The following is a 70834-nucleotide window of genomic DNA, read 5'->3' on the forward strand; positions in this document are numbered from 1 at the left end:
TGCTCCCCGTTTAGGCAGGTATCGCTCTGTGTAATAAAGACAATGGAGGAGATTTATCAAACATGGTGTAAAGTGAAACTAGCCCAGTTGCCCCTAGCAACCAATCAGATTCCACCTTTCATTTTTAAAAGAGTCTGTGAGGAGTGAAAGGTGGAATCTGATTGGTTGCTAGGGGCAACTGGGCCAGTTTCACTTTACACCATGTTTGATAAATCTCCCCCAATGATCGGCTGAGGAGCTGAGTTGGTGATCTGTCTTTCAACATTTTAAAAAATCGCTGGTTGCGCATACGTGCTATGTGTAATAGTAATGCACAGTCGACGGCTGATAAAATAAAAGATATGTATACTTACCTGTCTAGAAGTTTTTTTATGAACTGTTTTATGATGCCCACATCTGATCTATCCATGGTCCTGAAGTTATCCCTCAGCCACGTCTTGGGCTGAACTCAGCCATATCCTCTGGCAGGAATCTGGAGTCCAGAGACAGCACTGGATCCCTCCTTGTCAAATATGTCTCTTGTTGAATACTCCACATTTGGTGTATTTGTGTGGCGAATCTTTTATTTTTTTGCTTTGTGTTCTCTGAGCAGATGGCTTATATAAATCGAGCACATTAAAACTATTTGTTCCACTTCTGCAAACCTCGTCTCTAGAGATGAGCGAATATACAGTAATAACAAAGCGAATCGCTCCATTGGCTCGGCAGTCTGCTTATCAGCCTGCTGACTTTTTACTGACTTCTGCTCTGTGCCCCTCCAATCCAGGTGGCGGGAAAACCTGGAAGTTTCCCAGGACTGTTTCCAGGCACTGGGGAGGAGCAGCACAGGAAGGCACAAGGCAGCCCGCTAATAAGCCAAATGCCGAGCTATCGGATAGATTCACCTTGTTATTGTGGTGTCCTACCACGTGTGTTACGTGTATGTACACCCTTCATAAAACTCTGTATTTATTGTACTTGTGTGGTGATGAAAGTCATACTAAATTTTTGCCACTAGATGTTGCTCTATTAGTTATGTGTATTTGGAAGCTGCACAGCTAAAGTGTATAAAGGGTTATTGTTTCTCTATGTGTCACACGAATCTGCAATCCAATAGGAATCTGTTCTTCTTATCTCCTATCAGCTCTTTCTTTACTTCTTCTGTTGCACTCTTCACCCACTCACAGCGCACGTTAGTTACGCTAGGGAAGGAAGTCACGTGGGAGACAGGAAAAGTAGGTCAGTCTTAGCTAGAACCTCGTATGGGTAGGAAGCGAGACAAGACAACACACAGTTTTCTTTTTAGTAACGCTACACAGCAGTATGCATTGTTAAACCCCTTCAAAGAGAGGACAAGTCAGAGACAACCTCAACCCACTCCGTGGACAAGGAGAGTAACAGAGCAGGACAGTATCCACAAAAGCCACAGAAGCTAGGAACTGATCTGGATAGAGCAAAGTTGCAATAAGCCTAGGAACTCTATCTCGCAGCACCAGTGTCAGCAGGGAACCCTCGGCATTTCGCTCATCCCATGTAATAAGGTCTGGGGCCTGTGTCACCCTCTAGGAAGGTTCAGCCAAGTTTAGTGGGCATAAGGTGGTGTGAAGACTAATCAAAGGTCAATACACGGGCACAGGAGTTCTCTTCTTCTTCTTCTAAGTATTCTACCTCATTCTCCAACATCCCGGCAGTGCACAGTACTACTTGGGTTGAGACTCTCATGACATCCTCCTCTCTGCTACTCTGCTTCTTTATATCACTCAGCACACTACTCGGTCGGCACAACTGTATCCTACACTGCATTCCTACTACAGATTTGGTTACTGTATTGTCAAGTATTTGTCTGGAACTATTGTCAAATGTATTATCTGGTACTTTATTAAGAGAAACTTCATAATCGTGTAACCTTGCCTCAAGTACGTATCTTATTAGTAAAACAGGCCTATCCAAGTCCAAGAGACTCTGTGATCTTTCGCTTTCCACCGACACAGTAATCACCTAACCTAACACTTCCCCTTCCTGTGGGTGGCAGTTCCGATAGTCTGGGAGGGTCACTACACTAGTCTGGTCATCTGTGATCACACTAACCCAAGGGACCCCATAGCAGCCCGGCAGGACACTGTCCACAGGGGAAAAGGGTACAACCGGCCTTGTAAAATAAAAGCAGGCGTGCCATCACACCTGTGTGCCTTCCCGGCACTGGCGTCACCATATAACACCCCAAGGTCTGGCTGTATCTCGGCCAACCACCTCTGGCGTGGAGTCACACCTCACCATGTGGCAAGTGACCGGCCGCTCCTCCGATATAACATCACCCCTATGGCCTATGGCTTTTGGGCTCTCTTCCCACTAGATTTATTATCTTTCTGCTTGCTGCATAGTGTATATAGCTGTTTTTTTCTTGAGTGGTCTGGAGAGCAATTATACACTAACTAGCGCCAATCATGTCCTCAACTGACCAATTAAAAGTTGGTCAGATAGAGGCAAAGTATCCTTGTCAAATATTGGAGGAAATCTCATCATAAATCTACAGGAAAAGCAGAAAACATAAGCGGCTACTCCAGCTTTTCCCATTTCTGTGAAGAAAGAACTAAAAAAATGTTTCTGTAGACCAGGGGTACTCAACAACTTTTAGTGAAGGTCCACTTACCGGAGTCTATTGTTAGGTGAAGGTCCGAGCTGAACATCAGTAGGAAACGTGTTTTAATAACTTTTCACAAACGTTGTAGAACTATTTACAAACAGAGTTGATGCTTCTTAGTGGGAGAACTGGCATTTTTTCTCTCTCACCAGCCCTTTGAAATTAGGTACAAAGGGGGTGACTGCCATTCGAACAGATTGATGCAAATGCTCATCTGTGATCCGAGTGCGGTACTTGTTCTTCACCAGATTCATTGTGGAGAATGCAGATTCGCATGTATATGTAGAACCAAACATAGTAAGAACACTGACTGCAATTTTTTGTAGCAGGGGGTATTTAGCTGGGATAACAAGTTTTGTCCAGAATGTAATTGAGTCACAGTCATTAAACTGAGCTTTCAGAGCTGCATCTTCTTGCAGATCAATTATTTCAATCTGTAGAGTAGCTGAACTTGCCCATGTAAAAGAATCATGGGCCTCAGCAGCAAACTGGCCAACATTTTTAACCAGATAAGGGTTTTTAATGCACAGCAATATTTCCTGTCCAATTGTGAAATCTTGGAATCTACTTTGAAAATTGTCAATAAGATTCTGCATGAAGCCCCCATGGTTACAGAAAAGACTTTCTTTGGTGTTTGCTTCTTGGATATGTTCCTTAAGCTTTGAAAAATGAAGCAAGGTCTCTTGCATATCACAATAGAAAAGCTGTAATTTCCTCTGAAAAGCCCTCACTGCTTCCATCAGGTCGAATATAGTTTGATTTTTGCCCTGCAGTTTTACATTTAAATCATTTAAATGGCCCGTAATATCAGCTAGAAAAGCAACAATTTCCATGCTGTCTTTGTTACGGAGAAATGTCAAATATTCTCTTGCTTTTTCCGTCTTCTGTTTAGCTAAAAATGTCTCCAGCTCATTCCGAATGCTCCAGAAGCGTTCTAAGACTCTTCCCTTACTAAGCCATCGGACATTGTTGTGGACAAGTAGATCACTAAATGCAGAATTGACCTCAGAGAGAAAATCTTTAAGCAGACGATGCTGAAGTGCTGAAGAAGCCCGGAGAAAATTAATCAACTTCATAACATTTTCCATAATATTTGCATATTTTTCCCCCAAATTGGCACACAAGATAGACTGGTGTATAATACAGTGATAGGAGATCAAGCTAGGATTGAGTACTTTGAGGCGGGCCACCAGCCCTTTCTCTTTTCCTATCATAGCAGGAGCTCCATCGGTTGCAACTGAAATCACAGAATCCAAGTTGATGCCCCTGTCTTTCAGGATTTTTGTTATTGCTTCAAAGATATCTTCCCCTCTTGTATGGGTGTGAAGTGCAGTCATGCCAAGCAGATCCTCACAAAAAACATTTTGTGTCTTATCATAAAACCTTACAAATACCATGAGCTGGGCATTATCAGTGGCATCACAGGATTCATCCACAGCTAAGGAAATACAATCTGCCATTTTAACTTTAAGCTGAAGCTGCGAGAGCAGATCTTCGGAAATTATTTCAGTTCGGCGTGCTGCCGTAGAATCAGATAAGGGAATTTGTTTTATTTTCCCCTGAAATTCTTCTCTCTGTTTGCCTTCAAACATGGTGCCTACAACTTCGACCATACATTCCTTAACTACCTCTGCATCCGAAAATGGTTTCTTGTGTTTACCTAAAATCCAAGCAACCCTTAGTGACGCTTCTGTCGTTTTTTCCTGTTGGGATAGAGAGCTGACAAGCCGCTTTGTAGATGCTTCATATGAAGCAGTCAAGGAACTAATTTTTTTTGCCCGTATCTCCGAATTTAGAGGGTAATTCTGTTCAAAACTTCTATGTTTTGTTTCATAATGTCTTTTTACATTACTACTCTTTATCAGGGCCACTGTTTCATTGCATATTAAACACAGTGGCTTTGGCTGAGCTGCATTCGTGAGAATAAAACAGTATTTATCTGTCCATTCAGATTTAAAATCTCGATTTTCTGTATCTACTTTTCTTTTTTTTAAAGCACTAGCCATGGCTTATTACACGTTGCAGGGGCTTGACTTTGCTAGCCAATTATGGACCTGTAGCCTACCAAGCCACAAATAGGGGTGACTGAGCAAAATTGTCCATCTGACAACACTGTGCTATGCTGCAATTTCCTCTGACCACACTGTGCTATGCTGCAGTTTATTCTGACAACACTGTGCTATTCTGCTGCTCTGCTGATAGATATGGCCTAAAAAAAATAATTGATTATTATTTTTAACTTTAGTTTCTCTCACACAACCAATCTCATCCCCGGCTTGCTTCACTGACACTTCATACTCATCAATCCCAGTATAAAATGGCGCCTTCCCGTTATGCCTGTGTAGCTCTCCCAGCCATTGCCTTCCTGTCTGATTGGTGCAGGAGGCAAGAAGGTACAACATCCCTCCTCCTCTGCTGCATTAGCTCCAATGGCTGTAGCCAGGGCCGGCTCCAGGTTTTTATGGGCCCTAGGGCAACAGAGCCTCAGTGGGCCCCCTTGGAGCAAATCATGTGGCGACAGTAAAACAGCAGGTACCACAGAGACCCCAATATTTTATTTAGCTTCTCATGCAAATATTATTTCCATCATACCAGTAGTGACAAAATGCCAGACACTATGACCAATATTAGTTATGAAAAGTATGAAAAGAGTAATATTTCTATACAAATCACCATCAACTGAAACTGACCAAATCCAGCATACCAAAACCTATATATTGTCAATAATACCAGTAAACAAGAGGGAATATCATCATCATGCATATTATCAGTCCACCCCTGTTATTGTTCAAATAACTGTATACTGAAAACAATGTTACCCATGACATCAGTATACATTTTTAGTATCGAACAAATGCTAGCCCCACTCCAGCTCAGACCAGGAAGCGGCAGCGGGATAGGGGAATGGGGCGGTGCAATCCTGGACCCGGCGCTGGAATCAGGGAGGTTAGGGCCGGCGGCCTCTATATCCACCTGCTTGCCATACACAAAAAATAACCCTGGCCCGGAGTACCTCTTTAAGTCTACTGTCATTATTAGGGGGTCTCAGTACAGACTGGGGAGGGCAAGAGCCTCTTCTGAGGGTGCGTTTACACAGAAAGATTTATCTGACAGATTTTGGAAGCCAAAGCCAGGAATGGATTTGAAAAGAGGATAGATCCCAGTCTTTCCTTTATGACCTGATCCCTGTTTATAGTCTGTTCCTGGTTTTGGCTTCACAGATCTGTCAGATAAATCTGTCTGTGTAAATGCACCATTAGGATCTATTTACACAGTAAGATTATCTGACAAAGATTTAAAGCCAAAGCCAGAAATGGATTTGAAAAGAGGAGAAATCTCAGGCTTTCCTTTGTAACCTGATCTCTGTTTATAGTTTGTTTCTGGCTTTGGCTTCAAATCTTTGGCAGATAATCTGTCAGATAATCTTTCTGTGTAAATGGACCCTAAGATCTCTTAATAATGACAGTAGACATCTGCTTGTTACTTAGTGAAAGTGTCTTTATTTATTTTATTCATTTGACTTTACAGTTTGAAATAAAGAAGATGGGACTACTATGGAGAGAAGGGTTTTTGCTTTTTATAATAAAAAGGTTAACAAGGGTTCTCTAGGAAGTTTTATTTCAATAAAGAGCTTTTTAAAGTTGTTGTGTTTTTTTTTCTTACTTATTTTTGGCTTAAAAGTGGTTCATTACTAAACTGTGGTTTAGCGTTAGCCAGTAAAATGGCTAACACTAACCCCCACTTATTACCCTGGTACCCACCGCCACCAGGGGTACCGGGAAGAACCAGATACCGTCAACCCTGGAGTGTCAGAAACTGACGATCCAGGAATAGACGTCAGCAGGCTGGTATTGTTAGGCTGGCAATGACCAAAATAAATGGCCCTTGCCACCCTGATAGTGTCAGACTGCTGCTGCTTGGTTTTGTATCTGTCTGGTTATGGAAAAAGGGGGAACCCATGCATTAGTTTAATAAATAAATAAATAATAATAAATAAATAAAAATGGGTGGGGTACCCCCTATTTTCTATAACCAGCCAGATACAAAACAAAAGCAGCAGCAGCCTGACACTATCAGGATGGTAAGGGACACTTATTTGGCTGTTGCCAGCTTGATAGTGTCAGGCTGCTGCTTGGTTTTGTATCTGGCTGGTTATGGAAAAAGGGGGGACCCCATGCATTAGTTTAATAAATAAATAATAAAAAAAAAATTGCGTGGGGTCCCCCCTATTTTCCATAACCAGCCAGATACAAAACCAAGCAGCAGCAGCCTGACACTATCAGGGTGGCAAGGGCCATTTATTTTGGCCGTTGCCAGCCTAATAATACCAGCCTGCTGCCGCCCAGTCCTGGAGTGTCAGTTCCTGACACTCCAGGCCTGACGGTATCTGGCTCTTCCCAGTACCCCTGGTGGCGGTGGGTACCGGGGTAATAAGTGGGGGTTAGTGTTAGCCATTCTACTGGCTAACGCTAAGCCCCAGCTTAGTAATGGACGCCATCTATTAGATAGCTTTCACTACTAAGCCAAAAACAAGTAAGAAAAAAAACACAACTTTAAAAAGCTCTTTATTGAAATAAAACTCCCCAGAGAACCCTTGTTAACCTTTTTATTATATATAAAAAAGCAATAGTCTTCTTTCCGAAGTAGTCCCGTCTTCTTCTTTAACCTGTAAAGTAGATAAATAAATAATGACACTTTCACTTACTGTTAGTATTAAGGGGTCTCAGCAGAGGCTCTTGCCCTTCCCAGCCTGTACTGAGGCCCCCTAATACTAACAGCAGACAATTACATACCCCCCTCCTCTCCCCCCTCAAGAATACTCACCAGCAGGGAGTTCTGTCCTGGCTGCTTGCTGGAGGCTCAAGTGACAACTGCGCGCGCCGCTGTGGAGGGAACGAGTGACGTCACGCAGGAGCGCGGCGTCAGCTACGCGACCAGCCAGGGGAGAGGATCCGGAGCCTAGAGGGAGTCTCCGGGGGGCGGGGCGGTGGAGGGATGCGAGAGGGGGCGGGATGCTAACAGCGGCCCGATATTAGTGGCTGGGTGCCTGAACGCTGCACCTGCGTTCTGTGCTGAGGCGGACAAGTGCCGAGGGGGCCCTCGACACTTGCCCGAGCCCTGGGGTCCGGACAGCTGGCCTCCGCGGTCCGCATTCGGACCGCGGTCCGCCAGTTGAGGACCCCTGCTGTAGACAATGCATCATCCTCTGATGTTACGGGAGGCTCAGCTGGGTCTTGTCTCTGAACTTTAACTCCACTCCCCATCTCTGACCAGCCCCTTCAGCCTACTACATTATCTCTGAAGACAGATACATGTATACTTTTATTGGGACACTTAGGATGATTTAGATGTGCTGACAGCATGCTGCCTTTTGCTGGATGATGCAGCAGGTGCTGCAACCTCACTGTTCAGTGAGTTTGCAGTGAAATTAGATGTTCTGAAACAGCTGTGGGTGGGGAACTAGTGGGTGTGCTGTGGGAGGGGAGTAGCAGTGCGAGGACTGTGATGAACTGTGATGGCGCTATACCAATAAAATTATTATTATTAAAATTATTATGTATTCCAGAACTTAGTGGCAGTACTTGTAGTAGTAGTAGTACTGAGCAACTGCTTAACCAGGAAGTACAACCATGAAACACAGCACTTAGACCCCCCCCCAAAAAAATAAAAAATTAAAAAAAATAAAAATAAATTAAATTGATTCTTGGTAGTTTTATGACTGGAGCAAGGTTATATGCTTTTGCAGCATGTTTATGTTTTTACCTGACCTTTAATAGGCAGAAATCATGCCAAGAATCCTTCAGAAAGCCCTTCTAAAATCTGGGACTGTGCATGTACCAAACGGGCAGTGGGGAATTGGGGTGAGTGTACCAAGATGTTTTTTTTTTTTTTTTTTTTGCAAATTTTTTTATTTTATTTAGAATTGCCCATTAAGGCCACTATCCTATGAATTCATTTTGTATCAATATTTATAAGCTTCCTATAAGCAATATTTATAAACTTGTGGTTTATACCCACTCCTTGTTTTGGCTTACAAATACCGATGCAAATTACTGACCAAAATAAACCTATGTGAAAGCAGCCTAAGGCCATGTTCACACAGTGTAAGAACATCAGCTGTTGTTTGACACGGCCATGTGAAATAACAGCTGGTCTTACGTGTTCACCCAGGCGACCCCGCTGTGGACCATCGCAATACCCGGTGCTATCTGCAGCCCTGGATCGCGGCAATTAACGTGCATTTAAATGGCTGTTGACAGCTGCATTTAAATGGCTGTTTCCCCCCATTGGTGGTCTAGTGGGGGATCACGGAGGAGCGTTCCCTGCATGTGAGCTGGCTGGGGGTCTGCGATGTAATGGCGCTGATCCCGACACAGCAATCTATTGCTGCAGCAGCCGAGAGCAATAAAACACCAATATCATGGATCTATGCAATATATCTATACTGCATAGATCTCAATGAGAGATCAGTGTACCTATACTAGAAGTCCCCCAGGGGTAATAACCTTAACCCCAGGGGGACTTCTAGTAAGTGTGTAAAAAAATGTTTTTTATTAATAAAAAATCCCCTCCCCTAATAAAAGTTTACCCCCCCCCCTTTCCCATTTAATAAATAAAAATAAACAAACATATTTGGTATTGCTGTGTGTGTAATCACCTGAATTATTAAATTATCATATTCCTGATCTCACACGGTAAATGGCGCAAGCACAAAAAAAAAATTCCAAAATGCTAAATTGTGCATTTTTAGTTGCATCAAATGCAAATCCAGGAAAATTGTAATAAAAAGTGATAAAAAAAAAGTTGCATATACACAAACAAGGTACCAATAGAAAGTACAGATCATGGGGCAAAAAATGACACCTCACACTATAGACTCTAGAAGAGGCCCTATAGACTAAAGAATAAAAAGCATTATAGGCATGGTAATAAAGCAATTTTAAGGAACATTTATTTTTTTTAAAAAGATTAGATTTTTTTAAAAGAAACTAAATAAAATAAAAGTTACACAAGTTTCATATCGTTGTACTCGTACTGACTTGAGGATCATGGATAACAAGTCAATTTTACCCCCCCTCCCCCCCAAATAAAAAAAAAATTGCGTTTTATTTTCAATATTGCCACACATTTAATTTTTTTCTAGTTTCGCAGCATACTTAATGGAAAAATTCAGCCTGTCATTGTAAAGTACAATTAGTGGCGCGAAAAATAAGGGTTCGTGTGGGTCTACAGTGGAAAAATGGTGGAAAAAGACGAAAAATGCAAAAACAAAAAACGAAAAAGAGCAAAAATGAAAATTTGCCCGATCCTTAAGGGGTTAATGTAATCGATCGGTCATTGTTCATTGTGGAAAAACCACAGACAAATTAAAAGAGCTCCAATTCCTGGTATCAATCACTAATTCATCCCCAATATTGGAATTATTATTATTATTATAAATCTTCTCCTGATGATTTCCACTGGAGACCCCGCGCGGAATCACAACCACTAAACATATAAATAGAATCCTTGTACAGGACAGGTGGCTGTCAATAAAGTTGTGTGTGGAAAAAAACAGTCCAGTCCGTGCGCTGTGATTGGTCGCGCCGCGGGGGCTCAGCTGCGCCTGCGTGGGCATGCTGGAGGCTTAGGGAACAGAGGCAGCAGCTGCAGAGGAGCAGCCGGGGACCAGGCAACCTTGTCCAGAAGGGCTGGGAGCAAGCTGGGTGGATGGGATGGAAGCTGGACCTTCTCCACCAGGTGAGCGGTGCCCCGGCCGCCCTGTCACAGCCCCAGCAGCGCGGGAAGGGAGGAGGAGGGAGAAGAGTCCCTGCAACTAATGTGCACGGAGAGAGAAGCCCCTAAAGAAATGCAAATGAGGAGTGTGATGCCAAGGGGTGGGGGTGGGGGTAAACAATGGCATTAGAGGGGGATGTGAGGGCTCCCCGGGAGGGCAGGTTCAGGGCACAGGTGGCAACTTTCAGCCTCCACTTCTGCTCACAACTTTGTGTCAGCCATGGCAGCGGGACATCGCCTCAGCCTGTTCACATTGTGCGGTGCTGCGGAGGCGGCAATCCGGCGGGGCAGGTGCTTGGAGTCCTAGTAGTCACTTACTACAGGGGCTGGCTGTCTCCTCTGTGTGTGGTGATGGGGGGGAGGGTCACTAACAAGGGGGGAGATCGATCAGTCTGACGAAAAATGACAGGGGTTTCCCATAGCAACCAAGCACAGCTTTCATTTTACCAGGGCGATATGAGAAAGGAAAGCTGTGCTGTGATTGGTTGCTATGGGCAACAAAGGGTCTATCTATCTATCTATCTATCTCTATCTTCTATCTATCTACTATCTATCTATCTATCTCCTATCTATCTATCTCCTATCTATCTATCTATCTCTATCTATCTCCTATCTATCTATCTCCTATCTATCTATCTCCTATCTATCTATCTCCTATCTATCTATCTCCTATCTATCTATCTCCTATCTATCTATCTCCTATCTATCTATCTCCTATCTATCTATCTCCTATCTATCTATCTCCTATCTATCTATCTCCTATCTATCTATCTCCTATCTATCTATCTCCTATCTATCTATCTCCTATCTATCTATCTCCTATCTATCTATCTATCTCTCCTATCTATCTCCTATCTATCTCCTATCTATCTCCTATCTATCTCCTATCTATCTCCTATCTATCTCCTATCTATCTCCTATCTATCTCCTATCTATCTCCTATCTATCTCCTATCTATCTCCTATCTATCTCCTATCTATCTATCGCTCTCCTATCTATCTATCGCTCTCCTATTTATCATCTATCTATCTATCTGAGGGTCCATTTACACAGATTATCTGCCAAAGATTTGAAGCCAAAGCCAGAAACACTATAAACTGAGATCGGGTCATAAAGGAAAGCCTGAGGTTTCTCTTTTCAAATCCATTCCTGGCTTTGGCTTCAAAACTTTGGCAGATAATCTGTCAGATAATCTTTCTGTGTAAATGGGCCCTATCTTATCTATCTAGCGCTCTCTATCTACTGTGTTTTAGCTCTTTTCCATGATGATGATAATTTCCCATTAATCCTGAGCATTGGGCTGATGGGTCTTGTAAACGTCTGTGTCAGAATAGTGATTTATATACACCACAGTTCTGGCTGTTTAGGGCATGTGAACTTTTCCCTTTTTTTTTGCCTCCTCAGATGCTCAGTATTGTCATGTGTGTATAAAAACCGTAACTTAAGAAGTATCTTAAATTAAATTTATCCCTAGAGCAGGGGTAGGGAACCTTCGGCCCTCCAGCTGTTGCAATACTACAACTCCCATCATACCTGGACCGCCAAAGCTTTAACCAGGTGCAATGTTGATCAATACCTCCCCTCCCCCTTGTAATCCTTTAAGTCCAATCTAAGTGTTAATTCACATTGGATGGGTTTATTTGAGACACCTTTGCAATGATTTTTTTTCTTCCCTTTTTGGCGGGTTTGGTTGATTATTTCCTACCATTTAGCTGCTACTCTTAGAAAGAAAGATAAATCTGTGTGATTCTCCAGCGTGAGCTGTCCTCCAAGGATTCTCCACCCTTTCTACTTTTAGAGCTGGTGTATAACCCACCTTCTGCTGTCTCTCATCCTTTTTGCTTTGTACGAATGTAGAGAAAAAATAGATTTCACACAACAAGCCGTGGCTGTAGAAGAGAAACTAAGCAACATTTTAAATAAAGATCTATGGGGAAAAATGAGAGAAATGCCCACTTCCCAAGCACTGACTTCTAACGTAACCTCATATACTGTATCCATCCTGTCTCAGATAAAAGGTTGTGCTGAAAGCCACTGGTCCCACTAAACAGAGACTGCTTTTTAAAGACAAACCTGCAGACGTCTACACAATCTTTTGCTTAAGGGTCCTACTACACGGAGCGATTTTTAACGATTAACCACTAACGATAAACAATCGCAAACAAGATTGTTTATTGTTACCCTGAAATTGTTCACCATATTACACAGAGCGATGGTCGTTGGTTATGATCGTTATTGCGATCATTACTATGATCGTTTATTCCTTCTAATCCCAGCAAAACAATGAACAATGTGCAATTACACTGAGCGATTAGTGAACAAATGTGGAACTTGAGCGAACGAATGTGGAATTACAGTGAACGATTAACAATAATTTTAGGTTCAGATCTAAATCAACGATCAACAACATACGAACGATTTCTTGATTATTTCCTGCAATTACACAGAACGATTTTCTTTTAAATTCGAACTATATAACAATTTTTCGCACGGTAATCGTCCCGTATAATAAGGCCTTAACTTTTCAGAGCCCCACTAATGTTTTGCAGACTGTACGTTCAGGGATAAAAAAAATTTATGTATTTAACAAAAACTTTACGGGTTAACTAGGTAATTGGAGCCTGGCATAGCTAGCCTTCTACCAAGCGAACGGTGTTGACACAGACCTCTCCAGAGATGTTGGGTTTGGGCCAAATGCCTCTATTACTGAGTAGGAGAAGCAGAATTTGGTAGGTGCACACTGTGAAAAACCTAGAAAACCTGGTACGTTTAGCCAAGTCATATATAGTAGCAGCTTAATTCACCATTATATATGGAGACAACAGTGGAACGTCTCCTTCCATATATAATTACTCTCACTACACACGGCTGTTGGTAGAAGATCATTGATTGTGCTAAGTTGAATTATTGGTTTTGGATTAAAATTTGTGTTATACTGCGTCTACACGGAACAATTATTGTTCGAGTTTTCGCAATAACGATGGCCTTTGAGCGCTTATTGGCTCGTTTAAACACAGCGCACGATCAATCATTTTTATCTTTCAACATGTTCTCAAATCATCGCTGGTCGTTCGCTAAAAATTCGCTTTGTCTTTCACCGATTCTCCCTATGTACGAGTTAAGCAATCTTAAAACGATCGCAATAACGATTTTTCACTTTCATTATAAAATTCCAAATTGTTGCTTCAAAATCGTTAAACGATCGCTTGGGCAAATTATCGCTCCGTGTAAACGTAGCATAAGTTTTGTACTAAGGGTGTACATACCCTGAACGAGCCTTTTCGGTTACCATGAGACACTTGGAAACCCTTCTGGGTCTATGGCGCGACAACCTCTGCAAACCTGCCCACAGCAGAGCATCTAAATTGTTAGCAAACCTTGAAGTGGGGACCCTTATGTCCTGTGTGGATAAGCTTGGCAACAATAAAGGGGCACCGTTTGATCTTTGCGTTGGCCTTCCATTTGTGCCCTAGTTAGACTACATAGATCTTGCTGAACGTGGAAAGGAGTCTAGTATGGTAATATCAAAAAGCAAGGCACCAGAATTGATCCAAGAAGCATGACTAACTTGGCAGAACTTTGGGCCAAATCTGTTAAGGAAAGGAGGTGGGCCAATTGTGGCATTAGGGCAGGCCATGCAATAAGGCACAAGCTAAAGCTTTGGCTGTCCAGGCATGATGGAAATGGTAGTTTTGCAACAGCTGGAAAGCTGGAGGTTCCCGACCCCTGTACTAAGTGGAAGTTCGGGGAACAGACATGCAGTGAACTTGGCATCTTATAATAATATAGGTACGTTTATGATTTTTTCTTGGGCCTCATTTGCAGCAGGTTGGACAACTTTAAGAGGAGTATGTGCACACTGAGTAAATGTGGCGAAATTCCGCGACAGAAAGTTCCTTGCGCGGAGAGTGGCGGGAGCCCTCTCATAGACCATGGCACACTGAGGCAGATGGGATTCCGCGGTGGAACTCTCCGCCACATTTACTCCACTGCCTTTTTTGTAACATTGCAGTAGACTGTCGCCATTGTAACTATACTCATGCTCATAGTTGCTCTATGAGCATAGTATAATTATCACTTTAGCAAAGTGCAGGCATTAAAGTGCCATGTGCCAACGTTTCCCCTACAAAATTCCTAATGTGAACTTTGACAAAACTCTAAACTTTATAAAAGCACGGGCCGCATTAAGCTATGTATTAGCCTTGCTTATTTACAAAAGGGGGCACATTTGTCAAGCTCTTCGCCCAGTGCAAACTTGAAATGATTCACATATTATTGGACAAGGACCTTGTGCTCCTTATGGACAGGGAGGGGAAATGGCATTGTGCGCAAAATTTAACATTTTCGTCTGAAATCGCCAGAAACAAGCTAAAAATGTACAATATATTTTTTCTGCTCCAGCGCAGCAGCCTCTGCTCTCTATAAAGTGTGAAACCGGGAGAATTTAATATTAGAGCTGCGCGAAAAAAAAAGCGCTGATAAATATGCCCCTTTTTAGTCTACCAGACTTGTCGCTATGTAGGTTTTCCCTGTTTAGCGCACAGTGGCAGCTTAGGAAGGGGTTGTCTGGGACACGTCCTATACCGGATGAGTTCTGCACAGAACATGCCCCATCTTGGAGTTATTCATGGTAGCCCAATCTGCGTGCCAGTTGGGGGAAAAGCATAAAACATAGTGACTGGTAAACTTTTAAAAAGTGGCTAAAAGCACTGGTAGGTCCAGCCGACTATGATACAGTAGAAGTCTGGGCACAGATTTTTTTTTTTTTCCTCCCCAAAACAAAATAACACGCACTTACCTCCTCGGCTCCAGCACTGCGGTCCACTCTCCTCCGCTCCGGGTCTTGTTCCCCAGCCGCTTCTAGGTCTGAGTGGGGACGTGACATGTTAGGCCTGCTCAGCCCTTCAGCGGTCGAGGTGGGTCCCCAGTGCTCTATGTAATGGAGGCCGGCCCTGTACCCCCACAGTGTTGTTTTCACTCTCTAGAGCTGTGACCTGGCCCTCTATTCATTCCCCATGGATCTGCTGGAGATAGCCAAGTGCCGCGCTCTGATATCTCTGGGGGCTCTATAGAGAATGGAGTGGGACGGGGGTCACGTCTTTCAAAACAAAGGAGTCAGTGCACCCATGTAGAGATCCCCTAGGTCGACCCCCCCCCCCCCCCATGTCATCTTTTTAGAGGTTCAGGAGACAAGTTAAAAAGCTTATTAAATCCCTTTAAGAGTTTACACTCTTTAAGAATGGTGGCAGATATGGCAACAGGCGTTGTCTTCTTTCCCTTTGCGTTCTTCCCCCTCTCCTTTAACGCCCATTGTCTACACTAGCTTGATAGCCGACAGCTGTACGTTTGAGACTCTGGCCCCGTGGCAGGCAGCTAACTTATTCCACTTCGCTGATGTGGTGGACCCCTTTTCTAGGACGGTTCTGCCTTTCTCCGTTTTGAGGGAGAGGCCTGACCTCCTGTTGCGGTCGGCTTCCTATCACGAGGCCATGTTTTTTGTGGCAGCAGTACTGACGGGCTATGCACCGTTCCCCAAGCCCACATCCTTTGAAAGATTATGTAAAAGTAATCCTTCCACTAGGGGTTTGATTTCCACTATCTATGCTTTTCTTAATTCACCGCAAGAGGGCTCGACTACTAACCATCCCTATATGGAGAAATGGGAGGTGTATCTGGGCAGATCTTTGCCGCATCAACTCTGGCAGGTCATTTGGTCCCAGGCGGCTAAGTCTTCTTCTTGTATAGCGTTTCGGGAGAACCAATATAAAATACTATTCCATTGGTACCATACACCTGAATTGTTGCACCGCCTCTACCCGGATGCACCATCTGAATGCTGGTGCTGCTCTCGCGCGTCTGGCACCCTCCTGCACATTTTCTGGGACTGTGAAAAACTTCGACCGTATTGGAATGGGGTTCAGGGATTAGTGGCGACCATCATAGGGAAATTGATCCCTTTAGACCCCCTGACATACCTCCTGAATCTTCCTCCCAAGACGCTTCGAAACACTTAGCCAGACTGCTTCTCTATATACTGACGGCAGCTAAGTCATTGTTAGCTAAATATTGGAAGCAGGAGTTGATTCCCTCGGCTGTGGAGCTTATTAATAGGATTCAAGAGGTTCGGAGGATGGAATTCCTCACAGCCTCACAGGAGGATAGAATAGAGCACTTCAGGAAAATATGGGACATCTGGGACAGGTACTATGAAGGGCTCGACCTCTCATTTATAGGTTTCTATTTCATGTATGCATTCCCTTTGCCCCCCCCCCCCCCCTTTTGTTTCCCTTGTGTGGTCTAGGTTTTTGTCTTGTCCCCTATTGTCTTCTGCGTTGGTTTTATGAACACCTATGGACTTTTGTCCTTTCTATTAGCTGGATTGATATACTCACATGTGTTTTTGAATTGACCTTTCCCTGTTTTATTGTACAAACATGCTGTGTTCCTTGTGTGTTATTTGGCCTGGAACTGTTTACATTATGTTGGTTCCTACATTTCTATATTTTTGATTGTTTGACTATATTGAAAAATGAAAAAAATTAACAAGTATATATATAAAAAAAAAAAAGAATGGTGGCAGTAGGGAAAGGGGAATGTAGGTTTTCCTATTTTCCAACAGCATGAGCCCAAATACTTAAAAATATCCCCCAGAATGCCCTTTAACTCTAAAGGTTTAACTTGTAAGTATTGCACAGTGTTTTTCTTCCTTTTGTCATGGATTTATGTTGTCTCTAGCTTATTGACCCTAAAGATGCCAGTGCACAGAAGTCAGAAGAGGTCATCTATTTCTTGGTATTCTAATAGCACAATAGATTGGAACGGGTTCATTGTCTGCTATTGTGCTTGTTTTGCAGCTATATATACACCAGTGTCCTAATACTGGTTGTGGTAACACAGTTTGATGGAAAGTTGTGAGTGTAAAAGCTGTTGTCACAAGGAGATGCCGGCAGCTACTCTGACAGCTGCTCCCAGTGGCAGGCATGCTTCACACAATAGGTAGCACTTAATGTACCGACATTTGGTATCGTGTAATTGCAATAGAAAGAAAAGCAGCGATGGACTAGGCTGTGAGTTGTCATTAATATTTTTTTAAATTCAAAAAGCGGAAGAAACCAGATTGCCGGTGACTACTCTGCCAGTTGCTGTAAAACAAAAAAAAAATCACAGCCTGAGGAGAGGCTCATGATTGATGCATCCCTATCGGTTCCTTTAACAATGATATACATTCGTTTTACATTTGATTTGATTATTAAATTGATTAGATATTTTCTAATCAACGCAAACAACAACGCAATTTTTTTTTTTTTAAAGGGGTACTCCGGCCAAAGCTTACCTTGCAGCTCTTGGCTTGTACTTATTGTAAGAAAACTTCTTTCATGGTTAGGCTGTGCTCCAGCGCCGCCATTATGTGCCATGATGTCGGCTGCAGGGGGCGTCTCTTGTTCCTGGATGTGCCGCCCTCCTCTTCAGACACACTCCTGTGTGCCGAACTCTCATGAAAAGCTGCATCCAGTCCTGGGAAACTGGGAGAGAACTGGGTTTTGGTGCTGTGTGACAGGAGAGCTGACCATACAATGTGAGACCCCCAGGATTCTCTGCTACAGAATGTGGACACGCAGTAGCTGTACATAAGGGAGACACCTAGTGGTGATATGTTTAACATTGGTTTATAAAGATGCTTTACGGCAAGACCTATAGACATGGGCACAGTAAACCATCTATATACTAGTGTCAGCATCCACCTTTTGTTAATACTGTTCAGATCACTTTCAAGCAGTCTACTCTGTATCATCACAGAGAGAATAGGAAGCCTCAGCTTAGTTTTAGGCTTAGTGGTCAGAATGGAAACTGCAACAGTTCCGAATTATTTAAAAACATAAACCGTAAAATGGAAAATATTTCCTTGTGATATAACTTGTAAAAATAAATGTATAATTTTTTGAGTGGCAGCATTAAGGGGTCCCAGTTCCTTGCCCCCCACTCCGATCCTGCACTGCCCCACTGCAGCTGTCTTGATACAAAGCAGGCTGTGTAACATAGAGTGACAGGCAGCTATTCCCAGTGCATTGTATGTGTGTTGTATATTCTAATAAGAATATAGAGTACATGGGGGGACCTTGCTCTGTATCAGTGGTGCTGTGTGTCAGCGTTGTATCAGAGCAGGAAGGCCAGCTTCTGACAGTTCTCCTGGACCTGGTCTTCTCCTCTTTGTGTGGGAGAAGTTCAGATCCGGGAGAGAACAGCAAAGCCGGCACAGTAAAAGTATGTATAACACACACATTAACCCCTTCCTGCCCCGATCATCTTCCTGTGCACCAGTATTGATGTATTGGTTCGTTGATGCTGACCCCTGTTGCTGTACCTAATAGTCGCCCCTGTCTTCGTTGTGCATACATAGCCCAAATGCTACTGCCAAAGCTTGGTTTATTGATTCACACATATACCCTTGTTGTTTGTAGTCACATGTATGCGTGATATAGACCGGGTAGGTCAAAACTTTTGCTGCTGTATACTTGGTTATGCAATAAAAGCCTGGGACTACTTTCACACTAATGGATGCTGTTCAATTCCATTGTTCTGCTATGTCTGATGACACGTCAGTACTTATTACAGATTAACTCATGACAGAGAATTTTATATAGATTTGTAATTTACTTCTATTTAAAAATATCAAGTTTTCCATCTGCTGTACTTATCAGCTGCTGTATGCCTTGCAGGAAGTTATGTATTAAAACCAGTCTGGCATGGTACTTTTTGCTGCCACCTCTGTCTGTGTCAGGAACTGTCCAAAGCAGAAGAGGTTTTCTACGGGGATTGCTACTGCTATGGACAGAGGTGGTATCAGAGAGCACTGTGTCAGACTGGAAGGAATACACCACTTCTTGCAGGATATACAGCAGATAAGTACTGGCAGGCTGTAGAATCTGTATAATTTTCTGACACCTGTTGATTTAATAAATTTTTTTCTTCTGGTGTACCCCTTTAACAAAAAGTTCTAGCGGTCAACATTTTTTAAATTTTTTTAAAAACTAACAATTCATAAAAAATTACAGATTGGGTATAGTAATCGTACAGATCAGAAGAATTAAGATATGCTTGTTCGACAAGGCTCAGCTTTCAGGGATCAAGGAAGTGTTACAGCCCTTAGCATTTCATGGGTTTTGGAAAGCCTCTTTGGCACTTTATACTGGAGAATAAAAGCATTTTTACACAGTATGGAAGTGCAGACCAATATATGAAAAGCATCGTGTCCATACAGTGTCAGCAGTTGAATTGCAGATGACAATTCCCTTTAAGCATAATCTATAAAGTAAGTCATACTTAAAGACTATCATATTCCTAGCAAACTGTGTCAGTCTACCCATGGGACTCAAATATCCTCTCTTAAAGGGGTGTTCTTATATAAAATGCTGTTTTTGTTCAGGTTAGGAATATCCTTTTAAAAGGGTTATGCGAAGTTAGGAATTTTTTTTTTTTTTTTTTTTTTATATGAAATACTGCCCTGCTGGAGTATATAAGAATCATGTTATACTTACCTCTCTGTGCTCTCTTTGTATCTTCTGAGATGAGTGCTTCTCATGGACAGCCCACTCATCCAATCAGTGGCTGAGGCAGAACAGTGATTGGCTGAGCCAGCTGTCACTCCTATGACTTGTTTGTGGTGGTGGCGGCTCCAGGGACACTGGAGACGCCACAACAGGACACCGCGGGAGCGTGGAGAGGTAAGTATAACATGATTATTATGTCCATGTTATGGATAACCCCTTTAAGGTATATACTTTTTCTTTCTGGAAGAGTCTACTTTATTGATAAATTCTTCACTAAATGAAGTGATATTTAAAAGCCACCAGCTTATACAGCAGATATCCTATCATCACCCTACCACTTCATCAATCAGCAAAACATCAGGATATCCTAAAACACAAATCTCTTATATTAGTCATATGAAATGTATGGTGTCTAATACGTCAGAGTGGGAAATGAACAGCTCCAGCACACTCGATCCAGCTTTCCCATGTACTTGGAGCGGACCGGCACTGAGCCGACAAGCTGACAGCTGAGACTAGCGAAGCACTCCGCTATTGCTGTCTCTCATCCCTAGTAAGAATGACTAATAAGTTATAACTAGAGATTAGTACGACCTGAGTCAGATCATTCGGCATTTGATTACCGGTGCCTGAAGAAGTTGGATGCAGGGAGTGCAAGAAAACATGGATACCACCTGTATCCAACTTCAGCCATTGGTAATAAAATGTAAAACGATCAGGCTCACGTTGCGCTCATTTCTAGTTGTCACAAAATGTGCTAATATTCAAACCTGCAGTCATGATTGATCGGTCATTGATTAGACTGCACGTTATTGCTCCCCGTTAATCCTGTAGTTTTAGTTGTCCTCCTATTTCTTAATTATAACTTACCTGAATATACAAAACATCACTCCGTAGGGCCTATCGAAGGCTGGAGCTACATGATGTTTTTTGGTGGCATGACTAGAAATGTCTGTGTCATAATGCTGTGATGGGGCTAATGGGGTAAATGGTGTGCGTCTCTAACTTGCATATGAAAGAAAGGTATATAAAATAATGTTAAAGCGACTCTGTACCCAAATCTTTCCCCCAAAACCACTTGTACCTTCGGATAGCTGCTTTTAATATATGATCTGTCCTGGGGTCCGTTCGGCAAGTGATGCAGTTATTCTCCTAAAAAACAACTTTTAAACTTGCAGCCCTGTGTCAAATTGGCGTGGTCTAGATTGTCTATGTATTAGGCTGGCACAACCTCTCTGTCCCTCCTCCCCACTCTCTTCATCATTAGGAATGCTCCAGGCAGGTATTCTCCTATTCCTCACTTGTGTAAACATTGCACAGATGCCTTAAAAATCCAGCCCATATGCCATGCTCACACAGGTGATGAATAGTAGAAAATCTGCCTGGAGCATTCCTAATGATGAGGAGGAGGGTCAGAGAGGTGGTGCCAGCCTAATGCACAGACACTCTAGGCCACGTCAGTTTGACACAGGGCTGCAAGTTTAAATTTGTTTTTCAGGACAATAACTGCATCACCTGCCGAACGGACCGCAGGACAGATCTTGGATTAAAAGCAGCTATCCGAAGGTACAAGTGGTTTGGGGGGGGGGGGGGGGGTCAGATTGGGGGTACAGAGTCGCTTTAAGCAAGCACTTAGGGGGCATTCAAACGTCTGCAAATTTGCAGACTTTACGAACTGGAAGGGAATGTAATGGATTTTTTTCTCCGCGTGGCATGATGTGTCCCCGGCAGCGGGGAAACTCTTTGAATTGGCGCGGCACTACAGTTTCCCTGCTGCTGGCATGATCCTGACACATCATGCGGGGAACGAATCCATGACATTCCTTCCCTATGTGTCCGCAAATTTGCGTGGGAATGCCCTTTAAAATGCTTGAGTGCTCGATTTGAGTAACAAGTGCCATTGAAATCAATGGGAGACTCCAGCATGTAGCCAGGTTCCCCTGTTTGGCAGAGTAACCTATTACATCTTTCCATTCTAAATATTTGAATGTTTTTTTTGTTTAAATATCCCTTCAAGAGACCAAATATACATAAATTTAGGTGAAAAAATGTGATGGGTATAGCTGATGGCTAACCAATCGTCCGTCGATTATATGTATTTTTATCCGTAATGCTATGAGATGGTTAATAAAAAGTTATCTGATTCAAAAAATCATCTGTCAATTATTGAAGGTGTGTGACCGCCTTTACCTGAGCACCTGCTGAACACTAATAGGAAAGTACATATATAATAATTGACATCTGTTCCATTCTGTATGAATCCAGGAGGCTACAGTCAGTACAACGTGCTATGAAATCGCATAAGATAGAGTAGGACCCTATGGATCGCCATATGTGCTGTATTATGGACCATTACATCGGTTTGTCTAATTGGTAATGTTATACTATAAGGGTATGTTCACACTGAGCACATATGGCGGAATTCCACCGTGGAATCCTGTCGGGCTCCGTGTCCTGTAGTGAGTAATTGGGAGGGCGCGCGCGTCCGCTTCCTCCCCTCTCCGCTCACTTCTTTGAGCGAAGGGGCGCGTGCTCTCCCATACACGGGCTACGACACACTGAGACAGGCGAGATTCTGCCTGTTTTACTCAGTGTGAACATACCCTTACATGACATGCTGTGCTGCTTCTTCCAATAAAAAGTAGAAATTGATGAACCTATTATAAGTCAATTGGATCTGCCAGGACATGTAAGAAATATATGTATAGCAGATCTGTTATGGTCCCTGTAAAAGTGGTTTGTTTGAGATCTATATGTTATATTTTTTGTATCTATCTATCTATCTATCTATCTATCTCCTATCTGTCTATCCTATCTATCTATCTCCTATCTATCTATCTCCTATCTATCTCCTATCTCTCTATCTCTCTATCTATCTATCTATCTCCTATCTATCTATCTCCTATCTATCTATCTCCTATCTATCTATCTCCTATCTATCTATCTCCTATCTATCTATCTCCTATCTATCTATCTCCTATCTATCTATCTCCTATCTATCTATCTCCTATCTATCTATCTCCTATCTATCTATCTCCTATCTATCTATCTCCTATCTATCTATCTATCTCTCTTTCCTGGTAATTGATGAAGCATATATTTCTGGTGCGTATGGAATTGGAGTTGCGATGTATTATTCCTCAGGTCTGAGTACATGATAGGTAATATCGCCCGGTTCTGCCTCTGACCCTGCAGCAATGTAAAGGCAGTGGCCATTGTAGTTGTGTTGTGATTTATTTGCTTGGCTCCCACTCAGTCCACCCCAGTGACTCCTCTTCTCCTTTCTGTGTCTGTTCCCCCCCCCCCCCCCCGGCTGACAGATGGACGGCCTCTCCAGCAGACAGGGTTGTGGAAATAAACCTGCTTTGTATCTTTTTTTTAGCTCTCGTCTCCACCAATAGTTTTGGACCACAAAAGTTATCATGTTCTGTAAAAATCAGTCGTACATTGTATTACTGTCACCTGATTTCTGCCTTATGTTGCTTTTTAGTTTATTTTTTTTGCTGTCTCCCCTAGTCCCATTGAAAGTTACGTTATTAAAGGCGCTTGCACTATTTTTCTCCTTGTACCTGTATTATCGTAAATTGCTGAGAGAATATTGATGAGCGCTGACCCTGGCTCCTTTGTTTACTCGCCTTCTAGCTATGATAGAACCCAAACCTCCAAACATCTGATCACAAAGACCCCTTATGTTTTCACATGTTTACTATGGGCCAGCATGGGAGCCGTGGGGTTAATGCTCTGTTTAATTCAACATCTTTATTGTCTCCCGCCAAAACAGTGTCCCATCAAGCTTATTTGCATGACAATAAGCAGCCTGTGAGGCCTTGCAGTTTCAAGATGAGGAAAAAGGGGGGGGGGGGAGAATGTGACCCCCCCCCCCTTTGCTTTAGCTGATCATCTTTCTCCTGGCAACATTCCCCTCCTCCTCCCACCTCAAAAGCCCTTGCACACTTTCTTTTGAGAGTCGGAGCTTCCCTCTCGTCTCCTTTCATTATTTTTTTTTCTTTTTTATGTAGACTAACATGCAAGACAAAACATAGATTCTAGGGTCAGATTTCCCGCCTGTACAGCCCTTGGCCTGCAGTGTTTTTAGAGCGGTAAATAAGCATTTACCACTCATACTTATTACTTTGAGTCTGTATTAGCTGTAAGTAAAAAAAAAAACATTGACAGAGAATGTATATTAGACTGTATTTACATGTTTTTTGCACAGTCCTTAGCTATGGATAATGTGCAAGGGAATAGACTTTGGAGTTCCCAGCATCATCATTCATTATGATGCCGAGAGCTCAGGATCGGTTTTAATTTTAGTGGTACTGCATTGACACAGCCGCGCGGCTGTTTAAATTTAATTTATCTCCCTTCCTGTCAAACTGTGCTCCATGCTCCCTCCATGCTGATATTTGGTCTTTTCTCTGTTAAAAAAAAAAAAGAGACCAAACACAGGAAGTCCCCGTCCTTTGTCCTCAGACAAGGAAAGACACCTGTTCATCATGCAGGTTGTACCGAAAATAAATCACCCTCCTAAGATAAGAACTACCCTACCTTCTATTCATGCAGATTCCACTGTCTGCCCAAAAAAAGAATTGATGTGACAAGTCTTTGGGTAATCTGCCTGAGCATAGAATGAAGCCTATAGGACGGCCAGATGTTCAAGCGGGAGCATATGGGGGGGGGGGGGGCAACACACGGAATCAGCTGGAGGTTATCCGTGTGGATTCCGTAGTGTGAACAGGCCCTAATAGCTATCTAACAGTGTAAGCAGAATTGCAACTGACAGGTTTACTTTAAGGGTACAAACCCACTTGAAGTATTTGCTGCGTGAATCAGTCTTAAAAATAAGCAGGCAAAACGCAGGTTGGCTTTATACAATTGTTCTGTGTTAAAATACGCAATTGCGTATTTTTGAAGCGTGATGCTTGTTGTTAGCAAAGCATCAGTTGTTAACAACCTGTGCGAAAAACGCATGTAGCTTCACGCTTCAAAAATACGCAATTGCGTATTTTAACGCAGAACAATTGTATAAAGCCAACCTGCGTTTTGCCTGCTTATTTTTAAGACTGATTCACGCAGCAAATACGTCAAGTGGGTTTGTACCCTTAGGGTGCGTTCACACCTACCGCATCTGCAGCTTATTTTTCAGTGGAAATCCGCAGGTCTAGTAGTGCAGATTTCAACCTGCGAGAAATCCGCGTATGTGTGCGTTTTGCGGTTTTTCGCCAGCAAGTTTATCACAACTGAAATGTCCGTCCGAGACATTTTAAACGGACATTTCAGTTGCGATAAATTTGCTGCGGAAAAAACGCAAAACGCACACATACGCGGATTTCTCGCAGGTTGAAATCTGCACTACCAGACCTGCGGATGTCCGCGGAAAAATAAGCTGCGGATGCGGTAGGTGTGAACGCACCCTTAAGGGTTATTCCGGCGTTTAACTTTTATTCACTAAATAACACACATTACAAAGTTAAACAACTTTGTAATGTGTGTTATTTAAGTGAATGGCCCGCTTCCCCGTGCCCCCCCCCCCCCCCCCCCCGGAAGTGTGGTGGGGTATACTTACTGAATTGAATTGCTGTCGACCCTGGCCGCCATCTTGGGTCAACAACATCATCTTCAGGAGGCCGGCCGGACCGCTCCAGCCATCCCTCATGCCGGCCCCTCTCTGCTGCTTCATCAGCTGCTCAGCCGCGATTGGCTGAGCATAACTATGGGGGGTGAATGAGTATGTGTAAATCTAATCCTGAGATGGTGTGAGGGCTGAGGGGGGTGGAATATGAGGTAGATGGGGCATGAATTAGGCTCAGGGTTGTGAATATGAAGCTGATGGAGTGTGAATCAGGCGGGTTTGAATATAAGGACAAAGCCTCGTGCACATGTTCCCTGAATCACGGAACATGCTGAGGCTGCATGGTGGAATCGCAGACCTCCTGGCATCATAAAGCATTATGATGCTGGGCACACCAAAAGTATTTAAAGTGACACTGTCACCCCCATTTTTGCATTCTGACTTCTCTACACAGGTGTAATAGGTAAATTTAGCAGTTTTCACACCTTATTTTATATCATACGTCATGGTGCTTGTTCAAGTAAAAAGTGATCTTTAATCAACTGCAGATTGTGCTAAGTGGGCGGGGCTTCACAGGAGCTGCAGCACTTAGCCCTGCCCACAGCACAACAGTAGGCCCCGCCCCGTTACGTAAATAACGTTTATTTTTGACAATAATGTCCGCCTACCGCAAATCGGTATGTGTAATAGTGATGCACAACCAATGGCTGATGACCGTAAAGAAAATAATAATCATTATTGAGTTTCCTCTGCTGTCCTGCTCTCTTTTTCCCATCTTCCCCGCTCACTTGAGCTGCTTTCGAAGCTGCCTCGGCCAGTAATTGGCTGAGCGGCCTGTCACTTCGGAGATGGGCTTAGTAGCTTCACCAGTGACTGAGGAGAGTGGGAAAAGGAAAGGAAAGGACACTAGGGAATATGGACAGGTAAGTAATGTTTATTATTTTCTATATAAAGCAAGGGCTGCTTAGCGAGTGCTGATCTAGTAGATTGGCACTTACTTACACCGAACATACAGCCAAAGGCTTGGTTCACACTACGTATATTTCAGTCAGTATTGTGGTCCTCATATTGCAACCAAAACCAGGAGTGGATTAAAAACACAAAGGATCTGTTCACACAATGTTGTAATTGAGTGGATGGCCGTCATTTAATGGCAAATATTTGCTGTTATCTTAAAACAACGGCTGTTGTATTGAAATAATGGCCGTTATTTACTGTTATATGGCAGCCATCCACTCAATTTCAACATTGTGTGAACAGAGCCTTTCTGTGTTTTCAATCCACTCCTGGTTTTGGTTGCTATATGAGGACCACAATACTGACTGAAATATACGTAGTGTGAACCCAGCCCTAAGGTGCGTTTAATTGTGTTTTTTTTTATTATTATTATTATTATTATTATTATTATTATTTTATGCTTTTATCTGAACTTGTGGATTTTATTGCAAACGACTCGTGGACCAATCTTCATGCAGAGTGTTTTGTTCCTTCATACACTACAGGTAATAATGAGAATGTGCTAGCAGTGTAAATGTTATCAATGTGTTTTTTTTTTTTTCTTTTGTTTCCCCAATAGCCCCAAGTGGGTTTGTTCCACCATTACAGCAAGTGTTCCAAGCTCCACGCCGTCCTGGGATCGGCACAGTTGGGAAACCAATAAAGCTTCTTGCCAACTACTTTGAAGTGGACATTCCCAAGATTGATGTCTACCACTATGAAGTTGACATTAAGCCAGACAAATGTCCCAGGCGTGTCAACAGGTGAATGCTAGACTCTAATAATAAAAACTATGTATAATAGTAATTATTATTGTGGATCTGATTGTCTTATGCATAGGAAAATACTTCTATAAATTGCAGGCTATGATGTATTCTAAGCTGTGGTAACTGTGAAAATGTTTTTATATCAACTGGTTCCAGAAAGTTATACAGATTTGTAATTTACTTCTATTTAAAAGTCTCCGGTCTTTCAGTGCTTATCAGCTGCTGTATGTCCTGCAGGAAGTGGTGTATTCTTTCCAGTATGACACAGCGCTCTCTGCTGCCACCTCTGTCCATGTCAGGAACTGTCCAGAGCAGGAGAGGTTTTCTATGGGAATTTGCTACTGCTCTGGACAGTTCCTGACATGGACAGAGGTGGCAGCAGAGAGCACTGTATCAGACTGGAAAGAATACACAACTTCCTGCAAGACATACAGCAGCTGATAAGTACTGGAAGACGTTTTAAATAGAAGTAATTTACAAATCTGTATAACTTTCTCACCAGAGTACCCCTTTAATATGTGTTATGTCAAAATCTGCACCTTCAAGCTTTACTTTACTTGGTTTGTTTTCGGCTGCAACAATAGTTACTTACCCACATTTTATTAATATCTGAATTCTCATTGTATAACCATCTGACCCCGACCCGATGCTTTATACTTTCAGGGAAGTTGTTGAATACATGGTCCAACATTTCAAGCCACAGATATTTGGAGACCGAAAACCAGTCTATGATGGGAAGAAGAACATTTATACAGTAACAGCATTGCCTATTGGTCATGAAAGGGTAAAAGCTTTACATTGTACTAAGGGAGCTATACTTGTTGTATCAGGAAACGTTGCTTTATCATCATCATACATTGCTTTCATATATTTGTTCTTATTTGCAGGTGGATTTTGAGGTGACTATACCTGGTGAGGGAAAAGATAGGATATTTAAAGTGTCCATTAAATGGATGGCAGTGGTGAGCTGGCGGATGCTGCATGAAGCTCTAGGAAGTGGGCGAATTCAGCTTCCTCTAGAATCGGTGCAGGCACTAGATGTAGCCATGAGGCACCTGGCCTCAATGAGGTAAGGACTTTATGTGCATGAGCTCAGTAGTCCTGGATATTCATGAGAAGCAAAAAAAACTCCGCCCACCAGCTGCTGATTGGCAGTTATGTATCCATGCTGTGTATAGGCAGTCAACTGTCAATCAGCAGCTGGAGGGTGGGAGAGGGATGGGTCAAGAATACTATTCTCCTGCATATTAGGGGAACGGCTGAAAAGAATGATGTAAGTAAAACGCTTCAGAATTTCTTTCACTTGTTTACGTTGCCCTTTTTAAGGTGGAATAAACTAAGTGACAGATTCCCTTTAAATAGTCTATACACCTCTGTTAAAATGTAATAAAATCAGACCAATGTAAATGATTTCAGATTTATTTCCACCTTCAGTTTGATTCACATTAAGGGGGACCATATGCTACTGAACAGAGTTCGCAGCTCCCAGCATTATGATGCATGATGGTGCCGGGGGGTCCGAAACTGTTTAAATATTCACGCTACTGTACTGATACTGTATCGTAGAACACAGTGAAGACGTGGATAAAATATTGGCACAACTGTGACATTGCCAAGAACTGGATGTCCATCAAAACAATTGATTAAAGAATAAAAAGAAAATTGGTCTAGGAGGATGTCAAGAGGCCTACAGCAACATTGAAGGAGCTGCAGGAAGTACTGGTTGTGTACTGCATGCGACAGCAATCTCCTGTAGTCTTCATATGTCTGGGCTGCAGGGTAGGATGGCAGGACGGAAGCCTTTTCTTACAAAGAAAAGCATCTAAGCCCGGCTATGTTTTGCCAAAATATACATCAAACCATACTCTCGGTGAAGCGTGGTGGAGGATGCATTATGCTTTGGGTCTGTTTTTCTGCAGCTGGAATTGTGGCTTTAGTCGAGGTGGAGGAAATTATGAACAGTTCTTTTCAACTCGACCTCATGTAGGTGTTATAATTCTGACTTTTTTTCTGCTGACAGTCTCCTGTTTCCAGGTTGAAATATCAGTCAGTTTTAGCACAAAACTTTCAAGCCTACGGTAAAAAATTGAAAATGAATTTTATCTTTTCAGCATCTCAATGAGCCAAAGATTGCCACCACATCAACAATAGAATGGCTTTGCTAGAAAAACCACAAGTGTCGTCAAAATCTAAATGAATAGTAGATGTTTTATAAAGCAATTGTTTGCAATTTACTTTGTTATAAAGCATGAGAACTAAAAACTAAGTTATACTTACTGTATCCAGATCCAGTCTCCTGAAGGCTGCTATATAACAGCTATACTTACTGTATCCAGGTCCAGTCTCCTGAAGGATGCTGTATAACAGCTTTACTTACTGTATCCAGGTCCAGTCTCCTGAAGGCAGCAATATAACAGCTATACTTACTGTATCCAGGTCCAGTCTCCTGAAGGCAGCTATATAACAGCTATACTTACTGTATCCAGGTCCAGTCTCCTGAAGGTATTTTTTTAGTCTTGTGCTGGTTTGAAAAGAAAAACACTAAACCCAAAAAGTCCCGGTTATCTGCGCTCACAGACAGAAGGCAGTCATTTGATTGATGGACATATTGAGCCGAGACACTCTGTACTGGCCGGGACTTCATGTGTTTGGTCTCTCTACAGGTGATTGGACCTGGATACAGTTAAGTATAGCTTTGTTATAAAGCATAAGAACTAAAAAAAAAAATAATGAATGTAAATTGCAAACTTGCTTTATATCACATCTACTTGCTTTATATCACTTCAAAGTTTTGGAATGGTTCACCCAGAGGCCAGGCTTGGATCCAAATGAAAATCTATGGGTTGACTTAAAAAAGGATTGTACACGAGAGGTTACCCTGAAGTTTGACAAATTTCTATTGCTTTTGCAAGGAATTGTACAGGTTATAGGTCGCATTAAAGGTGGAAAAAGTTCCGTTTATTAACCAATGTTGTTTTTTTTTATTTTTATTTTTTTTTAATGACAAAAATCTGCCATTTTAACAGGGCTGTGTAGACCTTTTATAGCCACTGTACTTCTATAACTTTATTTCCTTGCAGGTATACTCCAGTAGGCCGCTCCTTTTTCTCACCACCTGAAGGTTACTATCACCCACTGGGAGGGGGGCGTGAAGTCTGGTTTGGGTTCCATCAATCTGTACGCCCAGCAATGTGGAACATGATGCTCAACATTGATGGTGAGAGGGAATCCTCTGTGTGCATTGTATTATATCTAATCTTGGCATCTAAAACATATATCTTTTCCTTCTGTTTCTTCTTTTTCAGTGTCTGCTACTGCTTTCTATAAGGCGCAACCGGTTATAGAATTCATGTGTGAGGTTTTGGATATTCGAAACATTGATGAGCAACCCAAGCCACTTACAGACTCCCAAAGGGTGCGATTCACTAAGGAGATCAAAGGTAAGGAATTGTACCTAATATGGATGAACATTATGCTAACTAATCATGTATGGGGTTTTTTTGTTTTTTTTTTCTACATTGGCCAATCGGCATCTGTGCGGGAATCGGCAGCGTTTCAAAAAAAGCAAAAAAAAAAAAGGACCGCAGCGCTGGGATCCCGGTGCCAGCATCGATTGGCTAATGTAAAAAAAAAATTAAAACATGATGTACCTGATTGTACATTTTCTTTAATTAACCCATTCATGACCAAAGGTTATTGATGCACGTCCAGGTGACTCTGAAGCAGCGCTCTTCTCCTTACTTCAAAGAGCCATAGCGCTTTTTATCTTTCCACCAACAGGGCTGTTAGTGGCCTAATTTTGTTTGCCCCATGATCTATAGTCTTTATTGGTATCATATTGGTGTAAAAGACAATTTTTGATCATTTTTGAATAATATGTTTTTTGATCTATAATTTAAAAAATCAGCCACCTGTTTTTTTTCCCCTCTTTTCATTTCATTTACATGTTCATCATACAGAAACAATATTATATTTTTAGAGATTGGACAATTACACACGCTACGATATGAAATATGTTAGTTTGTTTTCCATATTTTTATTTGTATAATGGAAAGGGGGTGATATAAATTAATAAATTTTTTTTGTTTTTTTAACTTTTTTATTACACACTTTTTGTAAGTCCTCCTAGGAAACTTACGATTAGAGATGAGCGAACCTGGAGCATGCTCGAGTCCATCTGAACCCGAACTTTCAGCATTTGATTAGCGGTGGCTGCTGAACTTGGATAAAGCCCTAAGGCTATGTGGAAAACATGGATATAGTCATTGGCTGTATCCATGTTTTCCAGACAACCTTAGAGCTTTATCCAAGTTCAGCAGCACCAGCTAATCAAATGCCGAACGTTCGGGTTCGGATGGACTCGAACCCGAACCCGGTTCCCTCATCTCTACTTACGATACATAAGTAATCATTAGATTGCTTATACTGATCAGTGCTATGCCATTGCATAGCATTAATCAGTAGTATCGCAGCCTAAGGAAGCAAGTATTACTCCTCTGCCTGTCGGAAAGTGATCAGGGCTAACTGCGGGGGTCCCGATCAGTCAGTGACAGGTACTTCGATCGCTTTCGATCGAAGTGTTTAAGGGGTTATTGGCAGGCAGCTACGTGATTGCGGCTGCCTGTCATTATGCCCGACACCTAGTACACTAATGTGTGTGCGGCTGCTCACATTGACGCATAAAAAAACCCCTTCACTCCAGGAATATTTATACACGTTCCTACTGCAAGTGGCATCATCAATTTATTTTGAAGCATACGATACAGTATGTTTGTCTTTCCCACTGGCCATATCTTATTTTTTTAATCACTTTTTACCTTTTCCTCAAGTAACTTCAAGCAAAAAAAAAAAAGGTTTGATGTTATGCAAAATGATCACTTTCAGAATATGCATTGGATTTATAGTACAGAGAAGGACTTTTAATACCACCTCTATGCCTATGGTCAGGTTTGAAAGTGGAAGTCACACACTGCGGGCAGATGAAAAGAAAATACAGAGTCTGTAATGTGACCCGTAGACCTGCCAGCCACCAAACGTGAGTAAATGTGGAAGAGCTTGTACACACCTGCGACTAAGAAATGGACATTGCAAAGTGTTCTCATCTCACCTTGTGTTTTAGGTTCCCTCTGCAGCTAGAGAGCGGTCAGACTGTTGAGTGCACAGTAGCCCAATACTTTAAACAGAAATACAATTTACAGCTCAAATACCCTCATCTTCCCTGCCTGCAGGTGGGGCAAGAACAGAAGCACACGTATCTACCTCTGGAGGTGAGAGCTGAGAGTCTTGTTTAATTATGGCTATTGTATGACTGGGGGGCAATGGTATATAACAGCTATTCAAGGAACATGTTTCGGCGGGGGGCTGGGGGTAAGCAGTTTCGGCCCTGGTACTGCTGCCACATCAACCGCTAATACCGCAGGGGTCAGGGCAGCACAGGGAGGGAGGGGGGAATGGCTGTGCTGGGGGGGGGCTTGGTGGTGACTCTGTACCCACAATCTGACCCCCCCCCAAACCGCTTGTACCTTCGGATAGCTGCTTTTAATCCAAGATCTGTCCTGGGGTCTGTTTGGCAGGTGATGCCGTTATTGTTCTAAAAAACAACTTTTAAATTGGCAGCCCCGTGCCCTACAGGAGTGGCCTTGATTGTGTATGCATTAGGCTGGCACAACCTCTCTGTCCCTCCTCCCCGCCCTCTTCATCATTAGGAATGCTCCAGGCAGATTGCCTCCTATTCATCAGCTGTGTCAGCCCGGCACATGGGCTGGATCGTTAAGGCACCTGTGCAAATGTTCAGCATGGAGAAAATGTTCCAGTGGCATTCCTAATAATGAAGAGGGTGGGGAGAAGGAATGGAGGGGTGGTGCAAAGTTTGGGCACAGATATTCTGAGCCCCGGCTGTAGGACATGGGGCTGTAAGTTTAAAAGTTGTTTTTTAAGACCATAACTGCATCACCTGCCGAATGGACCACAGGACAGATCATGGATTAAAAGCAGCTATCCGAAGGTACAAGTGGTTTGGGGGGGGTGTCAGATTGTGGGTACAGAGTCACTTTAAGTAATAACATGTTAAAAAATAAGTTTTGGCCGGAGTTGTCCTTTAGGGCTTTCTCTGGTTATAACACCAGTCTCTCTTTCTAAATGAATGAAATAAATAAATATACGTTTTATTACAGGTCTGTAACATTGTAGCAGGCCAGAGATGTATCAAGAAGCTGACTGATAACCAGACCTCCACTATGATCAAAGCAACTGCCAGGTCTGCCCCAGACAGACAGGAGGAGATCAGCAGGCTGGTGGGTGATATTAACAGAATATTGGAAGAGATTTCATAGCAATATGAATTTTTATCATGGTCGGGGGGGAGGGGGGGCTTTAAGTCTGGGTTTGAACAAGCATCTGGAGAAAACTGCCTGGGTTTTCAAAATATTTTCCTACTTCCCCTGAAGAAGACTAAGGGTCCTATTACACGAAGCGATTTTTAATTGACTAATGAAAAACGATCGCAGATCAGATTCTTTATCGTTGACCTGACATTGTTCCCCATCTTACACAGAACGATGGTCGTTACTTACTAGAATCAGTTTCTTCCATCTGATCCCAGCCAAAGAAGGAACGATGTGGAATTACAACGAACAATTAGTGAACAAATTTATTTTTTATTTTTACTTCGGGTAGGACAACCTTATTGATCCCTAGATCCCAATCTCCATTCTTAACTGCAAATTAAAGCCACAAAAAAAAAAAAAAAAAAAGTGACAAACTCATTGGACAATGTTTTTAAAAAAATTTTGGGATTTACTAACAGTCCTATTTCACTATGTTTGTACTTTGCTGTATATTCTGCTCATCGGAATTTCTTGTGCTTTTTAGATGAAAAATGCAAGTTACAATTTGGATCCGTACATTCAGGAGTTTGGAATCAAAGTTAAAGATGACATGACGGAGGTTACAGGAAGAGTTCTTCCAGCACCCATATTGCAGTATGGAGGAAGAGTAAGACAACAATTTTCTTGATGCTGATTTACTACATTAATGTCAGACACCTGTATCGCAGTTGTCATTGAGTGTTCGCTGCTTTTCAGATGAACATATATGGACGCTGTATTGGAAATTATACACATGTTAAATGTGATAAACGGGGAAAAAATCCTAAGCTGCACCCGTCCTCGCCATAAACAAGAATGTTTGGAACAGACAAGCATTCCTGCGATCTCTATGGCATGGGGAGAGGGGTAAGCTGCAGCCGGAGCGCTCTTGCTGCAGCTTTTCTCTCCCGAAACAAAGGGGTCCAGGAATGTTTTCCCCCTCGACATGACAGCACCACGGAGAGAGGGACCCCGCCCCCTGGGACAGGAAACCTGAAGTATAAAAGGATTAGGCCCTCCTCTCAACCTCAGTGTGGTTTCCTGTCCCTACGGGAAGCCTGGAGTTGGGAGGCTCGGTGTAGGTCTCCCTGGGATTAGATGGGCCGGAGTTTTTCTCACCTGCTGCGGCTTTCCGGTTGGAATGGCCGGAGGAAGACTTTGGGAGGTGCCGGTGTAGCACCGTTAAGCCCGACTTCACCACACATACCGCATTCAAGAGCGGTTGGGCCGGACCGGAACCCTCAGAGTTTGCCAGTGGCAGCGGAGGGGGGGGGGGGGGGGTTTATGCAGGCTGCCGCCGAGGCAGGATCCGTCCGGAGTGTGCGTTCCACGCTAGGTTACACTTCCGGTCCGGCGCGCGGGACTTCCGGTCACGTCGCATAGTTATGTGGCGGGGAGTTCCGCGGCGCACGGGATATGACGTAGGACGCCGGATAAGGCTAGCATGCGCTGTGGTGAGGTCGGCCGGCAGACTCACAGCTGATGCAGCCATGAGTTCCAGCAGCGAGGCAAGGAAGGATTCTTCTGGTGCTCCTGCCTCTTCCCGGGTACTGACTCTCTTCTCCCCTGGTAGGGGTGGTAAGATGATGGAATACTGCAGGCCCTAAACCTAAAAGTTTGTTTTTTTTGTTTTCATGTGTAGGAATCTTCCAGAAAATCTAAGACTCCCCATAAACATAAAGAATGTAGAGTTTGTAAAGGACGTCTTAGTTCAAGTTATGAAAAACCAACGTGTGAGGACTGTATTAATAAGTTAGTCGCTGCTTAGGTGCCCTCCTTAGAGTCTATTCTATCATCAGTTAAGGACATGATTACGGGAATGCAGAGTTCTTCTGGGAGCACTACTATTGCAACTCCAGTATGTACCCCGGGGCCATCTCATGGAGTTTCCACTATTTCCATTCCTGACCACGAGGAAGGGGCAGCTAATGAGGAGGAAGCAGAAGAGGCTGATGAATCTGACACAGATGTTGGAATCAGATCTTTATTTTCTTTAGATGATGTATGTACCCTGGTTAAAGAAGTGCGCTCCACAATGAACATTGAGGATCCTAAGGAGCCTAAGTCCATACAGGACATAATGTTTGGTGGTTTGGAAGAGAAAAAGAGGAAGGTCTTCCCTGTGCATTGGAAGAGAAAAAGAGGAAGGTCTTCCCTGTGCATAAAAATGTGTCAGCCCTTATACAAAAGGAATGGAACAGGCCGGGGAAAAAAGGATTCGTACCTCGGGCGGTTAAGAGGAAATACCCTTTTGACGAGTCAGAAAATCCAGCTTGGGATAGAGCTCCAAAAATTGATGTTTCTATTTCCAAGATATCACGCAAGGATTCGTTACCCTTTGACGATATAGGAGTACTCAAGGAACCCATGGACAAGAAGGCAGAGGGTTTCCTTAAAAAAACCTGGGAGGCAGCAACAGGTGGTTTCAAACCTAGCATTGCAGGTACTTGTGTAGCAAGATCAATGATGGTCTGGCTCTCCCATTTGGAAGAAGATCTCCAATCAGATGATTTCAAGGATAAATTTACGACAGCATTGCCTCTCCTTAAAAAATCTGCATCTTTTCTAGCTGACGCTTCTACCGATGCACTCAGATTTTCTGCTCGCTCGGCAGCCCAATCCAAATCGGCTCGTAGCGCCTTGTGGCTAAAGAATTGGTCGGGTGATGCAGTTGCTAAGGCAAAATTATGCACCATCCCCTGTGAGGGAGAATATATATTTGGATCATATCTGGATGACTTACTTGCTAAAGCCGCGGATAGGAAGAAGGGATTTCCTATCTCCTACCAATCGAAACGATTCCAGTCCTTTCGTGGACAAGGAAAGGAACAGTTTCAGAGAAAGAACACAGACAAGTCTACTCGAGGAAGAGGCTACAACAGATCCAAGGGATATATGTTCTCACAGAAGTCCGATCCTTCCAAAAAATCCTCTACACAATGACACCAGGCCACGGGTGGGAGGCAGGTTGCGTCATTTCACACAAGAATGGCAGAAAATCTGCGGCAGCACTTGGGTACTGCGGTCTATTCAAGATGGCGTTCGCTTAGATTTCGTATCCCGACCTCCCACTCGGTTTGTCATAACCAAAGGTCGTCAAGAAGCTTTAGAAACAGAAGTCAAGTCTCTCCTGGAAAAGAATGTGCTTGTTCCGGTACCAGAATCGGAGAAAAATCAGGGGTTCTACTCAACCTTGTTTCTGGTGAAAAAGTCAGACGAAAACTACAGGGTCATCATAAATCTCAAACCTTTAAATCAGTATCTACGGTATCAGAGATTCAAAATGGAGACCATAAAGAGTACAGTAAACTTGCTCTTTCCAGGTTGTTTCATGGCTTCGATAGATCTCAAGGACGCCTACCTACACGTCCCGATCCACAAGGACTTTCAAAGATACCTGAGGCTGGCAATCTGGATAGACGACTCTCTGGTCCACCTACAGTTTCAGGCGCTGCCCTTCGGCATTTCCATCGCTCCTCGAGTCTTCACCAAGATAGTGTCGGAAATGGCAGCCCACATAAGGGAGGAAGAAGGCATCTTTATACCATATTTAGACGATTTTCTGTTGGTAGCAGAAACAAAAGAAAAACTTCTGATAATGTTGGGAAGAACTCTGTCCATCCTAAAGAAGCTCGGCTGGCTTATTAGCTACATTTCCTCTCTACGCAAAAAAGTCACTCAGCACTATGCTGAGGCGAGCAACAAATTGAGGGAGGCGTATACAGCCTTTTTGCGGGACTCGTCTGGTCCCTTTATGGCGGCATGGAAGCAGGCTAAGCAGACCTTTGATTTGTGGCTTGATAGGAGGGAACGAGTGCACTGGTCGCACTACCAAAACGAACTATTTCGATTTGGCAACAAATCTGGCAGACTGCTCGCTAGGCTGGCGAAGGGGAAATTTCCCATGTCACATATAGCAGCGTTACGGACGGACTTGGGACAGGTTGTCTCGGATCCGCGGTTAGTTAACACGGTACTGAAAGATTTTTATGCCACTCTTTATAGTTCTACTCCCCGATCACAGGAGGATAGGGCCAACTTCTTAAACAATATCAGACTCCCCACTCTTTCACAGGTACAGCTGGAATGTTTGAATGCTGATGTGACGGAACAGGAAGTGAAGGCGACTATTAAGGCACTTCATAATGGCAAAGCATCGGGGCCTGATGGCTACTCGGGGGAGTTCTATAAGGCCCTCCTGGATTCTGTAGCGCCGGTCCTTACCAACCTGTTCAATCATATCTTGCATACAGGAGAGTTGCCTACCCACTCCAACGTAGCTCACATTAAACTGCTGCTGAAACCTGGGAAGGACCCCCTGGATCCCAATTCGTATAGACCAGGGGCGTAGCTAGGGGTTCAGCCTAGGGGGGGCGAGCAAGTCTGAGTGGGCCCCCAACCGATTATGTTACCCAAAGGGAACCTCGCTTGACAACAATGCTTTCTAAATAATAAAGGGTATATTCTGCTCCATTACTCATAGTGAATTAAGAGCAGTGTTAGAGGCTTCTACATTTACATATATAGACACATAAAATGAAACAGTGACTTACAAGGGGTGTCTTCTCATCGGAGTCGCTCACTATCCCAATGTCATGGATGTATGGGCAGTATAACAGGTTCACCTGAGATCTGTAGTTAAAACTGTAAAAAAAAGTTAAATCCATTATGCAAAGACTATTATTTTCCCTATACACTGACTGACCCATATACCATAGAGGTAGATAATTTGCATTCTGCCTAAGACAGGTGCATCACTCACAGGGAGGTACCGCAGGCTCAATCACTAGCTAACTCGGGCAGCCACTACAGGCTGCTGCACCCTGCTCTCTGTGATCCGAATCACAGCTTTCTGATTTAAACATACTTGTCCCTTATCCTGTAAGAGACTGGGGTGGAGGGGTCGGACCTCTGCCCCCATTCCCCCAGGATCTCCAGATCAGCCCCCAGCTCCTCTATGAAGCTGCCAGAGAGAACTGGGCCAAATAGGGTTAAATCAGAAAACCACTGTTTTCCACATGTCCAGCTCCCCCTGGTTTCCACATGTCCAGCTCCCCCTGGTTTCCACATGTCCAGCTCCCCCTGGTTTCCACATGTCCAGCTCCCCCTGTTTACCAGCTCCCCCTGTTTCCACATGTCCAGCTCCCCCTGTTTCCACATGTCCAGCTCCCCCTTTGTCCACATGTCCAGCTCCCCCTGTGTCCACATGTCCAGCTCCCCCTGTGTCCACATGTCCAGCTCCCCCTGTGTCCACATGTCCAGCTCCCCCTGTGTCCACATGTCCAGCTCCCCCTGTGTCCACATGTCCAGCTCCTCCTGTGTCCACATGTCCAGCTCCCCCTGTGTCCACATGTCCAGCTCCCCCTGTGTCCACATGTCCAGCTCCCCCTGTGTCCACATGTCCAGCTCCCCCTGTGTCCACATGTCCAGCTCCCCCTGTGTCCACATGTCCAGCTCCCCCTGTGTCCACATGTCCAGCTCCCCCTGTGTCCACATGTCCAGCTCCCCCTGTGTCCACATGTCCAGCTCCCCCTGTGTCCACATGTCCAGCTCCCCCTGTGTCCACATGTCCAGCTCCCCCTGTGTCCACATGTCCAGCTCCCCCTGGTTTCCACATGTCCAGCTCCCCCTGGTTTCCACATGTCCAGCTCCCCCTGGTTTCCACATGTCCAGCTCCCCCTGTTTACCAGCTCCCCCTGTTTCCACATGTCCAGCTCCCCCTGTGTCCACATGTCCAGCTCCCCCTGTGTCCACATGTCCAGCTCCCCCTGTGTCCACATGTCCAGCTCCCCCTGTGTCCACATGTCCAGCTCCCCCTGTGTCCACAGGTCCAGCTCCCCCTGTGTCCACATGTCCAGCTCCCCCTGTGTCCACATGTCCAGCTCCCCCTGTGTCCACATGTCCAGCTCCTCCTGTGTCCACATGTCCAGCTCCCCCTGTGTCCACATGTCCAGCTCCCCCTGTGTCCACATGTCCAGCTCCCCCTGTGTCCACATGTCCAGCTCCCCCTGTGTCCACATGTCCAGCTCCCCCTGTGTCCACATGTCCAGCTCCCCCTGTGTCCACATGTCCAGCTCCCCCTGTGTCCACATGTCCAGCTCCCCCTGTGTCCACATGTCCAGCTCCCCCTGTGTCCACATGTCCAGCTCCCCCTGTGTCCACATGTCCAGCTCCCCCTGTGTCCACATGTCCAGCTCCCCCTGTGTCCACATGTCCAGCTCCCCCTGTGTCCACATGTCCAGCTCCCCCTGTGTCCACATGTCCAGCTCCCCCTGTGTCCACATGTCCAGCTCCCCCTGTGTCCACATGTCCAGCTCCCCCTGTGTCCACATGTCCAGCTCCCCCTCTTTACCAGCTCCCCCTGTGTCCACATGTCCAGCTCCCCCTATGTCCACATGTCCAGCTCCCCCTGTTTCCACATGTCCAGCTCCCCCTGTTTCCACATGTCCAGCTCCCCCTGTGTCCACATGTCCAGCTCCCCCTGTGTCCACATGTCCAGCTCCCCCTGTGTCCACATGTCCAGCTCCCCCTGTGTCCACATGTCCAGCTCCCCGTTTCTACATGTCCAGCTCCCCCTCTTTACCAGCTCCCCCTATGTCCACATGTCCAGCTCCCCCTGTTTCCACATGTCCAGCTCCCCCTGTTTCCACATGTCCAGCTCCCCCTGTTTCCACATGTCCAGCTCCCCCTGTTTCCACATGTCCAGCTCCCCCTGTTTCCACATGTCCAGCTCCCCCTGTGTCCACATGTCCAGCACCCCCTGCGTCCACATGTCCAGCACCCCCTGCGTCCACATGTCCAGCTCCCCCTGCGTCCACATGTCCAGCTCCCCCTGTTTCTACATGTCCAGCTCCCCGTTTCTACATGTCCAGCTCCCCGTTTCTACATGTCCAGCTCCCCGTTTCTACATGTCCAGCTCCCCGTTTCTACATGTCCAGCTCCCCCTATGTCCACATGTCCAGCTCCCCCTATGTCCACATGTCCAGCCCCCCCAGTTTCCACATGTCCAGCTCCCCCTGCGTCCACATGTCCAGCTCCCCCTGTTTCCACATGTCCAGCTCCCCCTGTTTCCACATGTCCAGCTCCCCCTGTGTCCACATGTCCAGCTCCCCCTGTGTCCACATGTCCAGCTCCCCCTGTGTCCACATGTCCAGCTCCCCCTGTTTCCACATGTCCAGCTCCCCCTGCGTCCACATGTCCAGCTCCCCCTGCGTCCACATGTCCAGCTCCCCCTGCGTCCACATGTCCAGCTCCCCCTGCGTCCACATGTCCAGCTCCCCCTGCGTCCACATGTCCAGCTCCCCCTGCGTCCACATGTCCAGCTCCCCCTGCGTCCACATGTCCAGCTCTAGTCTATTCCTAAAGATACAGACTGCCTGTGCAGTCTGTATCTTATGCTTTTACCTATAGCTGTGTAGCGGAGCGGAGCGGAGCAGTAAGGCCGGGGGCGGCCATCTTGATGACGTCAGTGGTGCGTTCCAGCGCTGGAACGCAAGGGACGTAATCAAGATGGCGCCCGGCTTTACTGCACCGCTACAGAGGACTGGGTAAAGTATAAGATACAGACTGCACAGGCAGTCTGTATCTTCAGAAATAAACTTCATGAAGATACAGACTGCCTTTGCAGTCTGTATCTTATACTTTACCCAGTCCTCTGTAGCGGTGCAGTAAAGCCGGGCGCCATCTTGATTACGTCCCTTGCGTTCCAGCGTTGGAACGCACCACTGTGACGTCATCAAGATGGCCGCCCCCGGCCGTACTTCTCCGCTATACAGGATTAGGTAAAAGCATAAGATACAGACTGCACAGGCAGTCTGTATCTTCAGGAATAGACTTAGGGAGAGAAAATTCAATAGCGATCTGAGTGGGCCCCTGCCAGAGTGGGCCCGGGGGCGGCCGCCCCCCCTGCCCACCATCAAATTTCGCTACTGGTATAGACCAATATCATTAATAGATCAGGATATGAAGATTCTGTCCAAATTACTGGCCGAAAGACTAAGTGGATTCATGGGGGATCTGGTGGGTCCTTCGCAGGTTGGTTTTATTAAGAACAGATCTGCAGTGACCAATATTCGAAAGGTCCTTACGGTCCTCGATTGGACGCGGCACCTTCCCCGATCGTCTCAGTCTCCTATTCTTTTAGCGTTAGATGCCGAAAAGGCTTTTGATAATGTGGACTGGGACTGGTTGGGGGAGGTGCTTGACAGATTTGGTGTGCAGGGACAATTCCGCACATTCCTGAATTGTATATACTCCAACCCCAAGGCGCAGATCCATACTGCGGGCTTTCTATCTGCTCCGTTGCAGCTGTTCAGGGGCACTCGCCAGGGGTGCCCTCTGTCACCTCTCCTTTTTGATCTGGCATTGGAACCCCTGGCGAGATCCTTGGAGGATTCCGCTATTTATAAAGGAATTATGGTAGGGCGAGCAGAGATAAAACTCACACTCTTTGCGGATGATGCGTTATTATTTATGTCGGATCCTAAGACTCATCTCGGACCATTGATGGCCCATATAAACCATTTTGGATCATTTTCTGGATACCGCATCAACTCCGCAAAGAGTGAGGTTCTGGCGCTAGGGAAAATGTTGCCCCCGCAATTTTGGACATCCCATGGTCTGGGTACCCAATCGGTGAAATCCCACATAACATATTTGGGCGTACGGATTGGGAAAGAACCCAGCTCTTTATATACATTAAATTACCCACCACTCTTTACCAAAATCATAGAAGAGCTGAGACAGTGGGCCCACCTGCCTTTGTCATTCATGGGGCGCTGCCATCTCCTAAAAATGATGAGCTTCTCTAAACTCCTATATCCTATGCAGACTATCCCGGTCCTTCTGAAGCAGTCCGATATACGTCGTATCTCCTCAGAGTTCACGACTTTTATATGGCAGGGGAAAAAAACCAGAATTGCATTGCAAAAACTGATGCTCCACCGGGTGGTGGGTGGAGTAGGGTTTCCCAATATTAGAGGGTACAATTTAACCTGTTTATTTAGACATGTATTTGATTGGACACATGCCACCAGCCAGTTTTCCAATACTCAGCTGGAATCAGAGTTGGTAGCTCCCTGGAGTCTGCTGGCATGTCTCCACTCTAGAGTGGCCTCCCTTCCCCCCCAAATAAAGAGCTCATTGGTGATCAGAGACACCGTTATTGCTTGGAGGGAGATCAGAAAATTATTTAAACTTCCCTACCTGATGACTAAGAAACTCCCCTTATGGGAACACCCTAACTTCCCCCAGGGTAGAGATGATCGCCAGTATGAGATATGGAGAGCTAAGGGTATCACGGAGGCAGTACACCTTATGAATACGAGTGAAAAAAGATGGATGACTACCACGGAAATACGTGATACATATGACCTGCCACCCACACATTTCCTACAGATCTTGAAAGTGACCTCCTTTTGTAGGAGCAGATTGCGAAATGTGGCAAAGGAAGCTGTAACCAATTCCTTTGATGAAATCATAGGTGTACGGCCTCTGCAGATCTCCCTCTCAGAACTGTATGGGACATTGCGTAATGACTTTCTAAAGGTGTCTGCCTCCACTTTATTTTCCAAATGGATAGATGTGATACAGGATCCGGATATTGGTGATAAGATTGGGCAGGGGTTGTTGAAAGTCAGAGCCTGTGTGATCAATGAACGCTGGAGGGAAACATATTTTAGGATAATACACCGTGCAATATATGGTTTCAATTTTCCAGTGTCGCCACAATTCCCGGATCGCATCACTGCGTGCCCGAAATGTAAGATGGATGCCACCGATCTCTGGCATGGCCTATGGTCCTGTCCGATGTCGCAAGACTATTGGAAACAAATTATTGTGTATATTAAGGCACACTGGAATATTGACTTAAAGGTTGAACCTCAGGCCTTGATTTTTCACTACATCGACCCTACTGAGGGGGTATGTGTTCCTGTGAAGTCTATCCCTCTCATAGTGCACGTGGTATTGTTGGCGGCCAAGCGGCTTCTGCTCGATCACTGGTTACAGCCACATACTCCCTCCACCCCTGAACTGGTTAACCTCCTAAAACACCTGCTTGGTATCGATAGAGTGGAAACGGAGAGACACAAGGAAAAGGGTGCGGCAGTTTTCTTAAAAAAATGGAGGTCATTTATACAAAGTCATTACACCACATCAGAAATACATGATATAGTTAAACCATTCAGGTACACTGCCTGGTATCTGAAAGCGGATTTGGCGGGCTCTCTGGGTCTGCTCAGGCTACTACCCCTCAGGCCTGTTGGGGCTGATGCACTCACTGACCCGGACTGAACCTTGGTGGCCCTAGAGGGTGTACTGACACCTTCTGATGGGGCGTATATACCGTTCTCAGGAGAGCGTGTGACGTGGGCCAGCTACTTATTGGAGGTTATTCCTTTCCCCTTTCCCTTTTCTCTTCCCCCCCCCCCCCTCTTGTGACCTTGCCACCTTTCCCCCAGTGTTTCCTAACTCTTCCCTTTCGTGTTACATGTATTCCACTTTTGAGTTCTAGTCTGAACTGGACATAATCATCCAAGGGTCACGTCTTGGAACGCTTTGCACCTCCAGTGGTGGGTTGCATAAGGGTCCAGTGTCATGACCAACGTTTCATTGTTTTAATTGTGATTTTTCTCTTTATATGTTACTGTATGTACACTTCTACTTTCCATGTTGGAGAGGGATGTGTCTCAACACTTGTTTTCTGTACTCCCAAAAAAGAATCTTTTGAAAAACCAATAAACAGAATTTAAAAAAAAAAAAAAGCTCGGCTGGATTGTAAATCTCGAGAAATCCTCTCTAGTTCCAGAGAACAAAAAGCTCTTTCTTGGGATCACTCTGGACTCATTGACACAAAGGTCGTTCCTGCCCGAAGAGAAGATAGAGAAACTACAAGTTTAACGCAACTTCTTCTCAAAAACCCGGTGACATCTATAAGGAAGGGTATGTCTCTGCTGGGACTATTCACAGCTACCATTCCAGCAGTCCCATGGGCTCAGACTCACTCTAGACCTTTGCAGGCTCAGCTCCTCCAGGCCTGGGATGGATCTCCCAAGGGTCTTGACAGGAAAATCTCCCTGTCCAAAGCGACATTAGAGAGTTTTTCCTGGTGGCTATCTAGGTCTAATCTCCTGCAGGGTCTTAGTTGGACTATTGATTCTCCAAAAGTGATAACTACAGACGCCAGCCCATCAGGTTGGGGTGCACACACCGACCGATACAATTTTCAAGGCACCTGGGACGATGAATTCATCGTTAGATCTTCTAATTTTAAGGAATTAGCGGCCATTTATTTTGCACTAACAGTGGCAGAGTCTCACATTAAGGGCTCTAATGTTAAGATTTTTTCAGATAATTCCACAGCAGTCTCAGTTATCAATAGACAGGGTACCACTAGAAGCCCTCTGTTATTGGACTTGTCTTATCACATATTTTCTTTTGCAGAACGCAACCTTTTGAGTCTGTCAGCAGTCCATCTGAAGGGGGTTCTGAATATAAGAGCGGATTTTCTCAGCAGACATCAGCTTCTACGGGGGGAATGGCGCCTGAATACTTCTGTCTTTCAGATGATCACGGATCTTTGGGGGAGACCGGTCATAGACCTGTTCGCAACCAGGGGAAACAGACAGGTGAGACAGTTTCTTTCCTTGTCCCCAGCGGACCGGCCCCTAGGTGTAGACGCTCTAAGCCAGACCTGGCAGTGGAGTCTAATGTATGCTTTTCCTCCACTGGCCTTAATTCCCCGGGTGCTAAAAAAGATCAGGCAGGAGAAGGCTCGAGTGATTCTCATAGCTCCCTTTTGGCCTCGCAGAGCTTGGTTCTCAGGTCTCAGGTCAATGTCGGTGACAGACCCTTGGGTCTTACCGGACCGTCCGGATTTACTCTCTCAGGGACCGATTTTTCATCAAGATACGAAACAGCTGCACCTGACGGCCTGGCTTTTGAAAGGCTAGTTCTTAAAAGTCATGGACTCTCGGATGAGGTCATATCTACCTTACAGCGGAGCAGGAAGCCTACAACTCTAAAGATCTATTTTAGAATATGGAAAGCATATTTTTCATTTTTGGGAACTAAAAAGGTTGATCTTCATTCTCCTAACATAGCACAGATCCTAGACTTCCTACAGAGGGGTTTAGGCAAGGGCCTTCAGCCAGCTACCTTAAAAGTGCACGCCCCGGCCTTAGGAGCCCTATATAACCAACAAATCGCTACTCATCCTTGGGTGGTCAGATTCTTTAGAGCAGCAGCCAGACTCTCGCCAAGATTATCACCATCAGTTCCTCCTTGGGACCTTAGCCTAGTCTTAAAAAGTCTAACAGATGCCCCTTTTGAGCCTTTGTCTAATATATCCTTAAAAAAATCTTACACTTAAGACCGCCTTCCTGGTAGCAGTGACATCGGCCAGACGGGTGGGGGAGTTGGCGAGCCTTTCATGCAGTGAACCATACACTAAGATTTTGTCTGATAGAATTATTTTCAAACCAGATCCTGCTTTCTTGCCTAAGGTGGTGTCAGAATTTCATTGCTCTCAAGAGATAGTGTTACCCTCTTTTTGTGACAAACCAGCCAATGAGAAGGAGAGGGAGTTCCATTGTCTAGATGTACGACGTTCTGTACTGCAATACTTAGAAGTAACAAAGCAGTTTAGAAAGTCTAGGTCTCTATTTGTGCAATTTTCAGGGCCCAATAAGGGGTGTAAGGCTAGTAGTAGTTCTATAGCCAGATGGATAAGGCAGGCTATTTGCTCTTCTTACTCTTCTGCTGGTCTTTCTCCTCCCCTTAGGCTCAGAGCCCATTCCACCCGAGCTGTTGCTACCTCTTGGGCGGAAAGAAGTGATGCTTCCATCTCTCAGATCTGCAGGGCGGCGGTTTGGTCCTCACCGCACACTTTTTTCCGACACTATAGGTTGGATCTTTCTGATTCCTCTGGTGTTGCCTATGGGCGTAAGGTCTTACTGGCTATAGTCCCTCCCTAATCTTTCTTTCATCTCTGGTATTCTCTCCGTGGTGCTGTCATGTCGAGGGGGAAAACAGGAGTTACTCACCGAGTAATGATGTTTCCTCGAGTACATGACAGCACCATTACTACCCACCCTTTTTTGGTTCCTTCACTGTGTTTCACTTGGGTGCGCAAAAAAAAAAAAAAGTAGTATTATAGTTGGTGATGGTGCTTCTTAAGATTAAACAATCCTGATACTAATCATGGCTCTCTCCGGTCTCTGGAATACTCACTGAGGTTGAGAGGAGGGCCTAATCCTTTTATACTTCAGGTTTCCTGTCCCAGGGGGCGGGGTCCCTCTCTCCGTGGTGCTGTCATGTACTCGAGGAAACCTCATTACCCGGTGAGTAACTCCTCTTTTCCATCACACCCGACCATCATGGAAAATTACAGCCCGACTCCTTTATTTCATGAGAGATAAGGCTGGGTTCACACTACGTTTTTGCAATCCATTCTTTACATCAGTTTTTTGGAAAAAACAGATGAAAAACTGATGCATTTGTGTGCATCCATTTTGATCCGTTTTTCCATTGACGTCCATTATAAAAAAAAAAAAGGATCAAAGCGGATCTGACCTTTTGTGTCAATTTAAAAAAACGGATCCGTTTTGATCCTTTTTTTTTTTTTTTTTTTTTTTTTTTTTTTTTAATAATGAAAATCAATGGAAAAACGGATCAAAATGGATGCACACAAATGCATCCGTTTTTTTCATACGTCTTTTTGCAAAAAACTGGCTGCAAAGAGGTAGTGTGAACCCAACCTAAGCTGCAACAACAGCGCTTATAGGCTGCTATAGGCTGTATCCATGTTTTCCAGGCAGTCTTTGGGCTGCATCTACCTTCTCCAGCGGGATTCAAATGCTGATCTGGGTTCGTGCGAATTTCGGCAAGTTTTCTCATCTCAAAAAAAGAAAAGAAAAAGGAAATACCTTTTTTAATGTGTTTTTTTATCTTCCTAGAACAGAGCAATTGCAACACCAAACCAAGGTGTGTGGGACATGAGAGGAAAGCAGTTCTACAATGGCATTGAAATAAAAGTTTGGGCCATCGCTTGCTTTGCTCCACAGAAGCAGTGCAGAGAGGAAGTGCTAAAGTAAGTCCTGTCATATGATGCTCTCCTGAATATAGCCAGAGGTTTGCTGGAGATGACAACATTAAAAGGGTATTTCCTGTTAAGTTTACTATCAACTAAAACTTAAAGTGATACTGCCCCCCCCCCCCCCCCCCCCCCCCCCCCCGCTTTTTCTCACTTTTATTCATCATAGGACAGTGTCACCTAGGCAGGGCTTCACAGTAGTTGGGCCCCACCTCCCAGCTGTAATTTACTTCTGTTTAATAATCTCCATTCCTCCAGTACTTATCAGCTGCTGTATGTCCAGCAGGGAGTGGTGTATTCTTTTCGGTCTTTCCCTCTCTGCTGCCACCTCTGTTCATGTCAGGAACTGTGCAGAGTAGTAGCAAATCCCCATAGAAACCTCTCCTGCTCTGGACAGTTCCTGACATACACAGAGGTGGCAGCAGAGAGCAATGTGTCAGACTGAAAAGAATACACCCATTCCTGCAGGACCTACAGCAACTAATAAGTACTGGAGGACTGGAGATTATTAAACAGAAGTAAGTTATAAATCTTTATAACTTTTTGGTACCAGTTGATGTGAAAGAAAAACATTTTTGCCGGACTACCTCTTTAACAGCTATAAGAATGCTATGAGAATACACTGTTGGTTTTGGTAACAACAACTTTTATTCTTATTTGTTGATCAATTTTTTTTTTTTTTAATTGAAAAAACTTTGCAGGAATTTCACTGACCAGCTGAGGAAGATCTCTAAGGATGCTGGGATGCCCATCCAGGGTCAGCCATGCTTCTGTAAATACGCACAGGGCGCGGACAGCGTGGAGCCAATGTTCAGACACCTCAAAAACACATATTCTGGCCTCCAGCTGATAATTGTCATCCTGCCAGGAAAAACGCCAGTATACGGTGAGAATGACGACCTGTGCATGTCTTAAACAAATAAAGGAAACCTGTCACATTGAAAACCTGTCACATGAATACATGTTGAGTCATCCCCCCTACTGAAGATACAGAAAACTTTGTGTAAGCTGTTCACTCCGGCTCCACTTTGATCTTCCTTCTTCTCCTCCTTCTCTTCAGAGATGGCTCATGTAAACAGTGTCCCTGGCAGGCTGTCTCTGCACTCTGTAATGCCGGGAGGTCTAATCTGAGGTCAAGTTGCTGTTGACCTCACTGTTAAGGGCCCTATTACACGGGACTATTATCGTGCGAAAAATCGTTAAAGCGTTCAAATTTAAATGTAAATCGTTCTGTGTAATTGCAGGCAACGTTCGAAAAATCGTTCGTATGCTGTTGATCGTTTGTTTAGATCTAAACCTACCTGCTCGGTGACACGGCTGCATGTCAGGCTCCCGGCTCCAGTCCCACTCAACCAATCAGTGCCTCATATGCAGCCGCGTCACCGAGCAGGTAATGTATGCTCTCCGCTGCGGGCAGCTGGGAGTTAAAGCACATACTCACAGCGGGATGTCAATCCCGCTGCGGGTATGTTCTCTATAGGGATGAATGGAACTGGATCTGCAGCGGATTTCGCTGCAAATCCACAGTGTGAGATCCACCGCGGATCCGGTAGATGTGAAGGCACCCTTAAAATCAACATCAACAGTAGAAGTGGATACAAAACAACAACTATGGGCATAGAGTCTGAATAATACCAAAATTTTTATTTACCATGATACATTACACAACATGATTTAAAATCAATATTCCATAAAAATATATATATTTGTTTAAAAATATAATGTAAAATGACCCACATAAAATGAATAGTATAGCAAATTGCAAGTGTTAAAGAGTGTCTACTTCAGTGCCAGAGATATGTAAACATAGCCAACATATTAGTAAAAGGACTATACAATTATCTACAGACACTACAAATCTCCATAGTATTTACCACTCACCCATATTCACTATGTGGGTCACAACTGTCCTTACGATCGTTTCGCCAGCACAGGCTTCCTCAGGGATGTTCCCTGAGGAAGCCTGTGCTGGCGAAACGATCGTCACGGCTCAATGTGTCCATTAATCACATGACTGCCTTCTCTCTGTGAGCGCTCAGATGGCCTGGGATACAGGACTGTTTTCCTGTTTTTTTTTTTAGAAAAAAAAAAGTTTGAAAACAGGATGTGCTGTGCTCTCCATGATAACTAAAAAAAAAATGAATGTAAATTAATTGCTTTATATTATATACATAACAGTGACATTTTAAATGCTGCACAATTGGCATATACCTGTATAAAACTTATTTTTTCGTAAAAAATTGCTTAATTTCATCTGTGGACAGTGACAACTGGGTGGGGCTTCATGACAGTTGGGTCCTCTAAGCAGCCAACTGCAGGGAAGCCCCGCCTTCTCGACACTGTTAACTGATAAAGTGATAGTGTCTTACTTTATTTCAAGTGTTGGTATATATGTGTTTAATACCAGTTGTGTTGGTTGCCATGATTGCATACTGTACGTTCCTCTGGGGTTGACCAGTTTATTTTGATAAATTTCTATCAATGATTTAATTTCCAGCTGAAGTGAAGCGTGTTGGAGACACTCTCCTTGGCATGGCCACGCAGTGTGTCCAGGTGAAAAATGTGGTGAAGACCTCCCCACAGACCCTAAGCAATTTGTGCCTAAAGATCAATGTCAAACTAGGTGGCATCAACAACATATTAGTGCCTCATCAACGGTATGTCCTGTTTTGTAATTGATGTGTCCTTTTTTTTTTGGGGGGGGGGGGGGGGGGGGGGGGCGATTACAGCTCAAAATGGCATTTGCCAGAAATGTCAGATGACCAGTCTGAGCCTGACAATAGGGACAGACAACCTACAAAGTCCTGCCTACAATATTCTACAGTGCAACGAACATACAAAACCAATAACCAAAGAAATTGCACAATTAGATAGAGGTATACAAAAATCATTATTACAATAAATCAATTCATAAAAACAGATAAAATGAGGTATGGGATAAAACACAGAGGTCAAAACCAGAGGGGGAGGAAGACGACAGTGTGGTATGACAAGAGTAGAAATTAAATATACTGTGGTAGAGAATAATGAAACACTACCATCTAGTGGTCATTGTTTGTATGGCAAAAGAAGGGGGGCTGATAGCAAATAGTTCTGAGAAGCCCAGTGATTAAAACGAACCACAAGACATGTATATAGTAAGAGGGGAAACTGTACGTGACCCCAAAAAATGCAATAGTGCAATGGGAGTAATGATAGATGAATTTGGTGATCAACCCAAAGTACAACAGCACAACAGCCCAGGGCTCCTTTTTGTACTTTGGGTTGATCACCAAATTCATCTATCATTACTCCCATTGCACTATTGCATTTTTTGGGGTCACGTACAGTTTCCCCTCTTACTATACATGTCTTGTGGTTCGTTTTAATCACTGGGCTTCTCAGAACTATTTGCTATCAGCCCCCCCCCTTCTTTTGCCATACAAACAATGACCACTAGATGGTAGTGTTTCATTATTCTCTACCACAGTATATTTAATTTCTACTCTTGTCATACCACACTGTCGTCTTCCTCCCCCTCTGGTTTTGACCTCTGTGTTCTATCCCATACCTCATTTTATCTGTTTTTATGAATTGATTTATTGTAATAAAGATTTTTGTATACCTCTATCTAATTGTGCAATTTCTTTGGTTATTTGTTAAAAGGAATCTGTCAGCTGTAAATCATGTTGCAAACTGCTTACACACTTAGATGCTGTTTTGGTTAAAGCATAACTGTGATTTAAATGTCGTATTTCATGTCATGACTAAATGTCATGACTAGAAATTTTAAGAAACTCTAATAGGTTTTATTACCCAAAAGAGACTCTTTCTGTATTCAAAAAACTGCTTTCCTATCTCCCACCCTCACTTCAGAAGAAGCAGGATTTCTGTGTTCATTATGCTCTATGGAGCGGGAAGGGGTCGAGGGGGGGGGGGGGGGAGTGAGCACGGAGAGGAGAAAAGGCAGCCCTGCATAGCACAACATCCTACAATCTTCTCTCACCAAGCTCTCAGACAAGCACTGACCTTTCTGGCCTCTGAATCCAGCGTTTCATGTGCCCAGACAGTCTCCAAACTGCTGGGCTGCTTGTCTGCTCTCCCTGCTTACTCATCCCCCTTGCCCCCCCCCTCCATAAGTTGTAATGCACTCAGCAAGCCCATCTTATCTTTGCTGGATAATGCACAGATAAAAAGGGGTTGTTTGTAGGGGTTGGGGTTAAACAGCTTTTTTTTAGGGACAAATTTAGGCTTTTTGCCTAATAAAACCTATTACAGAGTTTCTTAAATTCACTTGTACTATTGATTTCTGCAAAAAAAACAAAAAAAAAAAAACATTTTAAATCAGTTACACTTTAAATGTAGTAATAGGTTTACATGGTAGATTTCCTTTAGGTGCCAGTTCTTACAAATTCCTTTTTTTATTTTTATTACAGTAGTTTACACAATTTGTGTCTCAGCTGTAGAGTGCAGTATTAGTCTGTTGTCTTTGTGAATAAGCATAGTTAAAGGGGTGGGCTCAGTGTACAGTGTTAGTAAGTGTACTCACTGTATATACTGACAGCAGCTCCCTGTGTACCTCATAGAGCTAAAATCACACTCCCCTCCTCCAGGCTGTGCTGTCCTGCTCGGTTTTGTTTCTGTCCATAAAATGGCCGACATGGAGGAGCATGTGACGGTGTCCCACCCCCCACTAAGCCTGTATATGCGTATGGAGGACACAGGGGTCGGGGCATGGTCACATGCTCCTCCATGTCGGCCATTTTATGGACAGACTCATCACAGAGCAGGGCAGCACAGCCTGGAGGAGAGGATTCTGATTTTAGCTCTACGGGGTACACACGGAGCTGCTGTCAGTATATACAGTGAGCACACTTACTAATACTGTACACTGAGCAATTTTACTATAAAGTGGCCAACCCCTTTAAGTTTCCTGTTTTGCTTTGGGACAGGTCTGCAGTCTTCCAGCAGCCAGTCATTTTCCTTGGAGCAGATGTTACCCACCCACCAGCCGGCGACGGCAAGAAGCCCTCAATCACGGCGGTCAGAAACAAAACAATATATAATGTGGTCAACAATATGATCTGTGCAAAGACGGAATTAACATAAGTTCCTATTTTTTTTTTTTTTTTTTGTAATACAGGTTGTAGGTAGTATGGACGCTCATCCGAGTAGGTACTGTGCAACAGTAAGGGTGCAGCGTCCTCGGCAGGAGATCATTGAGGACCTTTCATACATGGTGAGGGAACTCCTCATCCAGTTTTACAAGTCTACACGCTTTAAACCCACAAGGATCATCTTCTATAGAGATGGAGTACCAGAAGGGCAGCTCCCTCAGGCAAGTACATCTCCATACATGATTTATACATTTTTATTGGGTTCCATGTGGGAAAATAAATAAATATATATATATATATATATATATATATATATATATATATATATATATATATAAATAAATAAATTAAATATTTATTTATTATTATTATAATATATATTTTTTATTTATTTATTATTATTTTTTTTTATAACATTTTCTGCCTTTTTAGATTCTGCATTATGAGCTGCTGGCTATCAGGGATGCGTGTATTAAACTGGAGAAGGACTACCAGCCAGGCATCACTTACATTGTTGTACAGAAGCGGCACCACACACGCCTGTTTTGTGCTGACCGCAGCGAGCGGGTAGGTGGTGTCCTGCAATATTTGTTCGTGTTTTGCTTCATTTACTGGGAAGTTTCTGGAAATTATTACATTGGTTGTCTTTGCTCATTTCCTGAAAACTGTTTGTGGTTCACACTTTTCTATAGGCAGTTCCTAAAGCTGTACATATACACCTGTACCATATTTTTCACTTTATAAGCCACACCTGAATATGACGCACCCTTGGTTTAGATAACTGAAAAAAGAAAAAATATATATATTTCATGCTTCCCCTTGTGGTCTAAAACAGTGAAGGGGTAAATGCAGTGAAAGGGTCAAAGCATATTGGAATGACCGGCCCATTTTAACACTCACCACAACAGTACTTTATACCCCCACACACACAGCTCTGCAGTATACACAATATACACTCAGCTCTGCTGCATTGCACACACCCAGCTCTTCTGCATTGCACACACCCAGCTCTTCTGCATTGCACACACCCAGCTCTTCTGCATTGCACACACCCAGCTCTGCTACATCATACACACCCAGCTCTGCTACATCATACACACCCAGCTCTGCTACATCATACACACCCAGCTCTGCTACATCATACACACCCAGCTCTGCTACATCATACACACCCAGCTCTGCTACATCATACACACCCAGCTCTGCTACTTTAAAACACACATACAGCTCTGTATTGATATACATACACAAACAGCTCTGCAACATACACACACTAATTTTAATACAGATTTTCCCTACCTACAGTATCTGTAGTGCACACTTCACAGTCAAGTGATTAATCACATGACTGTGACATCACAGAAGGTCCTGCGGGTCCTTCAGCTCCGTTCTGGGTAAGTTCCCAGGGGTATTTACATGCAGATTCCTCTCCTGCCCGGCTCTGATGTCAGTCACCTGTGTCCAGCAGGAGGAGGACTGTGCAGCTGTCAGTAGCTGCACAGTTCACTCAGCAGTCAGGCACAGTGCTGAATCAGCGCTGAATGAAAGATACGGTAGTTATCTATTGGAGCCATCTTGTTAGAAAATATATGGAGTAACTTTTTGAGAAATGTCGTCTTACTTTTTTTTTTTTTTTCTTTTTTATACAGATTGGAAAAAGCGGTAACATTCCGGCAGGGACAACAGTTGACACCAACATCACTCATCCTTTTGAGTTTGATTTCTATTTGTGCAGTCATGCGGGTATCCAGGTAACATGCGGCAGAAGAGCTCTAGAAACAGGCTACCCTCACCAAACAGGTGTTGGGAAATGTAACTCCTCTATGCCAATGATCTTCTGAGCTATCGAGATGAGCGCAACTCAAGCCGATCGTCCAGCATCGTCAATACTGATGGCTGCAGAACTTGGATGCAGCCCTAAAGAGTCCAGGAAAACATGGATACTGTCATATAAGCTATATCCATGTTTTCCCGGACTCCCTAGGGCTGTATACAACTTTTTCAGCCACCAGTATTCAAATGCCGAACGATTGGACTCATCTCTATTGAGCAACCATTGTCGGTATGTTCTCATAGTGAAGATGAACATACAGTGGGGTTACCTAGTCAGTATAAGAGAGCAGTTTCAAACAGACACCCTTGCTCTGGATGCAGCAATGAAGAACCTTAATAAATCTCAATGGATAAATATATTTACACATTTCTGAAGTGAGAATATCTGCAACCCAGTGGTTATCCACCATATAAAAATGTAGGCTTAAAGTGTATCTGTCTTTTAATTTTTTTTTTATTTTTTTTTGCAGAAATCAATAGTACAGGCGATTTTAAGAAATGTTGTAATGGGGTTTATTAGACAAAAAATGCATTTTCAGCAGTTTGAAGCTCTCCCCCCTGTCTTCATGGTTTTCTATGGAGAGGGGAGAGGTGGAGGGAGATGAGGCACCAAAACAGGACAACAAAGAGTTAATTTACAGCTACATCACCGGGCTATCTCCTCTGAGGTTAGCACTGACCTCTCTGATCTCTGAATATCTGCTTTCACAGAGTTCCCGCTGTGTAATCTATTGTTCTCTGCTACTGACTAATCTCCCTCCTGCCCCTCCCCTCTCCATAGGTTACACAGGGCTCAACTGATGTAAAAGACTCGAGATTTCCTGATAATGAGCAGTGAATGAGAGAGAGGAGGAGGGGGGGGACCTGGGGAAGGTTTTTTTGAATGCAGATAATGGCATATTTGCCAAATAAACCCAATTACAAAGTTTCTTAAAATCACCTGGACTATTTATTTCTGCAAAAGAAATTTAAAAAAAATTAAACTACAATGACACTTAAAAATTCCATAATATATCATAAAAGCGTTACTTGCCTTTCTGATGAGGTGCGCACCCCAGGTTCTGTTTACTTGGAGCCCACTTGTTACTGTTGCAGGCAGTCAATGGCCTCAGTGGCCTATATGGAATATATAACATGCCATATTCTGCCATCGCAACTCAAGTTTGTGAGCCATGTATGATATATAACCACTGAGGAGAGAGAGATTGGTTGTCCAACAGCTATAAACGACTTTAAACGGGTTGTACCACAATGAATATCCTGGTTTATTAAAGGAGATCTCCAGAAAAAAAAGTTTTCTTTTTAATCAGTTGCTGTCAGAAAGTTATAAAAATGTGAAATTTACTTCTATTTAAAAATCTCCAGTCTTCCAGTACTTTTTAGCTGCTGTAAGTCCTGCAGGAAGTGGTGTATTCTTTCCAGTATGACGCACTGCTGTCTGCTGCCACCACTGTCCATGTCAGGAACTGTCCAGAGCAGCAGCAAATCACTATAGAAAACCTCTCCTGCTCTAGACAATTCCTGACACGGACAGAGGTGGCAGCAGAGAGAAGAATTGAGATTTTTATTGAGTTATTGTCTTTACCTCTCTCCAGGGCACCAGCCGACCCTCACATTACTACGTCCTGTGGGATGACAACAGATTCACAGCTGATGAGCTCCAGATCCTCACGTACCAGCTGTGTCACACCTATGTGCGCTGCACGCGGTCTGTGTCTATACCAGCCCCTGCGTATTATGCTCGACTGGTTGCATTCAGAGCACGGTATCACCTAGTAGACAAGGAACATGACAGGTGTGTGCAAGTGTTTTATATTACATCATTTTCAATCTCAAAAAGAAAGGGGATAAAGTTATTGGCTTTACAAACTGGTCAGACTGGTAAATGTTAATAACAATACATTTTATTTAATTGCTGTAATAAACCTCTGTAGATTATGTAAATTATTGATAGAATTTCCATAGATAATTGTGTCCAGGCTAGGCTGGGTCTACACTACGTTTTTGCAATCCGTTTTTTTTCCATCTGTTTTTTTGCAATAAAAAAAACTATATAATACTTTAATAAAGGACTTGTCCTTTTAAGGGTATATTCACACGGGCCGGCTCGCAGCGAGATTCTCGCTGCGCGCCCGGCAGGTCCTGGCAGTTCCCATAAACTACATACTTGCTGCGGTCTAAACGACCGCAGCGAGTATGTAATTATACCGCGCTTAACCCCTTCTACTCCCGCCGGCTCCCCCGCTGTAAGCAGCATACATTACCTGTCCTTGCTGCACGGGTCCGGCGTCCTGCTCTCCCGCCCGGCCAATCAGTGGCTGCGGCTGTGCAACACACTAATTGGCCGGCCGGGAGAGCAGGACTCCAGGAGAACTCCAGCCAAAAAAAAGTTTTCTTTTTAATCAGTTGCTGTCAGAAAGTTATAAAGATGTAAAATTTACTTCTATTTAAAAATCTCTCGTCTTCCAGTACTTATTAGAATTTCTGGTTTTGATCAGTTTTTCCATTGACCTCCATTATAAAAACAAAAAACGGATCGTTTTTTTTTTTTTTTTTTAATGGACACAAAAATTAGGTCGACTACTTTTTTGTGTAAGTTAAAAAAAAATGGATGCGTTTTTATTTTTTTATAATGGAAGTCAATGGAAAAACTGATCAAAACGGATGTACACAAATGCATCAGTTTTTTCCATCCGTTTTTTTTTTTTTTTTTTTCTTTCAAAAAACGGATGAAAAAAAATACAAATTGCAAAAACGTAGATGTGAACCCAGCCTTAGGAGTTATGTTTTTGCAATCCGTTTTTTCATCGTTTTTTTGCAAAAATCGTAGGAAAGAAACTGATGCATTTTTGTGCATCCGTTTTTCCATTGAATTCTATTATTTAAAAAACTGATTAAAACTGATCCGTCTTTTATAATGGACACAAAAATGAGGTTGACTACATTTTTGGGTCCATTTTGATCCGTCTTTTTTAAAAATGGAAGTCAATGGAAAAACATCCATTTTTTTTTTTTTAATGGATTGCAAAAACATAGCAGATTCAGTGCATTGTTACTGTGTTAACCCCTTCTTGTCAGCCATGCGGCTATATTTGCTTCTACTGCCAATGCCTCTTGCAGTTGGAACGTATATAAATGTTCCTGACTTGAAGGATGTTTAATGTGTGTGATCAGCCCTGCACACATTAGTGTCTCAGGAGACGGCATAATGACAGGCAGCAGCTATCATGGTGCTTGCCGCCATTAACCCAATGTTTAAGGGAGTCAGTGACAAGCAGTACCTGTCACTGACTTTTCGGGGTCCCAGCAGCATGACTGACAGATGGGAGGATAAATACTTACCTCGATCATACTGGATCAGCGATCTGCTTCATACAGAAAGTACATGCGGAGTGCCAATCTCACTGATCAGTGCAATGCATTGGCATAGCATTGATCAGTACAAGCAATCCAGGGGGACTAAAAAAAAAGTGTGTTTAAAAAAATAAATAAAATACCCTCCCCCCAATAAAAATTGAAATCACACCATTTCCCATTTTTACAAATAAAATATGTAAAAAATAAAAAAACACATAATTTTTGATCTGTTAAATAACTGAAAGAGGAGAAAAACCCACCAGGCTTGCAGAATAGTTTTTATTATTTATCAAGAAGAAAAAATTATATAAAAAAAAAAGTAAAAAATTTCCATTTAGATCATTATGATGCCAATAAAAACTTTAGCTCATGGCGCAAAAAAAATGAGCCCCCCAAACAGCCGTGTAGGGGGAAAAATAAAAGCGTTATGGCTCTTAGACGAGACTGAGAACACTGCTTCAATATGACCTGGACATCCCTACATCTATGATTTTTGGTCATGAAGGGGTTAAAGTGGCATTCCGGCCAGGTAAAATACACATTATTCCATACGTGTTATTATTTTCTCAAGTCTCCTCCTCCCAGTTCTGAGCTGCTGCTTTCTGCTGAAGACACAGGAAACTGTGTGGGAGCTGTTCACTCCATCTCACCCCCCCCTCTTCTTTTCAAGACCGCTCATGTAAACAGCATCCCTGGCTGTCAGTCTCTACACCTTGTAATATCTAGAGGTTACCAGCAATTTGAACCCTCCCGGCATCACAGAGTGCAGAGACAGCCGGCCAGGGAACAACTCGCTATTGTAAAGTTTTTGGGGTTTTTTTTGGCGGAAGTTAAAATAAAACTGGATGTTTTTTGAATGAATAGCTAGATTTGTTCCTCATAAGTGAGTCCCAAGAACCGTTTTAGTAATTCTGAGTGGTGTGTTTTTTCCCCCCTCTTCTCTTGCAGTGGAGAAGGCAGCCACATTTCTGGACAGAGCAATGGAAGAGATCCACAGGCTTTAGCTAAAGCAGTTCAAGTTCACCAAGACACTTTGCGCACCATGTATTTTGCCTGATGATATCTCACCTAGTTTTCTTAGTGGATTATATCTAAATGTGACTTGTTTGCCACATCCTGTACCTCATTGGCTCAGAAGAGTTGTGTTTCTTGGGATCCTGAGCCTTACAAAAGAAGGGTACCTCAAACTGAACTGACTAACCTGGTGAGGTCCCGTGCGTGCAACGTGGGAATTATTGGGCATCGTTTTGCATGTTGTGGAAACGTAAGAGAGCACCACTTCAGCAGGTCTTCTCTAATCGCCACGGCAGATTTCTCGACAACTTGAAATGCAATACTGCAGGCAAAAGAAAAAGAGCTAAGCCGCCAGCTCCAGTGGGATACATTGAATGTGCACTGCAACCTATGTACGAAAAGAGCTACAAGAAAAGACTAACGATTTTGAGCCTTAAACAAAAAAGATCAATTCCGATTCAAAGAACCAAGAATCTACGAGGTAACACACGAGCATCGAAGATCTCCAGTGTCAATGCTCCTTCACACAAGATGTTCTCATCCTGGGAACGTAACCAGCACAAGAACATGGCTTGTTCAGCTATCTCCAGGCCATGTACAGATGCAAGACCTGGAATACTTTTTGGGTTTAGAATGTCTGTAAGAAAAAAAAAATTCATATCACCTGCCACGACAAATGTTGAATATTTGTGACTTTCCTCCTGCGATCCACTGGTGCCATATGGTTGTCTTATAGCGAGGCAGAATGGAGCTGGGTTATTCAAAGCAATAGGGTGTTCTTATCCAGTGATGACCTGACTCCGGCGTGCCTTCATATTGTGAAACCGTTTTGATACTGTCGCGTCACTAATTTTTAGTTGGTAGCGGTAATAGAGTATTGTGCAAAGTGCCTTGAACCCTTAAAGTGCTAGACGAGAACAAACGATCCTGCTTCTCCGGCTCTGCGGAGTGTACATAGTGGCACTAGAAGCACCAGCTCATTGTTGATAGATTGGTTAGAGCGGTGTCCATCAGTCTTTGCGCAATTACTACAAGATGGCGTTTACTGTATGTAGTGGCTCTGCCCCGTTCCTAAATCATAAGCTTATAGTTGCTTTACATACCTATCCTGAACTACACCTCCTGTCTTTTCTAGGTTCAGGAATACTTGTTTTTGTATAAAAAAAAAATGCTACGAAGAGGTATGATGTCACTGACACCACAGAAGTATGATGTCACTGACACCACAGAAGTATGATGTCACTGACACCACAGAAGTATGATGTCACTGACACCACAGAAGTATGATGTCACTGACACCACAGAAGTATGATGTCACTGACACCACAGAAGTATGATGTCACTGACACCACAGAAGTATGATGTCACTGACACAACAGTGTTTTCAACACTGTTCTTTACGCGGAAGAGTATCGGCAATGTACTGAGAGCAGACGGTATCTGTACAGAAGAGGGATTTTGTGGCTTGTAATTGTATTCTAGAATAGGAGCACTACAACAATCCAGGTCCGATCATTCGGCACTTGAATACCGATGGCTGCAGAAGTTTGATGCAGCCCTAAGGAGTTTGGGGAAACATTGATACAGTCATAGGCCAAAGGCTGTGCACATGTTTTCCCGGACATCCACCTTCTTCAGCCACTGGTATTCAAATGCCGAATGATCAGGCTGGAGTTGCGCTCACCTTCTAGTCTTTACTCCTATTCAGATTTAGGGGTTTACCTTAGGAAATTTCCTTCTCAACATACAGAACATTGCAGAGACTCCTGATATTACATATAGCATTGTGTACATATATCATTTTACACTTCCATAAAATGTGAAAACTGCATATATGGAACAGGCCCAACTAAACGATCTGAGCGACCGATCCCTTATTGAATTGTAATAGACTATGGGTAATAGTCACAATTTAGATTTGGTTTGGTGCCACTTTAAATGATATGTGAGACAACAGTATTACGAACAGTGATGTTTTACCACCAGTAAATTTCGCACTATTCATGTCCAAAGCAGGGGCTGCTCATTTTCAGCGTCTGCGGACCTATATGCCTATTAATGAAAGCTCTTCTGGGCTAAAGGTACCAGTATTCCCTAATATAAAATGGCTCCAAACTGGAACAGAAAGAGGTTGTGTCATAATGGCAGCTATCCACAGGATAGGTAATAAGGGTCTGGTCAGTGGAGGCCTGACTGCAGGGATCTCCATTGATCATGAAAATGGAGGTCTGGTGTTTTCCCGTTTGAATGGAGCAGCAGTCGAATATGCGTACTGCTGCCTTATTCAAACTCTATGGGGCTGTTGAAGATAACCAAGCACCCTACTTGGCTAACTTTGGCAGCAGTGCTCACACTGCAGTCGGACACGCACGATCACTTTTCACCCGTACCCCCCCACAGGTGGTAAGTTGTCATAATGGCACAACCCCATAAACTTTAAAGGGGAACTATCACCAGGTTTGACGAATGTAACCTGCTGATAGCTCCCTAATGGGCATGGGCGCTGAGGATGAAGGTACGTCTCTTAACCTTTATACTTAGCGCCATTCCCGTCCTGTGCCCGGTAAACCATTAGAAGTACTGGGGCAGCTACCACCCCTCCTAGCACCAATTCGCCCCACCCTCTCCAATGATTATTAATAGAGGGGGCCAGCCGGATCGGTGCTCGGATGGGAGGTAGCCACGCCTCAGTGCTCTTAACGGCTTACTGGACACATCTACCAGCACGGGAATGGCGATGAGGATGAAGGAAACAGACATACCTTCATCATTAGCGCCCCATGCCCACTAGATTCGTCTAACCTGCTGATAGTCCCCTTTAAAGAGCATCAGCCCTCATGACGGACTTCTCAGTACATCTAACATGTATTAATAACACTATTAAAGTACGTACAAAGCCACTAATAACCCTCACAAGTCATTAGTCCTGAAACAAACCGTCTAAATGTGCAAAGCCGCACGCTCCAGTTTTCTGATTGGCTTACAAGGGTCACCTTACAGGTTTCTTTGCACTTTTCTTATAGTGGATGATGTCAAGTAATTCTCCTTGGCCAGTCACCTAAGACAGATCTGCTTGTTTCCCCTGAGCCCCCTAGTAGAGGCCATTCAGTGGGTACCATTACAGTGTCTGATGGGTAAGTTAATTTACTCCTAGTTAAAAGTGGTCTGTTGTGGTGACAAATCCTCTGTAGAGATGAGCAAACCTGCCCAAAGTTTGGGTTCGCACCAACCCGAACAATCTGCATTTGAATCCCTCTGCCTGGAGAAGGTGGATGCAGCCTAAGGCTTTATCCATGTTTTCTAGGCAGTCCTCGGGCTGCTCCCTCCTTCTCCAGGCAGAGGGAATCAAATGCCGATGCTCCTCTCTAATGCTTTGTAAAATTTCCAGCAACTACTACAGTGAAGGAAATAATTATTTGATCCCTTGCTAACTTTATATGTTTGCTCACTGACAAAGACAATTAAGGTTAGGTTAATTCTTAACATTGAGAGATAGGATATCAAAAATAAAATCCAAAAAAATCCCATTGTACAAATATATTTGCATTTTGCAAAGAGAAATAAGTATTTGATCCCCCGGGAAAACCAGACTTAAAGCGAATGTACCATCAGGTAGGCCTGTGCTGCAGTCCATTTTTTTGAACCACGGCCCGATTCCCCTGTATGGTGCTGTTATATCCCCGGTTACCGGGCCGGGGCTGAAGCACTGGAGGTGGGCCGGCCCGCCCCCAGTGGGAGAGATCCCCCGCCCCTCTATGACGCGGTCATAGAGGAGCGGGGGATACCTCCCACTGGGGGCGGGCTGACCCGCCTCCAGTGCTACAGCCCGGCCCGATACCCGTGGATAGAACGGCGCCGTACACAGGAACCGGGACGCGGTTCAATAAATGGACCGCGCCACCGGCTTCTCTGCGCCAGTGCCGATCTATCCATGGGTCATGTTAAAGCAAATGTACCTGAGGTTTACGCACATGTCAGGAGGTCACTCCTCTTTGCCTCCTCAAAACATAATATTTCATATTTCTGTTGTCTCTTCACCCAGCTTCTTACTTATGGTTTTGTAGCCCATTCTAGCCTTGTGCAGGTCTACGATCTTGTCCCTGACATCCTTAGTTATTGAGTCTGCAGATAGTAGTCTTTTATACAGGTGAAGGAGCCAGAATTCTTCATGGTTGGTAGGGGATCAAATACTTATTTCTCTCTGCGAAATGCAAATAAATTTACACAATGTGATTTTCTGGATTTTTATTTTTCACTGTTAAAATTATCCCACCTTTAAAATTATAGACTGTTCAGGTCTTTGTCAGTGGGCAAACTTACAAAATCAACAAGGCATCAAATAATTATTTCCTTTACTGTATATCATGTTTTGCCAAACCTCATTAGTAGTTATTTTTTTGTGTGTTTTTTTTAAGTCTTTACTTTAGTCCAATCTATTTGGCGTGGTGGTAACATATCTTGTGTAAAGAGGACGCTTGAAATCAGTTCAGCCTTTTTGTTATCCCTCGTCAGCTAGAACATGGTTTTCTATCCCTACATTCATGGAACAAAGGTGATAAGACATGACTTAGGGGTTGTAATAGAACAATGTATTGTTAATGTAGCACTATGGAACACCATGAGTATTTTTAAGAGCTCTTTCTAGTTTTTTGGGTGCATCAGTTAGCAGGTGCATTTGATGTAAAAAATCTTCGATGACAGCTAGCCCAATAAAATAATGGGTTTCTCTTTGTAATAAGGGTGCTTGGGGACTGCAATGTCTGAACAGTCCCCGCACAGTGTGTATTTGAAGAACAGGTGCTGTGTTTATGTATAATTTTTTGGATGAACTAACTTCCCATTGGCTTACATAGTAACTAAAAGGAAAATTTACTGCATTTTTTTTTTCCTGACTATAACACACATTTCATCTGAAAGACATTGAGGAAAACTTAAAGGGGAACTCCGGCAATTAAAATTTTCCCCAAAAAATCAATTAGAACCAGAAAGTTATATAGATTAATAAATTACATCTGTTTAAAAATCTGCAGTCTTCCAGTACTTATCAGCTGCTGTATGTCCTGCAGGAAGTGATGTCTTCTTTCCAGTCTGACACAGTGCTCTCTGCTGCCACAACTGTCCAGAGCAGGAGAGGTTTTCTATGGGGATTTGCTGCTGCTCTGGACAGTTCCTGACATGGACAGAGGTGGCAGCAGAGAGCACTGTGTCAGACTGGAAAAAATACACCACTTCCTGCAGGACATACGGCAGCTGATAAGTACTTGAAGACTGGAGATTTTTAAATAGATGCAATTTACTGATATATATATAAATTTCAGTTGATTTGAAAAAAAAAAAATTTTTTTTTTCTTCCGGAATACCCCTTTAAAGCTGATGTATCATGGAATTCTGGGTAACTGAATTGAGAAATCTCTGCTAAACCATATATCGTTAGTCTCCGCGTTTTACTCCAGACTGTCTTCCAGTGTGTCTTATAGTCTAAAAAATAAAGTAAAGGCCAGAATAGCTTATTTTAATAAAAAAAAAAAAAAAATAGCATTGTTAATATAATAAAATATTTTTGTTACTATTTATTTTTGGTTAGATTGTCTAGACCTTATACCTTGTGGTTAACGTTCTAATAAATTCATTTATTTCCTGTAGTCTAGGGAAGGTAACCAGTGCATTCACGAACGAGCGGCGGTCAGAGAGTCGGCTGGGCTGCCGGTATATCATAGCGCCATAAGCTATCTAGGTTACACTGTAACAAAAAAAAAAAAGTCACATCTATAAAAAGCGCCATGTGGTGAGCTGCTTTCTATCAACTTGTGCACATGATATTTTTGTATGTTTATAGAAAATGTCTGACCGGTTAAGCATCGGTAAAGTGAGTTGTTTTGTTTTTATTTTTTTTTTCTAATTTTCTTTTTTGTGCCATAGATGATGATGGAGCATGTTTTCAGAACTACCATGAAAACAGATGCTTTTAGTTTTTTTTTTATTTTTTTATTCTACGATTAGTTATGGCTGTGCCTGGTATTACTCTACATTCTGATAGAAGCTAGAGGGCGGTATATAATTATGAATCTCCAGAGCTACTGGTTTTCTACCCAGACACAACGTCCGAGTCTGACACTGCGTGTACAAGGTATATACGCTGCTCACTACATGACGTTTCTGCCATAACGCGCTTATCTGACTATTCTATACTGCAGCCATACATATGTATGAAAGGTATATAAAGTTCACAGGAATATCACGTAAACCACGTTCAATGGTATTTCCTCTGGTAACGGGCCGCTCTAGGAGTAAGGCGTAGACGCCTAGGCTGTATGGTCTGGGGGGTCACATTGTATTGTACATGCTTAATTTGACTCTCTAGTGTTTGAATACCATTGAAAAAGTAAAAGTATATGAGGACTAGAGATGAGCACAACTGGAGTATGCTTTAGTCCAGGGGTGTCAACCTCAGGCCCTCCAGCTGTTACAGAACTACAAATCCCATCATGCCTGGACAGCCAAAGCCTTAGCTGGGATGGGAATTTTAGTTTTTTAACAGCTGGGGGGCCTGAGTTTGACGTGTGCTTTAGTCTGATCGGTCGCCATTTCATTACCGGTGGCTGAAGAAGTTGGACGCAGCCTTAGAGTCTTATATGCCATAGGCTGTATCCGTGTTCTCCAGGACTCCCTATGGCTTAAAGGGGTACTCCGGGCTGGGGCCATTTTTATTGTACGGCCGGGGGAGGGGTGGATATAGAGGCCGCCGGTCACTTACCTCCCCGGTTCCAGTGCTGGGTCCGGATCACGCCGCCCCGGTCTCCCATCTGGTTGCTGCTTTCTGGTCTGAGCTACAGCTTAAAACGTGACGTCTCATGGCAGCTCAGCAATTTAGCGGTTGTAGTGGAGTCCCGTCTCGGCCGCTGAATGGCTGAGCTGCCTTGAGACGTCACGTCTCAAGCAGCAGCTCAGACCAGGAAGTGGCACCCGGATGGGAGAACGGGGCGGCGCGATCTGGGACCCAGCGCTTGAACCGGGAAGGTAAGTGACCAGCGCCTTCTATATCCACCCCCTCCCTGGCCATACAATAAAAATGACCCCAACCCGGAGTACCTCTTTAATCCAACTACTTCAGACACCGATATCTAATTGCAGAATGATGCTCCAGTTGCTCTTATCTCTAATGGGAAGTTTTATCACAAGTTGAAATACAACATGGCCGACCCTTCTGTTTGCCGACATCGACTTGGGAGGCGGCCATACACATTACATTGTCAGCCTGTCACCTGAACTCTGTATTGCATTATATACTGTCATTTATCAGCACTGTCTTTTAGTACAACAACCGGGCACATGTTCATTGTTGCTGTAAAGTCAGAAAATTTATTTTATGATAGATAGATGGGAATTGCAGCAAGTTTGTTCGGAGCAGGAACAATATTGGGTGATTGGCTTTTTAAGCCTGCCTGCCTGCATTTGAATGTATGTAGGGCAGGGGATATGAGATTTGCAAGCACAAATTCTATATTTACGGCCAACGTCATCCATTGGCCACCATTACGTGTACATGTGATTTATATAGTTTTGTATTTTAAATCCAAAAGACTTGCACCCAAAGCTGCAAATCTAAACCCCCGTTACTGCATATGCCACATTTATTTCTACTATAACTGGTGTGATTTATGACCTTTTTCTTGCCTTTTTATGCCTTTTTGGTGATTTAGACCTGGCAAAGCTATGGCGCTGCTCAACCATTCTGAGAATAAGAGCACCTTTTGAAATAGGGAAATAAATTTGTATAAAAATCAGATTTAAATGAACACTAAGCAGATTTAGTTCTTTGCTTTGTTTAAGGATATTAAAAGGGTTTTCCTGGCAAATTAGACTGAGAAGCTATCCATGCTTTCTGATCAGCGCGATCCTGAAAACCCGGCACCCGTCTCGATCAGATGTTCTACACTGTGAACGGGGTTGGAAGCAGTTTGTCTCCAGTCACTGTGTAGTGGTGGCGAGCTGTAACTGCAGCTGAGCTCCTGTCCACTTGAATGGGAGCTAAGCTGCAGTTACACATCACCACCAACATTACACATTAAATGGAGATGGACAGCTTCCTGCCCAGTTCTGTACATAGCAGATTGATGGGAGTGCAGGGTGCCAGCACCCTGCTGGTCAGTAACTTGTGGCCTATATTGTAGATAGCTCCTCAGTCTATTTTAGCGGGAAAACACTTCCAGTCTGTGTACCTTTCGTTTGGCAGCTATAAGTAGGTAGCCAGTTATTACTACTTTGTCTACAGTTCTGCACTACATTTGTAAAGATACGTCTAGTACAGAGGTGCTGGATGGGTATTTATAATGGATTTACCTACATCACCTTATGACTGTTAGTGACTTTGCCTTAGTATTATTGATTACATATAAGCTGTACACTAGCCAAGCAGTGTCTGGGCAATACCCTAAATGATGCCCACTTGACACCCATAGCTGTATTACGTATTAGTACATGTAAGAACTATATGAAAGAAACCGGGGCCAAGGGTGCAGATTGTTCTGTGCGTTCCCGTGCCGGCTCTCGTATGAGTTACAGTTGATTGAAAAGTTGTATTTCTGGGGAGTTTCCATTATAGGTTCAGAAACTAAATCTATTTACCGAATGTTTGTGAAATAGAAATGGTGGATGTATCATTTACATGGGAAATTCCACGATTTCTCTCACTGGGAAAACCTTACACCTTATTCTTTAGATCGAGAATTCTGACTATGTTCTCCTGAATGAAGGAGATGGCGCTGATGTGTCAGTACTAGAGATGAGCGAACTGGGTTCGAGTCGATCCGAACCCGAACGTTCGGCATTTGATTAGCGGTGGCTGCTGAATTTGGATAAAGCTCTAAGGTTGTCTGGAAAACATGGATACAGCCAATGACTATATCCATGTTTTCCACATAGCCTTAGGGCTTTATCCAACTTCAGCAACCGCCGCTAATCACATGCCGAAAGTTCGGGTTCGGATCGACTCGAGCATGCTCGGGGTTCGCTCATCTCTAGTCAGTACTAGTGATGAATGAACTTAAGAAAAATGCACCGGTTCGGCCACACGTCTGAACCCAAATACTCAACATGCCACTCCCGGCATCTAAAGAAGTTGGAATGCCAGGAAAACATGGATACAGCTTGTGGTCGAACCCTGACGTGACCAAACCTGGACACTTTTCTTAAAGGGGTACTCCAGTGCTTTTTTTTTTTTTTTCTTTCAAATCAACTGATATCAGAAAGTTATATAAATTTGTAATTTACTTCTAATAAAAAATCTCCAGTCTTCCAGTACTTATGAGCTGCTGTATGTCCTGCAGGAAGTGGTGGATTTTTTCCAGTCAGACACGGTGCTCTCTGTCCTCTGTCCATGTCAGGAACTGTCCAAAGCAGTAGCAAATCCCCACAGAAAACCTCAGTCCCCCAATGGGGATTTGTTCCTCCTCTGGACAGTTCCTGACATGGACAGAGGTGGCAGCAGAGAGCACTGTGCCTGACTGGAAAGAATACACCACTTCCTGCAGGACATACAGCAGCTAATAAGTACTGGAAGACTGGAGATTTTTTATTAGAAGTAAATTACGAATCTCTGGCACTTTGTGACAACAGCTGATTTGAAAGTAAAAAAAAACTTGCCAGAGTTGTCCTTTAAGTTCATTTATCACTAGTCCTTATCTGTCCTTGTCAGTATAATTGAGCAAATCTACAGTAGGAACAAAGTGAATCGTTTAGTTTCTATAGAGATTTGCTCATCAGGCTTTAAAGTGTGCTCCGCTTACTGCCGCTCTTCCTTGGGTGCTGGAAAAAAGCTGGATCTAGTCCTGGGAAGCTGGAAGACGTTTTCCAGGACTGGATCCATCTTTTCCCACCACCTGGCAGGGAGCGGAACAGACTTTAAAGTTTGCAGCCTGATGACCAGAATGCAGATAGTGATTCATTTGTTTCCTACTGTAGATTCGCTTATCTCCATTTATCAGTGACTATGTCCCTTACCCATTTACACAAGTGAAAATTACAGAAATCTTAGCTCACCCATATGATATGCTATAAAATGTGGAAATCTCTTTGAGGGTGCCTTCACACATTCCGTATCGCTGCGTCTTTAAGGCTGTGTTTTTGGTGAGATTTTTACATGCGAGTTTTGATTTTCACATGAAAATAATGTGAAAATCAAAACGCACTTGTAAAAAACGCACCGTTAAAAACGCAGCGATACGGTACGTGTGAAGCTACCCTGAGGGTTTTTTGTTGTTGTTTTATTGCTTTTTGTAATGCAGGTTTCTGTTTTCTGGATTCCACGAAGTCTTAGAATAACACCAACACTACTTTTAGCCCACTTAGTTATATTATTGAGCGCTATTGGGCCTTGGACACGATTAGTACTGCAAATAGTTGCAACGGAGGTGCACCTCATGAATAGACATTGTGCATACAAACAGTTCAGTAAAAAGCTGAGGGCGCTCACCGAGTCGTAGCGATACTTCTTTATTCCAACATATGTTAAAACCTTCGGTGACACTTCACTGTTCAGCAGACGCCAAACCACTCCACATGTACAACACACATATGACTGCTATTTCGCGCACATGCGCACTTCATCAGATCGGATGAAGCGTGCTTGCGCGCGAAATAGCCGTCATGTCTGTGTTGTACATTTGAAGTGGTTTGGCGTCTGTTAAACAGTGAAGTGTCACCGAAGGCTTTAACATATGTTGGAATAAAGAAGTATTGCTACAACTTGGTGAGCGCCCTCAGCTTTTTACTGAACTGTTTGTTTTCTGGATTTGCAATGAATCCAATTGACAATTCAGTCCTAAGCGCATTATATTTGGCTGCTGATCACAATCCGTGTAGCCAACAGATGCCAAGAAGAATCACCATGTGTAGATACCTCTTACTGTTCACTTGGACTACTTTGTCCATGTTCCAAATTCCAGGCCAATTCCAAAATTCACCATTTTTAGATGATTTCTGCTGTCTGGGAACTAAAACACTCCCCATTTATTCCTTATCATATCTTTAATTACAAAAGTGAACAACACATTTTTGTTTTCAATTTTTCATATCGATTTGAAAAAACGACTGTCTAGGTGCCCAACAATAGAATATGGAAATAGTTTTAACGGTGCCCCAGTTGTTATGGCAAGCAGAGTAACGTGGGTTTCAAGCTGCTTTTGCCAACATGACTCATATCAATTAAGTCTCTGACCGCTCCCATTTATTCTTTAAATTCTATGGGAAGAGGCAATGGTAGTAACCTAAGGGGTTAACACCCTGCAAGCACAAACATAGGAGCGCATGTATCACTGGGTGTGATGTAGAGGATATACCCTACCATCTGGGAGCCATGATCTGCTGTGTGGGCATATGGTTAATAGGCCTTTCTTTACTGTTTAGCCAGTTTTCTAAAGATTCCAGTTTAGTCTTACGTACATTGTGCCACCATTTTTTCTTGTTACATATGCATGCTCCTTAATGTAGAACTGTTCTGCAGCTGCAGGGAATGAAACGCCAAGCGTTCTGCTTTTGATGTCCATGCTGAACCCGAACAGACAGGTCCACTTTACACTAGTCGTTTTCAGATCCAGTCTCCTTGCCGCCCTTCAGTACAATATGTGTGTGACTTACTGTTTTGAGTCCTTGTTATGTGCCAAGTGTCATTTTATAGCACTATTTCTAAAGCATTGCTGACTGTAGATGAAATGGAGCACTAAGTTTGGCCATTTATGTTAGTAAAATATTTTCCTAATTTAGGACACGAGAATCGATTGCTATGATTTCTCCCATGAACT

At 43.6% G+C, this 70834-nt stretch overlaps 2 protein-coding genes across 2 annotated transcripts; one reads left to right on the forward strand and one right to left on the reverse strand.

Moving 5' to 3' along the window:
- Positions 1–2736: 2736 nt before the first annotated feature.
- LOC138794210 (zinc finger BED domain-containing protein 5-like) lies at positions 2737–4626 on the reverse strand. The gene has a single exon (XM_069972991.1). It carries the CDS (start codon positions 4624–4626, stop codon positions 2737–2739), a length of 1890 nt encoding a protein of 629 aa, XP_069829092.1.
- Positions 4627–10257: 5631 nt separating this feature from the next.
- On the forward strand, positions 10258–60319 carry LOC138793231 (protein argonaute-1). Its single transcript, XM_069971650.1, has 19 exons — positions 10258–10360; positions 27093–27276; positions 27943–28063; positions 28167–28348; positions 30360–30496; positions 30585–30719; positions 32227–32314; positions 32399–32546; positions 33453–33572; positions 34150–34272; positions 47600–47733; positions 48438–48622; positions 50234–50393; positions 52668–52758; positions 52859–53053; positions 53265–53399; positions 54482–54583; positions 56261–56460; positions 58971–60319. The coding sequence occupies exons 1-19, from the start codon at positions 10336–10338 to the stop codon at positions 59077–59079; spliced, it is 2574 nt and encodes an 857-aa protein (XP_069827751.1). The 5' UTR covers positions 10258–10335; the 3' UTR covers positions 59080–60319.
- Positions 60320–70834: the final 10515 nt, after the last annotated feature.

This window comes from Dendropsophus ebraccatus, chromosome 5 (assembly GCF_027789765.1).
Source record: "Dendropsophus ebraccatus isolate aDenEbr1 chromosome 5, aDenEbr1.pat, whole genome shotgun sequence".
Lineage (NCBI taxonomy): Eukaryota > Metazoa > Chordata > Amphibia > Anura > Hylidae > Dendropsophus > Dendropsophus ebraccatus.

Coding starts and splice junctions, on each gene's coding strand:
- LOC138793231 (XM_069971650.1), top strand. CDS start 10,336: ATGGAAGCTGGACCTTCTCCACCAG. Junction 10,361..27,092: donor AGCTGGACCTTCTCCACCAG/GTGAGCGGTGCC, acceptor TTTCCCCAATAG/CCCCAAGTGGGTTTGTTCCA. Junction 56,461..58,970: donor GTAGACAAGGAACATGACAG/GTGTGTGCAAGT, acceptor CTTCTCTTGCAG/TGGAGAAGGCAGCCACATTT.
- LOC138794210 (XM_069972991.1), bottom strand. CDS start 4,626: ATGGCTAGTGCTTTAAAAAAAAGAAAAGTAGATACAGAAAATCGAGAT.